Genomic DNA, 69,567 nt, shown 5'->3' with positions numbered 1-69,567 from the left:
CCAGTTCAAAATAAAAGTAACAACCAACAAGTTGCAATACCCAAAAAACTATCAGAAGTTCACAACCATCGATCACAAGATAAAAAATAACGTCACTTGTCAACATCCAAGTAGCACAAGTTCACAACCAACAGATAGAAAACTAATCAATGGGCTGGGGATAGTAAACATCGTCATCATCGAATGACGGTTGCAATGGGACTCCCAACTCATAATGTAGCCAACCAATCTTTGTTTTGTCATCTCCCATAGCCACCCACAATGCACGATTCTCTTTCACCTTGAACAATTTGCAAGCGGCATAAAAATTTAGTGACCCCCTCTCATAACCTGGCAACAAGGCTAATTGCCTCACGATTTTAGTCATGTCAGCATCAAACTTCTCCATACGGACAGATGTAGTCGTGCTCCTGCTTTCCACTGCAGTTGCGAGACGCTCTAAGTTTTTGGAAATATGATTTGCAACCGATCTTCTTTTTGCAACCCTTTCTTTTACTTTAGGCTCTTTCTTCCTTGCTACTACATCTGGTTCCGTCTCATCTTCACCATAAACAGGCTCATTCGAAGATACTGGTGTGCCTACATCTTCATCTCCCTCTTCCTCTATATCAAATGGGGTAGATGGTTTGCTATTTTGCGTCTCAACATGGCTTGCAGAAGGAGAAAATGCAAGTCTTCCAGTTGCAGAAACATCTAAGAACAACTCCTCAAGATCCCAGCACCTTTCCAAGGCTCGACTCCTAAAGCACGCATACTTTTTATTTCTCTACACAAAACAAAAAAAGAAACATTATCATTTTACTGAAATGGAAAAAAACTTATAATAAAAATAAATTAAGTTTAAGTTTATTGATTACCTTAGTTTGAGTATCCCACCAATCGTCTGATGCATCTATGCAATGCTTCGCATGATCAAAACCCAAACCAGTTGCACTGGTCAACAAAGAATGCCACAACTGCCACTCCTTTTTAGTCGAGTCCCAATGATTTTTCATTTGTTTCTTAGTGAATCCCTTGCCCGTCTTCTCATTAAAACCATCAGTTGCTAGCGCCCACCCTTCCTTACTCAAGTGTGAACCGGGTCTAAATCCCCTCCTAACTAAGTCCTTACATATGTCAATCCAAGCATAATGGCTATCAGTGTCCCATTGAGCTTTCTTAATAATCTCTTTTCCATTTGCCTTCCCTTTTGTAGTCTGGGAAGATTTTTTTGCTTGATCACTTTCCATCTAAAAAATTCAAAGCGTAAGCAAGAAATTCTCTACACAACTCTACAAGGTCAAGCAACAATAGAGAGTATAAACACAAAAAGCTAAATATAGCAGGTATCCTGGATTTGTTATTTTTGTTGGCTAGTGCTAATAGTTAGACACATTGAGATTACTTATAAGCAATGATATCGCATAGTATCCATTTTGGCCATAGGCATGAACTTGGGGTGCTTATCTATTACAGAAGTTGTCAAGGAGAGAAATGCAATGACATTTTATTCAGTGTATATGATGTCTACTTGTGATTAATCTTTCAAAATCATTGCTTCTTACACACAAAAGTAGTATGTGGACTGTGGCTTAGTATGTGGGGTTGTGTGTGGACAGTGGCTTAGTATGACAGGTTTTAGGTGCAGTGAACCTGCGACAGTCAAGAAGGGTTGGTCGATGGGTTTCTAAGGGGATTAGGGACTGGTGTAGGGGAGTAGGAGCAGGGCAGACGTGGAGGGATGGTTTTAAAACAGGTTTTTGGGGTTTGTAATAGGCCAAGAAAGGTACTGGCGTATGGGTTATAATCTCTGGGCAGTTGGGTATTCGAAGGATGCATTAGGGTATATGGAGGGGTTTAGGATAGGTTAACCCGTAGCATGTCAAGAATGTGGGCTAGTGTTAGGATTTAAACTTGGTAATGTTGCAGGGCTATAGCTGGTTGTTGAAATAGAGTGGAGTTTCAAGGATGCCAGGCCGGAGTTTTGAGAACAGATCTTGAATCTGTAACAGATTTAGGGCAGTTCAAACTAGGAAATTGTAGGGTAGGCTGACGGTAGTATGGGTTTATGAAAAGTGGGTTGTGGAGGGGGTAAGGGGTGGCAGGTTAGGGAACAAAGGTTCAATCTTGGGATGTATTTCTCAAACAAAATTAATGGATGGAAAGCTGAGATCGGAAATTGAAATTAAAATAAATTAAGCAAGAAAGATATAGGAAAGTAAAACCTATAATCACTTTGTGTTCTAGGCATCTCAGCTAGGATTTTGAAGCATCACACCTCAAGAGTAATCAATCTCAAGTTTATTCAAATCATCATTCCACAGGTTCAATGGCCAAATGCCTTGAAAAACAGAACATGTGCAGTAGAAAGCTTGAAATCCCAAAACTCCTTCTTCAAAGCAAGCAAAATAAAACCTAAAAATCCATACAATTAAAAAAATAATAATGTGTTGTATAAGTCCACTGAGGGCTTTTATCAAACAGAACATGTGCAATACAAACCTTCAAATCCCAAAAATTCTTCTCAAAGTAAGCAAACTAAAACCTAAAAATCCATAAAATTAAAAAAATACCTCTGCAGAGCAAAACCCAAGAACCAGACGTGTGCCTAGGATCAAATGATGCCACTTTTCTCTTCACAACAGAATTTCATAAACTCATCCACTAAAATCTGAAACTACCCACAAAATCCAATTTTCAGTTTTTAGAAACCCTATTTTCTGAGATTTAACAAGATTAAAAAAAGGAAAAATGAGTGGAAAGGAAAGAGAGAGATCCGTACCTGCTATGAAGCTTGGAGAGTCGTTGCTTGGGAGATGTCTGGAGGTTGAAGACAAGTATCGTGTCTTCTTTTTTTGGAGCACAGCAAGAGTCGGGGAAGAATGGTGAAAATTTTCGTTTTAACTTCTATCAAAAAAACAAAGGTGTAATAATGGGTTTCGTGAGGGTAAACATGTAAAATTCCACAACCTAAAAACTCCGTTCAAAACGGCGTTTTGCAAACGGACCTCCCCCCCTCCGTTTGCAAAACGCCGTTTTGAGGGTTCAAAACGGTGTTTCAAACGGCGTTTCAAACGGTGGCTGCGCACCCAAACACTCCCAAACGGCCGTTTGGCCCCAAAACGGTGTTTCAAACGCCAAACGGTGTTTTAAACGGTACCCCAAACACGCACTTTGTGTAGTTAAGTAACCACTAATACTAACTAGGAAGAAATTTACATTTATGTGTTAATTAAGAACTATATTCTGATGTTCCTTTTTTCCTTGTACTCGACCATCTTGGTCTTTATTTTGCAATACAATTGGCGATCTTTTAAAAAAAAAAATAATAATAAAAAATTAAGAATTATTAATTTCAGTTGGAATCTTTTGGTGGAGATGGTGGGCCCTGCCATACAAACATCTGTAAAATGATGGGCCTCACCTTATCATAACGTGTGTTGTAAAGTTATGGCCCCCACCCTTGCTGTGCACGGGGTGTTTCACTGTTTCTCGTATAAGAAGGAACAATTGGAAGGTTTACAAGGAGACTTGGAGAAGGTAAGAGAGAAGGTTGGGTTGCGTCTTGAGGAGCTGAACAGAGCTTCCATTGTTGAACCTCTCGCCATTGCCGACTGTAGATTGGATTAATTTCGATGATCTTCCTGATAATTTCACCTCCTAATTTCTTGTTTTTTTTTCCCATTATTTCTGGGTTTTTTTCTCCAATTTTAGCCTGGAGGTATGGTCGGTTCAGATAAGTCTGCTATATTCTTACATGTTTCTCTAATCCTTTGCAGAGATGACCTCTCTCATTATTTTACCTCTAAAGTTGGGTTAAGACTTAAGGGTGCATGTAAGAAAACTAATTGTCTAATTGTCTATTCCCTTTTTTTAAAACTCTGGACAGCCCCTTCTTGTGTAAAATTGGTGTTCTACTTCTAACTTCTAAATGGACTAGATGGGGCTGTCCCAAGTAAATAAAAGGGACGAATATATCACTTTCCCGTCCACGGTTTCTCCTGCTGGCTTATGCAGACGTCATTTGTGGGCCCTAAAAACTGCACTCATGTTAAATGACCGATATGCAATCGGCTGGAAGGTATCTATTTCAAAGTTTGCATTGGATTACGTGATTTCCGAGGGCCTTTTCAGTCATTTAGACCGACAGACCAGGACGAATAGGTTAGTAACTTAAAGCACGCCTATATAGCGAATATTGTGATTGCTTTTAGAAGATTGAGGCCGTTATTTTTGACATTATATTGACACGTGGCAGTAGTGTTGCTACTTTCTTGGCCTTTTTCCCTGACCTGTCTAAAAGGAACCAAACCATTTCAATTAGGTCAAGTACCCTAACCGAGAGGACACGTGGCATCCTCGGTTTTCTCTCGCCCTTGTGGCCAATCTCGTGCCTTTATCACGAGTGATTAGGGGTGAAACTTGGCTTTAAGGGTGTCAATTTTGGCTCGGGCTCGGAAGCTCGCTTAAGCTCGGCTCGAATCCTTAACGAGCCGAGCCGAGCCGAGCCGAGCCAAGCCTGAGCTAGGCCAGGCTCGTTAAGAATTTAATATATTTAAATATATATTATATATTAATATACACACTAAAAGGGTTGTCCAGGGAGTGAAAGGGAGAGGCAAAATATGTCACTTCTTTTTTGGAACCCCATTTGTTACTTGGACCACCCCCCGTAGTGTAAAAAGAGTAGTTAAATTACATTAGATAGGGCTGTCCAAGGAAGATGAGGGGTGTGAACTTAATATAACTCGAGCTCGATGAGGCTCCCGAGCCCTGTCGAGCCTGACTGACTAGAGCCGAGCCCGAGCCTGAGCATGAGCCGAGCCGAGCCTGGCCAAGCTTGGCTTGGCTCGGCTCGTTTACACCCCTACTCGGCTTGGGTCGGGGCTTGGGTCGGGCCTGGTTGAGGCTAACTCTTAACCCAACCTGAGGTAGCATTACCTCACCCTTATCTTAACCCAACCCGAGGTAGCATTACCTCACACTTAACCCAACCCAAGCCGAGCCTAGGATCGAGGATGATTAATCCTAATTCAAGCCTCCTCTAATGCCCTGTTCGTTTAAGATTATGCGAGCCCATTGTGAGTGCTAAACCGATTATTTACGATTACATTTGAGCCTAATAATCGGTTTGGCACTCACAATCGGTTTTCATAATCTTAAACCAACAAGGCCTAAATCTCTCAACCGTAACGGAACCAATCCAGCCTAATTTTTCAAATTAGGTCGGGGTTAGCTGGTTAGGTAAGGATTGGCCCCGGGCGAACATGAAAAAACATACAAAAAATGTATATGTGGTTCGGGGTCAGGTTGCAATAAAATCATGATAAAATTTGTGGACGAGATGGAGGCTTTGTGTCCGATTGCCCAGTACCTCAACCCTAACCCTAGCCAAAATTAAACAGTTTTGGATTTGTAAAGCCAAATCGTGGTTGATTCACATAACCTCATAGGTGGCTGCAGAATTTTTTGGAAAAGCTTGGAAAAGATTTTATCAGGATTTCTTGTTTAAATTTTCATTGTTTGATAACACATGAAAAATGTAACCTGAAACACTGCAGAACAAGTTTTATTTGCAGGGACCTTCAATTTATAATAAAATCCCTCAAAATAAGCCATAAAAATATCATTTCCCTCTAGATAATAGGATGAAAATAATTTTGTTAGTAAAAATTTTCCTCACGAAATATTTTTCCTGGAATCCATTCAGGGCCTTAGGAAAGAGTTTTTGGCGCACTTTTCATACTTACTGTGACGAATTTTGTCTGCTGCCAATGAGTTCATTTCTTATAATGACGGACCATTGCCGAAAGGAATTTCGTGTCGCCTAGCAAATCCCTTGTAATTTTAGGAATGACATATACGCACGTCCATATTTTAATAATGGCACGCCTCTTTTCGTTACGTGCTTTCCCACCGCGACTACTTTTGCCCGTACACAATCAGGTATGTCTCTCGGATCGTTCCGGTGCCAGTGGTGTCAGCATGTACGATGCGGCATAAAATGAGGAGTGTCATTATCAAATGCTCTCCTCTTTTCAAAATTCTTACTCAGTGATTCTGTTCCATGCCTGGCTCTCTGTAGGATGATTCGCTCCCCTTGTAAAGTGAATTCTGGCGGACTTTAACGCTTTTTTATGTGTAACAGGGGTGCGAATCATCCTACAGGGGGTGCGAATTTATTACCTATTCATTCTTGTGCAAGAAAATGCGGTTATTTCTCCGCAGACGAATGTGACTTTTTTATCCTCCCATTTCCTCTTTTCTTACGAGAAAGAGAGCGTAAATTTTCAATAAAATCAGGGGTACGTTTTGAACATCATAAAACTGTCAACCCACCTATAAATAGAAAATAGAGGGAGGGAGATCTTAGCTTTTCAGAGAGAGAGAGAGAGAGAGAGGGAGAGAGAGATGAAGGGGAAGAAGGTTTTGAAGCTAGAAGACTACATGGGTTTTTATGAAAACCCCAAAAATCAAGAACTAACCCTTAGACAACTCAACCAGGTATTCTCCCTCTCACCTTTCTTCCACTTATATTTCTATAACCCACTTGTTCTTCTCTCTGTAACTCGATCCTATTGCATAAAACATGATTTATTTTCATTTTGAAAGGTTTTGCTTCTTTGTTTTCATCTAATCCTTTTTGTCTTTTCTATTACCAGATCATTGAGATGCACGGAATCATCAAACTACACAACCGTCCAAAGGTAAAAACATCCCCTTCATCTCCTTAATCATATTTCTTTTTCTTTCTTTATCTAACCCCCTCGCTTTGCTCTCTCACCCCCCTTTTCTTCTCTCAGAAGGATCTCCAAACTGCGTTAGATTCCATCGAGCTACAATACCCAATGCGATCTACACTGAAAGAAAACATTTCTTCACACGCATTTCTCACTATGGAGTCGGTGAAGGAGGATCTTGAAGCTCTGGAATGGCAAGAATGCCCTGTCCAGTCTATTGAAACCCTAAGTTCTGCAGGGGAGAATCTCTTTAGTGATCAAGAATCCTATCTCTTTGAGCCGAACCCAGTCTTTGGTACAGTCACAAGAAAATCAAGAACGAAGAGAAGGAAGAGAGACGCCATGGAAGCTCAAGCTCCTCGTTCATGGCTCTCACTCGGATCCTGGTAAAGAAATGAAAAAGAAAAAGGCCAAACAGACTACAACTTTCTAGTTTTCTTCCTCTTCTTCTTCTTTTTGTTTTCCACTAATGCCCTTTTTGTTCGGATGCGAGTAGCGTTTGTTTCTGTTTGTTTCGCCATTTGCAAGTGAAGGATATTTTTGTCTTTTAGATATTGCAATGATGAGTATAGATTGAAAATCTCTTTCGTTTAATCTGTTTATGTGGGCCTCGAATCGTGTGGCTATGAGCGCTCCATCTACTTTGCGGGTCCTACTGGATGAATTAAGGATCTAGATAATTCTTCCAAAGGCTCCTCTCACTCTAATCGTTGTAATTTGGAGGGTTATTTTTTGTTTTATCTATGCAAGATTCTTTCCTTGTGGGCCCACCCCTAGTCTGAAGCAACGTTTTAAATCTTGGTTTCTGTAACCGTTTCGGTGAAACCCTCACCGAACCCGAAATTTCGGTCGAAATTTCAGAAAAATTCTATATATTAAAAAATTTCAGATTTTAGGGTTGAATTTCTCGAAATTTAGGACGTAATTACAAAAAACAGAACTTTCGGCCGAAATCCGGTGTGGTTTCGGGTTTAGGGAATTTCGGTTTTGGTGTTGACCGAAATCCGAAATTTCTGATTGAAATTTAAAACCTTGTTCTGAAGACCTTCATGCCCTGGAAATGATATTTTCGCACCTGTTCTTACTTAGGACAACCCTCTAGTTCAAAAGAGGAGTGCCCTTTTCTTAGTCGCGACAGCCCTCTAGTGCAAAAGAGTAGTGGTAAACTGGTAAAACCCTAGGGGGGCTGTTCCAAGCAAGAAAGGGGGGTGTGAATATATCACTTCCCTTATTCCTTGTGTCCTAAAAGGGCCAGCAATGGGTCCCACATCCGTAAGATCAAAAGCCTACCATAATATACGGCTCAGATTCACTTGGACGAATGTGAAACGCACTGTTTTTGTAATTTTAGTAATCTATTGGGATATTTTGGTCATCCGGCCATCTTGTCTTCCTCCGTATATAAATAGGGATGAGGATAGAAAATTACAGTTTCACAATAGAGAGAGAGAGAGAGAGAGAGAGAGAATGGGTAGAGCGAAGAAGAAGCTGACGCTCGAAGAGTACGTGAATTTCCATGAAAATCCTCAAAACAACAGTCTCTCCGTCAAGCTTCTCTGCAAGGTATTATTCTCCTCTTCTCTTCCCCCATATCTCACGTCTCTTGTTTGTAGGAATATCTTTCAGAAAGCCGGATTTCTTTTGTTTTCAAAGATTTCTCTTAATTTTATCAAAATCTTCCGTAACTTTTCACCTCTTCTTTGTGATTTTCCTCCACTAATCTTTGGAATTCCACTTTTTTTTACATCGGATCTGTTTTACGATCCATCTGTTTTTCTAACTCCTCGTTCGATGATATCGGAAATGTTTTAGCAAATTTCTACTGGTAATTCCTTTCTACTGATAATTTCTGCAAGAATCCGATGCTCTCTTTGATTTGATCGGAGATTAGCGTGTTCTACTTCTTCTTTTGCGTGTTAGATATTCTTGAGAACTAATTTCAATATTCTTACTCTGCATTTACGATTTCAAGAAGCTCTGATTGATTTCAAAGTTTTTTTTTTTCTTTTGTACTGCTGCTACTTCAATTTCATCTTAGTTTCCCACTTTCCTCTGCCTTAGTACTTCGAGTACCTAGAATCTAGATTAATCTTTTTCTTGCTCCGAATCACGATCTCATGTAGATCAGATTCATTTTCAGAGTTCGCGGATTGATGATTTTCTTCGATGCACTAGAAATTTCAAGATCTAGATTCATCTTTTTCATGCTCTGCATTTACGATTTCAAGAAGCTCTGATTGATTTCAAAGTCTTTTTTTCTTTTCCTTTTGTACTGCTGCTACTTCAATTTCATCGTAGTTTCTCACCTTCCTCTGCTTCAGTACTTCAAGTATCTAGGTTAATCTTTTTCTTGCTCCGAATCACGATCTCATTAAGATCAGATTCATTTTCAGAGTAATTTTACGGCTTCTTTGATTAAACCGCGGATTGATAGTTTTCTTCTTTTTCTCTAGAAATTTCAAGATCTAGATTCTTCTTTTTCTTGCTCTGAATCTACGATTTCAAAAAAGATCCGATTCTTTTCGGAGCAATTTCACTGCTTCTTCTTCGATTTGACTGTATTAGAAATTTCAACTTGTATTAATTTCATTTTTTTTTTATAAAAGCTCTATAGAGCATTAATCGTCTTTCTCATTCCTACTAGCAGATCGTCAACATGCACGGAATCTCGAAACTATCCAACGCTCCAAAGGTAAGATCTCACCTTCATGTACTTGCTCAGATTTCCTTTTTCTTCTTTCTTTATCTCCGTGCCTTCTCATCTACCAGAAGGACCTCATGAACGCTTTGAACTCCATCGATCTTATAAATCCACTGAGATCAACACTCAAAGAAAACAACATCTCTTCAGATGCTTTCCTCAATCTAGAGACGGTGAAGGAGGATCTAGCCGCACTGGAATGGCAAGAATGCCCTGTTGCGTCCATCGAAACCCTAAAATCAGCAGAGGAGAATATGTTGGCTGCAGATCTATCAGTCATATGTCCATCTTCGAGCTCGACAAAGGACGTTGGTATAGATAAAGAAATCAAGTCCAAGAGAAAGAAAATGAAAGGCACGAAAAACCTTGGAACCGATACTGGTGAGGTTAGTGATGCTATTCTTTCTCTTGAGGCTGAAAGTATTAATTCAAAAAGGAAGCAGAAAAGGATGCAGGCTGTGCAGCTGCATCTCTTACCGCAGAAAGTCTAATTCCAATCAGAAAGTAGAGAAAACGATAGTTATGAAAACTTACGGCAGAAAGTATAGAGCGTTTATCTGAAAACTTACTTTTGTTTAGAGTCTAAGCAGGTATCTTGCTATATGTTAGTAGATTACTTTTAGAATATTGCTATGATGAGGATTCTTAGGGGCTCTTTGAGAGGGCAGGATGTATATGAATTGAAATTCTCAAAGCTTTTGTTTTGACTCTAGTTTTCTTCTCTTCTTGCAAAATCATAGGTTTTGGGTCTTTACTAACTTCTTCCTCGCCCCCCCTCCCCCCCCCAGAGAGAGAGAGAGAGAGAGAGAGAGAGAGAGAGAGAGAGAGATATTTCAAATTCCTAACCAGCACGAAAATCTCACATCTCCCCTTCTCCTGCATGGACTGTTCTTTTCTCAGCTGAGCAAGTGAAGTGACCTCACACAAAGCTGTTGCCACTGGCTTGGTACTGCACCATGTTGTCACAGATAACTAGATAAGCAGACAAATAACCATGGATTTAAATTTCGGTTTCGGACATAGCTGAAACTGAAATTTCGGCCAAAATTAGGTAAAAAATCAAAGCAAATCTTATTGTACAGAAAAAACACATTTTTCAGAAATTTGGTACTCTGGCCGAAATCAGATGAGGGAAATGATCCTTAATAAAATGAAACATGTGGCTCTGACGCAGCAAACCTAGCCAGTACAGAGTATTATGTTTTCAAGAATGTATGTCAATGGGCAAAGAGGTGATTGAACATCCTTGTCATTAACAGTTACATTCATTGCCAAGCCAGTTCAGTTTGTATCTGAAACATGCATCACTAATCAGCTCTTGCAAGACCTAGTGGAAGATATGCTGCATGAGAGCAGCAGGTGTTGGATTTGCCAAATCTAAAAAACACGGATTCCTGGATGTGCTACTAAATTTTAATTAATTCTAAAATTTTAACTCTTCTACATAATACTATGATTAGAACAAGTGATATATTGGAATTTGGAAATTTTAATAGGATAAGTACCATTTTTATTTTCATATAAAAATTTACTATTATGATGGCTAAAACTCAAAACATGAAGAAGTTAGTAAATTTGTGATCAACAACTCAAAATGAGACGAAGTCTAGAAATTTTCAGATTTAATGTCTTCTGGATGTCAATCCTAGATTTTTCAATGGTAGTTTCAAATGTTAGTGTCAAGGAGATATTGATAGGACCTATGACATCCTGGCTTGTGCCAAGGGGTTTCCTTTCAAGATTTAAAGTAACTTTTCCTTGGAGCAGTACGAAAATGGACGACTTAGAGGGATTTTAAGTTATTTCATTATAAGATTTTGGGAGAATCTCAGCTTTCTGCAGTCATAACTTTCTAAATATACACGATAGAGATAGGAGAATTTATATGATGGGTGGCCGTGAAAACAAGTGAAGTCTTAAGGAAGTAGGTACGGCCCACTTTTTTCGATAATCCAAACCGTTCATCTGTTTGGGCACAACGTAAATAGGTTGTTCCCCAAAACTCATTTCCATAGGATGATCCTAACCCTCCGATCTGTAGAAGATTCCATAAATGATTTTTGGAAATCTTCATTTTCAGATCAGTTCAGATCGGAGGGTTAGGATCATCATATGGAAATGATTTTTGGGACACACCCTATTTACGTTGTGCCCAAACAAATGAACGGTTTGGATCATAAAAAAAAGTGGGCAGTACCTACTTTTTTAGACTTTACGTGTTTCACGGCCACCCATCATATAAATTCTCTAGAGATAGAATCATTCTCATAGCATATAGGCTTTAACAAAGACACATATTTTGGGATTGGGCCTGTAGCTCAAGGGTTGAGGCTTCGTATCTTAACCTTGAGGTCGCAAGTTCGATCCCAGATTACCAACCACAAAAAAAAAGGCACATATTTTAGAATGTAATAATAAATAAAGCCATTTTCTGGAAAACATGTTGTAATTTACCGCGTATAAAGCTATTTTTCTCGAAACAAAAAAAAATTCCTGCCATAAGTAAATCGAAAAAACAATGCAAATCAAAGAAACACATTTTCCCCCCTTTTCCATGGAAAATTCTCTGGAACCCTGTTTAGAAAACCCTAAAACGTTTGGAATTTTTTCCTTAAAATGCGTTTCGTTGATTTGTTTTTATTAAGGACCTGTTATTCCATTTGGAACATTTCCAGTTTTTAATAATGTCCTGTTTTCAACCATTAAAAAAAAATAATGTCTTCTTTTCAACCATTGATTTGTTGCATTTATATATAAATTTCATTCGGATATGGTGCAAATAGTGGTGCCAATACCAATAACAAAGGTAGAAAAACATTTAAGATTTTTAATCTTTGTCATCATGCTTTTTGGGCCAAACCTAGTTGAATCAAAAGTGGGCCCACTTTTCATTTCAATGTGAAAAGCCACGAAAATTTTAAATTTCAAAACCTAAGCATCATACAAATAATGAGTCTGACTAAGTACAGAAAGGGGGAATCCTTTTTTGTAAACCAAATCACTTTGCATTTCTCATTTCATAATATCATTGAACTGCACAAGAAAGTAACCCGTATCTTATGCATGGGGATGTTATATCGGAATGGGACCGAGTATTGACATAGAGTTGGGGTCCTTGGAGAGGAGCCTAGTCATTGTACTTTCTTATACTTCAGTACACATTACTTCTTTATTGACTTTCATATCCATTATGGATGGCTTTCTTGCTTAAGTGATGATTTCTAAGTATGTATTTGAGCTTATTCTAGCATTTGAGCATTTCCCAAATTTTCATCATAAAATTTCATCATCTGTATATGTTTCCATACATTTCAGTGATTTTACAAGATTTCCACAAACATTCCATCCGAAGTTGAAATGTTTCTGTTTCCGTGGTGACCTCCCTCTTCAAAAACGCCTTCCTTGTAAGCATGGAGGAGTCTCAGAAAGCACGGTCTCTGATCAGGTTGTATCTTATTGAGTCTTTTTGGTAGCCAACAAATCCTGCCTTTCTTCATCATCTCATAGAAACCCTTCTCCCCCATAGATGTGTTAGGGAATAAGAGCAAATGATCTCCATGGACTGTGCTCAGATATTTACTTATGATACAGGAGTCCTTGCGACAAAACCTTGAAAAGTAGAACCATCCTTCTGCTCTAATGATACAGAATCATAATTCCCACGGTCCGAGTTCACCGATAAAGTGCCACGGGCTATTTCTGCACTATTAATTTGCGCATCCAGCATTGTAATGTCTCCCATGCTAGTGGTAGTGGATTCTTCTTCAACAAAACACCTAGCACAATCCCATGGAGGTGGTATGGAAACTCTTAAAGGTCTCATAGCGAGGAGACAAAGTTCATCTGTTTGATTGGATGCCGCAGCTTCAGCAACCATGAAGGATGAGTATGCCTTGCAATCGAGAAAACCGAAAGGAAAGACCGGCACTCCATTCTGCAACATTGGAGCAAAGACAAGACCAGACTATTACTTATAATTATAATAGTTTGGAACACGACACTGAAAGCAAGTTTCAGGTTGAGCCGCATGCAGTTACATCAGATGCAACCCACGTCCTCTCTCGCAAGCCAACTGCGCGAGCCCCATGGGAGATAAGAGGAATCCAGAAAGCCTTGACCCAACTTACAGGTAGAATGATAGACCATCTGTAAAAGATTAGAAAAACACAGTGATACCAGGTCTGTAAAGTGGATTAACACACTAAAACACATTAAAGCACAACATAAACAGGAGTTTTGTCAGAATGGTGATTTTTTTCAGCAAAACCAACATTGATAGAACCTTGGTAATGCCAACCAAGAAATGAATCGAAGAAATTTCATTCTCAACTTACACTGTGCAAGGGTTGCATCTGTTACTATTCTTTAAAAGCAAAATGGGGCAAGATCTAACAGAGCCCTCCTTAGTTTCAGCAGGCAATGTCTGTGAATTTGTATTTACAAGAAAAAAAGAGGCCAAACGCCTCTGAAGTCTTTCTGTGCAAAGAAGATTCTCCTCTACTGGAGGACTGATCTGTTCATGAGAAGCCCACAAGTCCTTGCTGTCAGAGAAATGGCCCATGTTTGCATCAGGTTTTAACCACAAAGATGACATGACCTCCTCTTCATTATTATTTTGAGCTACAGAGATCAAGGTAGCATTTTCTTTAACATTATCGACTTTTTGTAAATTACCCCCCAAACTAGTGGAAGGTGCTTCTGGAACACAATCAATTCTATTCACAGGTAAATCGCGAGGATCTTGGACTACTAGAGATAAAATTGCACGAGAGGGGAGGTCTTGTGCGTGCTTGAGGACAAAGGCCTTCAGATGTTGGTAGTTGGTGTCGGAATCCAAAACTGAACATTTCATGGTCAAAAGCACTGGGTGTCCTGTCAGACAGAGTTTTGGATCTTAGTTTAATTGGAGCATAAATAAGTTGTAAATTTGGAACCACTATTCGAGTATAGAACGCAACTCACTCAGAAATAGTATGTAGTATCTTCTGAATAACTTGGGTTGCCTTTGATCCCATAACTTCCAATCTTGCAAGTTTCCCATCAAGTGAAAAACAATTGACAGACACACCATTCTCATGCATCTTAAAAAAGAGAAGTGACCAATTTAATATCCATCATCTTCTTGATAAAAATAAAAAATATTAGTTACCATTCAATGTGCATAGAAATTAATGGAAGAACAATCTAGGGGTTAACTATGTCAGCATGTGATCCCCAAAGCAGTTGGAGGTGTAACCTTCAAATAACCCATACTTATCCACACTCAAACAAATGATTGCTACTCTATGACCAACCAATGTCATGAAGATATAACAAGTTTAGTTACTAGAACATGGAAAAAATATAGGTACCTGTCAGATATCATGTGTTAGTGTCTGTAAATATAAATGTTAAGTGGTACGCTACTAAGTCCTGAACACTGATGATACTAAACATTTGAGAAAAGCCACACAGAATTTAGCTTACTATTAAGAAGTTAAAAACAAAAAACAAATAACCCATGTCATGAGCAAGATTATACTGCAAAAGCAAGACATAAGTTCTAAGTTACTGAGTCCTGATCACTTATAATCGTATAATACTGCAAACCAAAACATTAGTTGCATGCTACAAAGTCTGGAATACCTGTAATAGTAAACATTCAAGTATTTACTATTACTTCCCATAGAAGAAAAGAACAAAAGATCATACACTTCTTCACCACGCATATCACCTAAACACAATAAATTGAGCCAGCACTAGACCTGGATAAGGATGGCTAACATGGAAATGTGTACGAATCAGACAATCCAGAACGGGGCACAAACAGAAGTTTTCTTTGTTATGTACACCAAACAGGATGCACAAATACTAAAATATCAAAGTACCAAACAATCACATAGTACACACAATATAAATGATGTGATTAGCATTTTATATGTAAGATACTATGGTAGACCCAGTACATGCAAAATAACTGTGGTGATTAGCATCTTATATGTAAGATACTTTGGTAGATGAGAGGTGGCCTGATCTAAATCTCATTCGAGAATGAGATAAAAAAATGACCAGACAACTAATATTGCAAACTGAGTATCCATCATTCATTACCAGAGCAGCATTGCACTATTGCAGTATAATATATAAACAAGAAACAATTACCTAGGAGGTGCCATTTTTTTTTTTATTTTTTTGAATGGTACGTACCAGTTTTTGACAGGCAGATTCCAGAGCATCAAATCCTTCATTGAAAGCAGCAGCATGTATCCATATCCCCAACTGGCGAAATGAAGTACTGCACTCGTTTTTACCAGGCATGTGAAATCCATTCAACATAGGATCTTCTCCAGCATCAACATTAATTTGGTCTCTAAAGCAAGGCCGCCACATGTATGTGACTGGGGCAATCAATTTGGAAACAGGAGCCCCAATATGATGAAGCTGTGCAAGAAGACAATGTCATAACTCCATCTATTAACATATCCTACTTTGCATAAATGAAGCAGATGGCATTGCCCTTACCAAAGGAGCAACCTACCGTTGCGCTTCCATAGCAAATTCCACAAAAAACAGGACAGAGTTGTCCTTCTGGAGAAATGGGTGGCGATGGCACCAGAATAATTCCTAAAATTGTCGTAAGGGAATTCTGGAAACAGATGAAATAAATAAAACCCAATTAAACTCCACAAACCTGCCATTGAAGTAAGAAAATACATGCCACCTAAGCCATGTATGTGTTTTAGAAATAATGAACCTGAAGTCAAGGATTTTATACAAACAATGAAGTAAAATGAGCATACTATTTGTGGTGCCCAAAAGAGACTACATCTCTAGATAATACTTACATCTCAACAGTTGACAAAGAAGACAATACATTTTTTATACTAACAGGTGCATAGATCAATAATAAAAAGCTCAAAAATTCAATCAATAAAGAGAGTGCCTACCTCTGGACCCTCCAATTGGACAGCGCAGCAATAGCTTGCATCATGTATGAGTGATCCGTATTTGAGCCACTTCAAGACAGACCTTGAACCTTTTCCTCTGCAGCCAATAATTACTTAAGTTATGAACAGATAAATGTTATTTATATTGATCCCTTCTGATAAAATGAATAACTAAAAGAGAGAATACATACAGAGCAGTGACCATCCTGGCACCTTGTTAAGACTTGGGAGCAAGAATATTTACACATATAAACACTGATACAGACAAGACAAGCAGATACAATAGTGGCATAACAGGGTAAGTCATTTCAGCAAATGTGTTCACCACTTGTAATCTTGAGAATTTTCAGAATACAAATCCTTTATCAGAGCTGATTTCATCATTTTATGATTACTCTGAAAATGGGAAGAAGATCTTGGATCTAAGGTAGAGTCCTAACAATTATTTGACTTCAAAAACATATAAACAGAAAAAAATGAATTGAACAGTATTGGCAAAGTACTGACCACTAGCATATATTCTAGCACTTTTCTTTGTTCCATTTTTGGTGTTTATTTTTAGGCAGTTAGGAGAGTAAGTAATCTAACCAGACTTCATCGATGCTACTGGTTGAGGGAGTTGATTTCTGACATGGTGAGCCACAAATGAGCTATTGTTGATTGTGGTAGTGGGTTGACACTAGACTTCATATTCATCCGACAAGAGAAGTCATCTGTCCTATCTGAGTCAATTATGCTCTGTAGTTGGCTGGGATGCAATCATGCAATCATGTATAATATCCTTGTAGTGACAATTTACTGGAACTGATTTAGGACTCATAGATTAATTTTATGGATTTTCATCTGTCCACTGCAAAAGATGTATGAACTCATAACTTCATTGAGTTAAGTTCTCTTTTGGACTGTTAAATGTTAATAGTAGAATTATCCGGATCCAAATGAAAAAGAAATTGATCAGTCCATTATTTTTTGTATGATCCATTATTTTATTTTATTTGCGATCAGACTTTCTTCTTCAGTGAGTGTAGAGGTAACAAGGCTTATTCTTAACTGTAAGATTACATAGAGGTTTAGGGACTTGAAGTCCTTTTCATAAACACGGGTTAACATGAAACATAAAAACAGCCAATGATGATCGATCCTACTAGTTTTTTCACAAAAAAAAAAAAACATAATTTTTTGAAGGGAAACATATTAACATAGTACATAAAACATAATAGATAACAGAATAATGGAAAATCAGGGTTGGTTTACATAAATCAAAATGTCTGGGCAACAGAGAAAAAGAAATGACTAGAAGGCAATTTAACACCGGACCAAGGAACAGATAATTACTCTGACAAGTGTTAAAGAAAATCAGCGTTGGTTTGCATAAATCAAAATGTCTTGGTAACAGAGAAAAAGGCATGACCAGAAGGCAATTTAATGTTGGTAAAATTGAGGGTACTGTTGTTATAGAAAACATAAACTTGTTGCTTCAAGGCGTGATATCACTTTCCTTAAGACAAGATTCGCCCCCACTAGTAGTGTGCAAAGGGGATCCGCGAATTGCCTCCAAGATACAATGAAGCCTAGTAGGGAAGCCCTACTAATGTTTGATGACGCGTAGCACTAGCGGAATCAAACCCGAAATGCCCTTCCGAAATTTCAAGCCTTAGAGAAATTTCTAGATAATGTTTCTGCAGAAAAACAGTATCTAGAACAGTAAACAAAAGAAAAACAGTATGTAGAAATACTTGGGGATTTTGTAGGAGTGTAGAAGAGAGTGTAAAGTCTGTTAGAATTGCCAATTCGTTTTTCTATATTGAAATGACTGAATTCTGCAAATTTTGTAGACCACCTGGTGTCTTTTCAGAGTGAAAAACACCTCTACAGGGCACCTTTCCAGAATGTTTGAAATCTGACCGTTAGATCGCACCCATTGATATTGAACGGTCCTGATTGATCCTAGAGGTGACTGTTGGTTTGAGTAAAACCGCTCTCCAACCCAGTCATCGTTAGATCAACCATCTATGGTGTGGATCGCACCCCCTTGGCACTTGACCGTTGGGGGAAGGGACACAACCCATTTGATCACACTCTTTGACTGTTGGAGTTATGGGCCCGTTGGGCCGACCATTAGGCCCGAACCGAAGCCCAACCCATCCGACTGGTCCACCTTCATCTTGATCCAACGGTGCAGATCAAATCTGAAAAAATTAAAGGCTCCAATCGCTCCTCGCGACTTTGCGTACGTGCGAAGTGCAAAGTGCGCCTAAAAAAGCGCCAATAAAGCGCCACTATGCGCCCTATAGCCCATTGCCCACGCCGCGCGCGCGCGTGCGAACGGTGCGTTGCACCGTCCCGCGGGTCCAACCATGGGTTCAACCCAATGTGCAATCAACAAGTATTAGAAAAGTGTAGTGCTTTATAAGCCCTTCTCTTTCCTTTCTCTCATCCGGTACGGGACTATCTTTTCAACTACACTTCTACATCCTTTTGTAAAAGCAAATCTTTCCAAGAAAACATTTTCTTTTTCCCAAACGCTTTTGATAAAACATTTTCCAAAACACTAAAACATGCAAAATACATGATTTTGAAAATCCAAAATCACTAACATTTAACACCCGACCACGGAACAAAGAACTACTCTGAAAAGAGAAATACAAAACCCTGTGTTGCAAGGCTACTGCATTATGCGTTATGTCTTCTAAAAAAGGTACCACACTATTTGTATTATGCAATCTTAACCAAGAGGAAGGATTGAATTAGGTTCTAGTCTTTTTATATAAGAGGTACGCCGCAATGAAACCGTAGTAAAAGATGTGGTTTCATAGAACTAGCTGTAGGGAGTGAACAAAAATGGTGAATGGTGATGAACCATTATTCTCTCTTCTAGAGAGACTTGTTTTAGGCCTGGAACCGAAAAGTTTCACCCATTTCGAGCGAAACGAAATGAAATTTACAACAATGGTTTTGCCTAATGAACAGACATATTGACATGCTCTGATGCCCCTTATAGGAGGTTTACAATGAAACAATTTTTGATGTTAAAATGAAATACTTCATATAGCCAATGAATTCACTACAGTGATGTTTATATTAATAAATCTTGCTATTAGAATTTGAAGTTGGGCACTACTTGATGCATTTCCAACATGGTACTAGATTCTGAGATTTCTTTCATAGAAAAAGGATCCTTCCAGAAGAAACCTAATCAATTAGTACTCTAGATTCCTCAGCCAGTGCTATCGTTTATGAAAACTAAAAAGCTACTTTTATCAATTCAGCAAATCTTTAAGTTGAACCACTAAAATAATGCGATATTTGAAAACACACATCTCCTTTAACTGAAGACCCAAAAAGTATCCAGAACAATGAATCAATAGGTTATATTTAATAATGCAGACCATGCAGACAATATATGCTGTCCCCAGGGATGCAAACAAAGCATCCCTCTACATGCTATCCATCTGGACAATTATGACCTCCACGTTTAACCATCTTTGAGTGAGTCCACAGTAAGGCCAGAGAAAGATAAAGATTTCCTTGGAGCAGGGCAATAGATGGAAAGATATGCAGACCACAGAGACCACAATATACTAAGTCTCGCAAACAAGTATGCTAAAGTTACAGAACTTCAACCTTGCTGCTTCTTAAAACACATTTGCTTGCATGATAACACGCTAGCATGAAAAAAATCTCCCTCCCACAGCGGTCATAAAGTTCATGGATCCTTTAAGCATTACCATTGCTTATCAGCCAATCTGGTTCTGATGGTTATTGGTATCTTAAAGAATAATATGTTAAAGGGATTCTTTTCCCTTATCTCAATCTTTTCTCCTTCCCACAGTGGTCAGAAAGTTCACGGACCCTTTAAGCATAATTACCATTGCTTATCAGCCAATCTGGTTCTGATGGTTATTGGTACCTTAAAGAATAATGTCTTAAAGGGATTCTTTTCCCTTATCTCAATCTTTCCACACAAGTAGGCGGTTAATCTAGAAGATGAGAGGGCTTCTTTCGTAACTTTAAGTACGCAGAATTAAAACTTAGAACAATTATAGCAAGGTGAACCTTCCGCTAGACCCGCCAGTAAAACCAGACCGATAAGCAATAAATTGCATTATGTCACCTATGGAAAAATGATAAAATCTAGAAATGCAAAGTAAACACACTTTAGACATACCGTCTTTACACATTTCTAGTATAGAATCTTAAAACCCACAGGTGTATGTGTATAAGAAACAACTCATTTATCAAATTTACTGAGATTACAACTCAATGAATTATATGTGAAACTAAGATTTTCAAGGATATTGATATAATTAAGCACCTTGATGCCTTTTGATTTAACTAAATACCTCAAAAATAAAATGATAATACAAATTTTATGAAGTGCTTGCATGAAATGGGTACAGTTGGCAGCCCATCTGGATTTTATCAAAAATTGCTTGAACACGCAGAAACACTTTCTAAGACCGTATAAATCTGTTCAATCGAAGAATACCTCCAAAATACAAAAATTATTCCATATGCTCAACTGAAAATTCATACTTGTCCAAACACCAATGACTGCCTGGCCTTATTAATCAATATATCTATCTATATGCAATGAAAAAAGGGTATCAAGAAATGCATGTATAAATATAGACATAATCACCATTCAAAAATAAATAAATAAATATAGACATAATTAGTAAAGTTGCCTAAATGACCAACAAAACTTAACCCACTCCCTAAAATTTCTCTGCGCTAAATATACAGTCCAAAAATAAGTACCTATATCAGTGTTTCAAAATGCGGAGGTGGGTCAAAATGTGGTCAAATCAAATCCTAGTTGACTCGGCACAACGCGGTCAAGTACTCGGTTGACAAGGCTGAGTACTTGGTTGACACGATCATAAATTGGGAGAGTCAAAGTAGTTTTGATCGACTTTGTAACGCAAAATGCGGACTCGGACAAGGACACAGCCAAGGCAAAAAGGGAGTCGACTCTGAGGAGTCAACGATAACGCGAGGGAGTTTTAAAATTATGAGCCATAAGCGACATACTAATCAAGTAAAATATCCTTGAAAACTCATGATTAAAATTGCAGAAAAACTACCAAACTCCTTCAAAATCTACTAACTTCCTGGAATAATTAGCTATTAAATTTAGGAGATATGTTTTAATCATTCAATTTCAGACAACTCATTGAAAGAGATTGTATCATCTGATCAAAACAAATTTGGGCCATTGGAAATCCACGGTGGGATCCACCTGATGGGCGACTCTGGTTAGAAGATTCAGCCATCCATGTGTTTATGCATCGCACATGCCTTTTTACAAGCAGTGCCAGGAGCAAACAGTAAATTACTGTCAATATCCATTTGTTTATTCAAAACATTTAAATTTCGTCTCTTAAAAGAAAGCACATAAGAAAATAAAATGTGTCAATCTCTTCCAATAAAATGAATAACTAAAAGAAGGAATACGTATGCAGAGCAGTGACCATCCTGGCACCTTGTTAAGAGTTAGGTCTTAAGACCAACAATATTTACACGAATAACCATTGATACAACCACAAGGTGAGCAAATAAAATAGTGGCTTAAGAGGGTAAGTCCTTTAAGCAAATGTGTTCACTACTTTTAATCTTGAAAATCAACAATAAGGAGATCTGATGAAAGCAATCCCATTAGCATATAAGATATTACTCTCAAACAGACAGAGAATATTACAACCCCCCAGCTATGAACAATAAAAAAATGCTCATAAATAAAAGGCAGAGTAAAGCCAATTATCAAATCATACATCTCACTCTCTTGTGTGAAGTAGTCTCCAAGATACATAATATTGCTAACTTTTACATGCATGAAACACGAGAACTTTTTTTTAAAAAGAAAAGAAAAGAAAGAAACATGGGAATTAAGAGTCATCCTTGATAGAATTTTGCATAAGCATAATATTAATTCCCACCAGAATTGGAATGTAATGCTCATGTATAACTTTTCAAAGATCCAAAGGAACAATGCTTGTGATGAGCTACGATACCTTCTTCTAATTTTGATCACATGACACTCAGGTTATTGATAAGCAAGTCAACAAAGTTTTGCATTGCTCCCAAAGAGGCAAGCTGCAGGCACCGGGTAATCTCTAATTTGTGGTTCAACATCCATAATTGAACCTTATACGGCTATGAGGTTGGATATCAAGCAGAAATGTGCTTATTAAGTCAAATGTTAATATTTTCAATTGTGGGAAACCACAATTTTTAATTAGCAACTCCGATTGAATGCATAAAAAGATGACTGCTACCTCTAAAACTAAAGAAGCCTTATGCAGGAAATCATAAATCTTTAACGGCACATTTGACAACCATGAATTTTTTTTTCATGATAAGCTATTGTCTCCTAGTGGTGAGAGAGGGGTAGGGGGTGAAGTGACTAAACATCAGGAAACTAGTGTCTTAGAGTGGTGAGAAGTGGCTAAAAATCAGGAAACAAAAAACTCTACTCAAAACAGGACCGATTTTTCCTGACTTTTAGCCACTTCTCAGTTCTCACCTTCATCTCAATCGTGTCCCCTCAAATCTCTCTCCTTCTCCCACCCGCCCTACACCTCTCTCACCATTTGGAGAGAATAATTTATCATAAAAAAAAATCCCTGGCTACCAGACATGGCCTAAAAGCAATACTGACTCTTACTGATGATACAACTGGAAACTCCAGAATTCTTAAGCTTCTAATAAAAACCCAAAATACCTGGGCTAAAGATAATAGTCACAATAGAATGGCACACAGAGGTTTCATAAAAAAATAACTAACTGATCAAGCGAATTGTCCCAGTTACTAATTGACAACAAAAGCAAATTACACCAGTGTGATACAAGTTCACATGTTGATGCCAAATTAGATAGAGGAAATTAGCACAATGAGATCATGGGGGCACACATGCTTACACTAGCAACGGATTTCACAATCACCCCATTATAGTTTTTCTACGTCAATGTAAGGCCCTGTTTGTTTAAGATCATGACAACCAATTGTGAGTGCCAAACCAATTATTGGACTCAAAATTATGCTTAAATTTGAGTCCAACAATCAGTTTGGCACTCACAATCGGTTGTCATAATCTCAAGGCCCTGTTCGTTTAAGATTACGAGAACCAATTGTGAGTCCCAAACCATTATTGGGCTCAAAATTATGTATAACTTTGAGTCTAATAATAGGTTCAGACCCACAATCAGTTCTCATAATCTTAAATGAACAGGGCCTAAACAAACATTGGCCTAATTCATTTTCAGAAATTCAGTATTCATTCTTAATTCTGAACATGAGAACAACAATTCAATCATAAACAATACATATGAACCCAAAAACAATTCAAAGATAGAAGACACACATGAAAGACTCCCTATACACATGGAGATTGAGTGATAACAAACACAAGAACAAATTTTCAAAATCCAGTAAAGCTTTTGTTTTTCTATACGAAGAGTCAGAAAATCACTAATACCTGCCTTGCAATACAAGAGGCAGATAAAACCCCATCTTTTCACCATCATAAACCGCTTAGCGTGCCATAAATGCGTTCTAAGCCTCTTTGTTCCATCCCCCGAAGTACAAAACCCTAACTCTGGATTCTTCTTGAACTCCATTCTCCTTTGGATTCTACGCGAAACCTTCTTCTGATCCTTCTCTGGATTCTACTCGATTTGTGACGGTCGAGAGCAGAGATTCGAGCTCTGAAGCACGTGATTCTGCAAATTTCTGAACGTCTAGGGCTCGAGGGGGTGGATTTGTAGAGGTAAGAGATTGTTTACTTGTCTCTGACGCCATTAGAGGCTCATGAAAGGAACCCCAAACCCTAAGGCGCCAAATAGAAACTTTTCTTAACAAAACATGCTTCAAGTAGATAAAAATAGAAACTCTAGAGAGAGGAGAGACGGAGATGTGAAAAAAAAAAAAAAAAAAAAACCCTTTGTGCACAAAAAGGAAAGTCACTAAAAAGGTAATATTTTCGCATTCTAATTGTTGGTTCTCCCATCTTTCTTAATCACCATTACCATCTTTCTTAATCACCATTACCATCTATCTTAATCACAGTTACTATATATATATAGCAAGGGAGAGGCAAAGAGAGTGAGGCATAAAAGAGAGAAGGAGAAAGAGAGAAATATGGGAAAGAGGAAGATTGAAATTAAGAAGATAGAGAAGAAGGACACAAGGCAGGTGTGTTTCTCAAAGAGACGCAAAGGCATCTTCAAGAAAGCGGCAGAGCTCTGCATACTCTGCAATGCAGAAATCGCGATTATCGCCTTCTCTCCCGGCGGAAAACCTTTCGTTTTCGGTCACCCAAATGCTGAAACCACCATCAATCAATACCTCTCCAATGCCTCATCATCTTCAACCAATGGAACTCACCTTCAAATACCACTCATTGATCATGTTAATGGAGTCGAACGCCAAATTACGGTCGAAAAAGAGCGAACCAAGAGGCTTAAGGCTGAGAATATTGGGAATGAAGAAGGTTTGTTCTGGTGGGATTTGGTGAACATTGATGAATATATTGATAAGGAGCACTTAGAAGGTTTACAAGGAGACTTGGAGAAGGTAAGAGAGAAGGTTGGGTTGCGTCTTGAGGAGCTTAATAGAGCTTCCATTGTCGAACCTCTCGCTGCCTGTCCGGGTTTTAACGAGCTTCCGCCATTGCCGACTATAGATTGGATTCATTTTGATGATCATCTTGATAAATTCAATGACTAATTTCTTACATGTTCTTGTTTTATTCATCCCTCATTGGGAGATTTTGGTGGTTGTTATTGCGGTATGGAAACTAAAGAACAATGATATATGGTTTAGGTATATTGCCATTTTTTTTTTTTTTGTTTAAGTGACTCTGATGCTTGTTCTTTAAGAAATATTCAGTTTTGAAATCTGGGTTTTGATTTGTAGTTTTGTGTAGTGTGAACTATTTAATTTGCTTCTCAAAACCAGTTCTCTAGTATCTCACATATCTGTTCTCTGTCTCACTTTGGTGTGCTTCTCTAATCGTTTGCAGAGATGATCTCTCTCATTATTCTACCTCTAAAGTTGGGTTAAGGGTGCAAGTAAGAAAACTAAAGAGTAACAATAGCTATTTCTCTACTATCTTACAAAAGGGGCATCACTTTCTAAATGCACTAGATGGGGCTGTCCCAAGTAAATAAAAGGGGCATCACTTTCTAAATGAACTAAATGGGGCTGTCCCAAGTAAATAAAAGGGGCGAATATATCACATTCCTGTCTACGGTTTCTCCTGCAGGCTTATGCCAATGTCATTTGTGGGCCCCAATAACTGCGCTCATGTTAAAAGACCGAGACGCCATCGGCACAAAGGTAGCCATTGCAAAGTATGCGTTGGATTACGGGGTTTATCGGGGGCTTTTCGGTCATTTACATCCACAGGCCGTTATATTTATTGACACGTGGCAGTAGTGTTGCTACTTTCTTACCCCTTATTCCCGGTTCTGTCTAAAAGGAGCGAAACCATTTTAGTTAGGTCAAGTACACCAGCCGAGAGGACACGTGGCATCCTCGGTTTTCTCTCACCCTTGGGGCCAATCTTGTGCCTTTATAATGGGTGATTAGGGGTGAAACTCGGCTCGGGTTAGGCCCGGTTGAGGCTAACTCTAACCCAATCTGAGATAGCATTACCTCACCCTTAACCAGATCCAAGTAAAGGTGGCAAAATCATCGGAACCGAACTGAAAATTCGGTTTCAGCGAATTTCGGTTCGGTTTCGGTTTCAGTAGAACCAAACCGATGATCGGTTCGGTTTCGGTTTCAGTTTGGAGTTAAGCATGTTCGGTTTCGGTTTTGGTTTCGATTTCAGTTTCAGATCAAACCAAACCGTTGCCACCCCTATACCCAAGCCGGGCCTAGGATTGAGGATGATTAATTCTAATTCAAGCACCCTCCAATGTCCTGTTCATTTAAGATTATGCGAGCCGATTGTGAGTGCTAAACCGATTATTGCACTCAAAATTACGTTTAAATTTGAGACTAATAATCGGTTTGGAACTCACAATCGGTTTTAATAATCTTAAACGAAGAGGGCCTAAATCTCTCAACCCTAACAGAACCTGTCCAACCTAATTTTCCAAATCAGTTCAGGTTTGGTTTGGATAGGCCAGGGGTAAACAAGAAAACACATGCATACACAAATATGTATATAGGTTCGGGGTCAGGCTGCAATAAATCGTGATAAAATTTGTGGACGAGATAGAGGCCTTGTATCCGATTGCCCAATACCTCAACCCTAACCCTACCCAAAATTAAAGCCAAATTGTGGTCGATTCACATAACCTCATAGGGGCCGCAGAATTTTTTGGAAAAGCTTGGAAAAGATTTTATCAGAATTTCTTGCTTAAAATTTCATTGTTTGATAGCACATGAAAAATGTAAACTGAACCACTCCAGATCAAGTTTTATTTGCCTGGACCTTCAATTTATAATAATAATATCCCTCAAAATTAGCCATAACAATATCATTTCCTTCTAGAATTTAGAATGAAAATAATCTCCTAAGTAAAAGTTTTCCTCAGGAAATGTTTTTCCTAGAATCCATTCAGGGCCTTAGGAAAGAGTTCATTTCTTATAATAACTTGAGTACATGCAGATGGTGAAAAAAGACGTATGCATGAGAAGTTATATGATATATGGATTTGCTAGGGACCATTCCAGAAAGGAATTTCGTGGCTGACTGTTGCATGTGAGAACAGCCACATCAGATGAATTAAATAAATAAGACAAAATCTGCTGAAAAGGGAGCCTGCGTGGCAGCTCTCACATGCAACCGCTAGCTAGGGGTGGCCAACCGGTTCGGTTCTCGGTTCTCAGTCCCTTTTTTTTCGGTTCTCGGTTCTCGGTTCCATGAACCGTAAGAACCGAACCGAACCGTAGTACACAGTAGGACCGAACCGAACATAATCGGTTCGGTCCGGTCCGGTTCTTCAGTTCTAATGGCTAATTATTAATTATTAATTATAATTTATAAAAACTTTTAATTAAAGTTATAATATAAGTTACTTTCTTATTATAATAATAGTATTAACTATTACTTATTAATATTATAAGTAATTTATATATATATATATATTCAAAGTTCGGTTCTTCGGTTCCGGAACCGAACCGAGAACATTAGACCCGGAACCGAACCGAATAAGTTCGGTTCTTCATCAGTGGAACCGAACCGGACCAAAAATATTTTTTTAGAGTTCGGTTCCGGTTCGGTTCTTCGGTTCCGGTTCGGTTCTGGCCACCCCTACCGCTAGCCACGAAATTCCCCTTCTGCTACAGCCCATAGGTCCTATCACATCAAGAATGATATACACACGCCCATATTTTAAGGGCGATGATATTTTCACCCCTCTGCAGTATGCATTCGCCCCCTGTAACGTGAACAGTGGGGAATTTTAAAGCTTTTTGACGTCAAATCACGATATAAGGGGGCGAATGCGTACTGCAAGGGGGTGAAAATATCATCGCCCTATTTTAATAATGACACTCCTCTTTTCGTTGCATGTTTTCCTACGACTACTAGTTTTCCCGTACAAAATCAGGTATGTCTATGTCTCGCGTCGTTCCGGTGCCAGTGGTGTCAGCATGTACGATGCGGCATAAAATGAGGAGTGTCATTATCAAATGCTCTCCTCTTTTCAAAATTCTTACTCAGTGATTCTGTTCCAGTCCCGCCTCTATTTTTTACATACATTATCAAATAATATATTCGCACCCACTGTTGGATGATTCGCTCCACTTTTAACGTGAATTCTGGCAGCAGACTTAACTTTTTGATGTGTAAAATTGTTGAGAATCCATCTAATCATTCTTGTGCAAGAAAATGCGGTTATTTCGCCCTCACAAATGTGACTTTTTTATCCTCCCATTTCCTCTTTTCTGACGAAAAAGAGAGGGACAGTCTGCGTAAGTTTTCAAGAAAATCAGGGGTACATTTGGAACTTCATAAAAACTGTGATCACACCTATAAATAGAAAATAGAGGGAGGGAGGTAGTAACATTTTCAGAGAGAGAGAGAGAGAGAGAGAGAGAGAGAGAGATGAAGGGAAAGAAGGTGTTGAAACTGGAAGAGTACATGGGTTTTTATGAAAACCCCCAAAACCAAGAACTAACCCTTAGACAACTCAACCAGGTATATATTCTCCCTCTCTCACCTTTCTTCCACTTATATTTCTATAACCCATTTGTTCTTCTCTCTGTAAATCGATGCGATTGCATAAAACGGGATTCATTTTCATTTTGAAAGGTTTCCCTTCTTTATTTTCATCTAATCCTTTTAGTCTTTTTCTATTACCAGATCATTGAGATGCACGGATTCATCAAATTACACAACCGTCCAAAGGTAAACATCCCCTTAATCATATTTCTTTTTCTTTCTTTATCTAACCCCCTCGCTTTTTTTTTTCTCTCAGAAGGATCTTCAAACTGCGTTAGATTCGATCGAGCTGCAAAACCCAATGCGATCTACACTGAATAAAAACATTTCTTCTCACGCATTCCTCACTCTGGAGTCGGTGAAGGTGGATCTTGACGCTCTGGAATGGCAAGAATGCCCTGTTCAGTCTATTGAAACCCTAAGTTTTGCAGGGGATAATCTCTGGACTGATCAAGAATCCTACCTCTTTGAGCCCAATTCAGTGTTTGGTACAGTCACAAGAAAATCAAGAACGAAGAGAAGGAAGAGAGACGCCATGGAAGCTCAAGCTCCTCGTTCATGGCTCTCACTCGGATCCTGGTAAAGAAATGAAAAACAAAAAGGCCAAACAGACTACAACTTTCTAGTTTTCTTCTTCTTCTTCTTTTTTTTGTTTTCCACTGTTGCCCTTTTTGTTCGGATGCGAGTAGCGTTTGTTTCTGTTTGTTTCGCCATTTGCATGTGAAGGATATTTTTGTCTTTTAGATATTGCAATGATGATTGATGAGTATAGATTTCGTTTAATCTGTTTATGTGGGCCTCGAATCGTGTGGCTAGGAGCGCTCCATCTTGTTTGATTGAGGGTCCCACTTGATGAATTAAAGGATCCAGATGATTCTTCCAAAGGGTCCTCTCCCTCGAATCATTGTGATTTGGAGGGTCATTTTTTTGTTTTATCTATATAGAAGCTTTTCTTGTGGGCCCACCCCTAGTCTGAACTAGGGGTGGCAATGGTTCGGTTTCGGTTCGGTTTGACCCCCAAACCGAACCAAACCGAAATTTGAATCGGTTCGGTTTGACCCCCAAACCGAACCAAACCGAAATTTGAATCGGTTTGGTTTTACCAAACCAAAACCGAACCAAAACTGAATTTTCGGTTCGGTTTCGGTTCGATTCCGCCAATTTTGCCACCCTTTACTCATAATAATTGCAAATATTCGGTTTCGGTTCGGTTTGATACCCAAACCGAAATTTGAATCGGTTTGGTTTAACCAAACCGAAACCGAATTTTCGGTTTGGTTTCGGCTCGGTTCCGGTTCGGCCAATTTTGCCACCCCTAGTCTGAACTCTGAAGACCTTTATGCCCTGGAAAATGATATTTTCACCCCTTTTCTTACTTGGGACAGTCTTCTAGTGCAAAGGAGTGGTGGGGTAAAACACTAGAGGGGCTGTTCCAACTTCCAAGTAAGGGGGTGAATATATCAGCAATGAGTCCTACACAGTTGCATATCGGAATTGTTGATCTGCTGATTGGACATCCCTGGCAAAAAGTGACCTCGACCCGCGGGTCGCCCGTAAATTACGCATCCGGGTCACCAATCAGTGACCCGTTTGAAATTGACCTGCGGGTCCACCCGGCCCGTCAAAACTGGCCGGGCCGGGGTGGACCCGCGGGCGCTCGTAGAGAAGTGCGAAGGTTTTATTTCTGGACCTTTTTGGCACTTTTTTTTTCCGTAATTGTCATAGCTTTTACCTTGTCTATGTATTTTTTTCTGTAATTGTCATATTTTAGAACATTCTTTCGTTTTTTCCCGTAATTTTTCTACTTTGGTTCCACTTTCCCATAATTTCTCATTTAAAACTTAGTACCATGATTATCTTTTCACAAATCGTACTTCTGCCAATCTTTTCAGTTTGCACCACGCGACAATAAGACAAATCTCTCAAACAGTAAACATAAATGGTTGGCGAAGGTGGCTAGCAAATCCCTATACAAAAAAAAATCTTAAAAAATATGTCAAAAATCCAGGCCGGGTCCGGGTCCAAGCTTAGTGACCGGTAGAATTTTCCGGGTCATTTTGACCAGGCCCATTTGACACGGACCCGTACGGGCCGGGTCAAAACTGGCCCGGCCCCCACCCGTTTGCCAGGTCTACTTAATATCAAAGCCTACCATAATATACGGCTCAGATTCGCTTGGACGAATGTGTGACACACGGTTTTGGTCATCCGGCTAAACTGCAATTAGCACCACCTTTTCTTCCGGACAATAATAAATTCACACCCGCTATAGGATAATTCGCACCCCTGTAACATAAAAAAGCGTCCAAGTCACCACATACCATCCTTTAAAGGGGCGCGTGTTATCCTACACTACAGGGGGTGCGAATTTATCATTGCCCTTTCTTCCTCCCTATATAAATAGAGAGGACGAAGGTAGAAAATTACAGTTTCACATTTCATTTCATTTCAGAGAGAGAGAGAGAGAGAGAGAGAGAGAGAGAGAGTGAGTAGAGCAGAGAAGAAGCTGACGCTCGAAGAGCACGTGGATTTCCATGAAAATCCTCAAAACAACAATCTCTCCGTTAAACTTCTCGGCAAGGTAGAAGCGCCTCTTCTTTGGAGGAATATATTTCTGAAATCTGATGTTTTGCATGAAAGCTGATTTCTTTTGTTTTTCAAGCTCTCTCTTAATTTTATCAAAATCTTACACAACTTTTCACCTCTTCTTTGTGATTTTCCTCCACTAATCTTTGAGATTCCACTTTCTTTACATTTCCATCTGTTTTTCTAACTCCTCATTCGATGATATCGGAAATGTTTTAGCAAATTTCTACTGGTAATTGCTGAGGTTAGTGATGCTATTCTTCTCTCAGCCGACAAAGGCTAAGGGACTATATAATATAACCAAGGCTTTAAATTTTTTAAATTTCGTCCCAAATCCGAAATTTCAGTTCAATTTCGGACCGAACTTTCGGATTTCGGTCTAAGACCAAAACTGAAATTGGCCAGACGTACCAATTGAACAAAAAATATTTTATTCCTTTCCCAAATTTCGGGATTTCTGCTAGGTCTGAAATTACCCCCGAAACCGAAATTTAAAACCTTTGTTGTTATATGGTCTAAAATTTCAACTGAAACCGAAAGTTCGAAATTCAGGTTGAAAATCCGGTACACCAATAAAAAATTATATTTTATTTAATACCAAATCTCAGCAGATATTTCGGTAATTTGGGAAGAACTCTGAAAATTCTCCACAGACATTATTGTTGTTGTTGCTTACCCTTTCTTCCACTGAAGCTGTCCCATTCCCAAAATAAATAAATAAATAATGAGGATCTGTTACGACTGAAGGCCACTAGCCTATGTTGCTGATGCAGGCTATGCAGCTGCATCTCTTACCGCAGCAAGTCTAATTCCAATCAGCAAGTAGAGAAAATGATAGTCATGAAAACTTAGGGAAGTCTAGACCGTTTATCTGAAAACTTACTTTTGTTTAGAGTCTAAGTAGGTATCTTGCTATATGTTAGTAGATTACTTTTAGAATATTGTTATGATGAGAATTCTTAGGGGCTCTTTGAGAGGGAGATCTGGTGATTTTTCCGCACTGTACGTAGGTGTTTTTCTTAACTAAAACATTTGGGATGCTCTCTAAATAAAAAGACAAAACTGGCATTGAATGAATGAACTAAATAGCTTACATGGCTGCCAAATCTTCTTCCTGTTGTTCCACAACAATGGTTGCAAGGCCAAGTCTATAGGCAGTAGATTTCAAATTCCTAACCAGCACGAAAATCTCACGTCTCCCCTTCTCCTGCATCTCACTCCACTGTTCTTTTCTCAGCTGCGCAAGTGATGTCACCTCACACAAAGCTGTTGCCACTGGCTTGGTACTGCACCATGTTATCACAGATAAGCAGACAAAAACCATGGATTTAAATTTTGGTTTCGGTTTCGGACATAGCTGAAACTGAAATTTCGGTAAAAAATCAAAGCAAATTTCATTATTGTACTGAAAAAACACATTTTTTCAAAATTTGGGACTCTGGCCGAAATTTCGGGTTTGGGTGATTTGGGTTTCGGTCCCAACCAAAATCAAAAATTTCAGCCGAAAATTTTTAACCATGCAAATAACTCATAAAAATATCAACAGCAATTGAAGACGAGGAAATACAAACCTTCCCCGGACAAATCCAGTAGTGACAAAGCCAATAGGCCGCCTGTGGGATTGTTGTCTGATGAGAGGGTCCCCAGGTATCTGAAGCTCCCACTTGCCAGATTGTTGTTGTATGAAGTAAGATTTTAATAAGGATTGAGGGATTTGAAGCCCATCTTGTTCTTCTTCTGATCTGCATGTTAGTATTCAGCATCTTAGTCGTCATGAAAAGGATTACACTGACAGTATATTCTCACTGATTATTAAATGAGAAGAGCAAATAATATGAAAATACCGAAATCAGATCAGGGAAATGATCCACCTCAAAAGGGTGGATTTCACATCAACCGAGTAAAACACTTAAATTGCCAGTCAAAATAAGAACAAAGCACTGCAGGGAGCAAGTAACTTTACACTAATATCTTTCACGTTATATGTGTTTGCCTCACGCCATAGCTGTTTCCAACCAAAGAGAGAAGATAAAATGAAACAGTGGCTCTGATGCAGCAAAGCTAGCTAGACTCCAACAAGTTGGTCATCAACTTGTCAATGTAAGAAGATCTAGCAGGGCAACTCAAAGCAGAGTCAGTGCATTCTCCTTGTTCATCAGTGGGGGGGTGCGGCCTATATTTTTCTCAGGACCGTTCAAATCCACCATTTATAAATTATCACAATTGTTGAAGCAATCATGTTTCAATTGTTCAACACTTTTTTTTTTTGAGAGGGTAACTATTTCATTTCATCTGTAAAAAATTTACAAATTGACACACGGGACAAGCTGTCCCTGTGACTGTACACGAAAAGCAAGACTATAATCTTATGTAATCCTCATGATATCGTTAAAAGATATTTCCGTGTCTGATTGGATTGCACCCGCCTTTGCTAAAACGTCCGCCATTGAATTTGTTGTTTGTCTCCTATGCGTTAATGATGGGCGGATATCTCGAACAAGGTCTCTAATCTCTTCCACCGTGCTAGCTAGTCTCCATGGCCCAACACGTCTGCCCCCAGCCCACGCAATAACATTTGTGGAGCCCCTTCTACCATCAATTGTCCAACACTTACTCGTTAAACACTTCAATTTCGCCAAGGCTTCGCGTTGTAACTCATTTTGCTTATCAGACTTGCATAAATCAAAATCAGAAGCTAGCAAACATAGAGTTCAGATTGGAACCCAACAGGTAAACTACTGAAATTGAGATGGACTCCCAAATCAAAAAACATGGATAACCCATGAATTAACCAAAGGAAATGGCTAAAGTGGCTTCCCAATATACGTGAGATGGCAACAACTTGGATTTATGAAAATATCTCACCAAAAACCTCTGCTATCCTTTGAAACATATTGGCAACTTAGCTTGCTCAAAGATGTCTTATTTTCCAGGGTGACTGAACCTATAACTGTAATATTGCCCCAAGTCAAACCTTCACTTCCTCAATAAAAAACAGATTGAGAATCACTTTCAAACAACAGAAGTGCACTCAGTTTCACCATCATAACTCTGCAAGGCACCTCGTACACAGAGTATTATGTTTTCAAGAATGTATGTCAATGGGCAAAGAGGTCATTGAACATCCTTGTCAATAACAATTACATTCACTGCCAAGCCAGTTCAGTTTGTATCCGAAACATGCATCACTAATCAGCTCTTGCAAGACAATCTTTGGTAGTGCGATAATGATACCTAGTGGAAGATATGGTGCATGGGTAGAGTATCCAACATGAGTAGCAGGTGTTGGATTCGGCAAACCTCAAAAAACGGATTCATGGATTTGCTAATAAATTTTAACTCTTCTACATAATACTATGATTATAACAAGTGATATATTGGAATTTGGAAATTTTGATAGGATAAGTACCATTTTTTATTTTCATATAAAAATTTACTATTAGGATGGCCAAAACTCAAAACATGAAGTTGTAAATTTGTGGTAGTAGTATATAGAAAATAAATAGATAAAAGATATCTAAAAGTGTCGCAAAGAATTCTGAAGTATTAGAATATAGCACCGGTCTAATTTCAAAAAAAAAAAAAAAAACACCGGTCCAACATAAGTACTTCGCCCATTTAGAAGAATCTATGTACCATAAAGCGGAAGTGATCAACAGCTCAAAATGGCACGAAGTCTAGAAATTTTCCAATCTAATGTCTTATGGATGTCAATCCTAGATTTTTCAATGGTAGCTTCAAATGTTAGTGTCAAGGAGATATTGATAGGACCTATGACATCCTGGCTTGTGCCAAGGGGTTTCCTTTCAAAATTTCAAGTAACTTTTCCTTGGAGCAGTACGAAAAGGGACGACTTAGAGGGATTTTAAGTTATTTCATTATAAGATTTTGGGAGAATTTCAGCTTTCTGCAGTCATAACTTTCTAAATATACAGGATAGAAATAGAATCATTCTCATAGCATATAGGCTTTAACAAAGACACATACTTTGGGATTGGGCCTGTAGCTCAATGGTTGAGGCTTCGTATCTCAACCTTGAGGTCGCAGGTTCGATCCCAGATTACCAACCACAAAAAAAGGCACACATTTTAGAATGTAATAATAAATAAAGCCATTTTCTGGAAAACATGTTATAATTTACCGCGTATAAAGCTATTTTCTCAAAAAAAATCCTGCCAGAATCCGCAGTAAATTGAAGAAACATTGCAAATCAAAGAAACACGTTTTCCCCCTTTTCCATGGAAAATTATCTGGATCCCTATTTAGAAAACCCTAAAAAGTTGGGAATTTTTTTCCTTAAAATGTGTTTCTTTGATTTGTTTTTATTAAGGACCTGTTATTCCATTTGGAACATTTCAAGTTTTTAATAATGTCCTGTTTTCAACCATCCAAAAAAAATAAAATAATAATGTACTATTTTAAACCATTGATTTGTTGCATTTATATATACACTTCATTTGTATATGGTGCAAATAGTGGTGCCAATACCAATAACAAAGGTAGAAAAACATCTAAGATTTTTTATCTTTGTCAACATGCTTTGTGGGCCCATCCTAGTTGAATTAAAAGTGGGCCCACTTTTCATTTCAACATGAAAAGTCAGGGGAATTTTAAATTTCAAAACCTAAGCATCATACAAATGATGAGTCTGACTAAGTACAAAATGGGGGAATGCTTTTTTGTAAACCAAATCACTTTGCATTTCATTTAATAGCATCATTGAACTGCAAAAGAAAGTAACCCGTATCTTATGCATGGGGATGTTATATCGGAATGGGACCAATAATACCTCATAACTCTATGTAGTATTGACATAGTGTTGGGGTCCTTGGAGGGGAGCCTAGTCATTGTCCTTTCTTTTACTTCATTACACATTACTTCTTTATTGACTTTCATATTCCAGACATGTTACTTTTTTTGTTGACTTCCATATTCCAGACATGTACGACAACGCATGTCACTAGATGTTTGATGTGATTAAGCCATCATGGATGGCTTTCTTGCTTATTGTGATGGTTTCTAAGTATGTATTTGAGTTTATTCTAGCATTTGAGAATTTCCCAAATTTTCATCATAAAATTTCATCATCAGTATATGTTTCCATACATTTCCATGATTTTACAAGATTTCCACAAAAATTCCATCCGAAATTGAAATGTTTCTGTTTCGGTGGTGACCGAAACTTAAAACCTTGGTTCTATGAAGCAATTGATTGAAGTCTCATTGGGTTTGTCAGCATTTTATATATATATATATATATATATATATATATATATATATATATGAGAGAACATTTCCTACACACTTGTGTAGGTAAGTTACCTACACACTACCTTAAAATACAGTGGGGGCCCACATTGTTTGGGTGATCCAAACCATTCATTTGAATGGTCCTCACATAGATAGGGTGTCCACAAAAAATCAGATCCATAGGATCATCCTAACCATTCAAACTATGGAGGCAAAAAATGGACTAATTTATGAAGGTTTATACACGTCCATTTTACCTCCACAAATCGTAGGGTTGGGATGATCCTATGGATCTGATTTTTTGTGGACACCCTATCTATGTGAGGACCATTCAAATGAATTGTTTGGATCACCCAAACAATGTGGGCCCCCACTGTATTTTAAGGTAGTGTGTAGGTAACTTACCTACACAAGTGTGTAGGAAATGTTCTCTCTCTCTCTCTATATATATATGGGTAGGTAAGCTAGGATTCAAGCTCCCACCTCATGGTCAACGAACAAAGCCTTTGACCAATTGAGCTAGAGGCTCAACCCTTTAAGAGGGAAATATGATAGAAAAACAAAATTTATTGGCAAAGAAGAAACTTAATAGGTCCACGAACCTGGATTTCCATAATAAAACATCAGAAAGAAATGGTGCACAAACAACAGCTCCCTCTTCAAAAACGCCTTCCTTGTAAGCATGGAGAAGGACTCTCAGAAAGCACGGTCTCTGATCAGGTTGTATCTGATTCTCTCTTTTTGGTAGCCAACAAATCCTGCCTTTCTTCATCATCTCATAGAAACCCTTCTCCCCCATAGATGTGTTAGGGAATAAGAGCAAATGATCTCCATGGACTGTGCTCAGATGTTTACTTATGATACAGGACGTCCTTGCGACAAAACCTTGAAAAGTAGAACCATCCTTCTGCTCCAATGATGCAGAATCATAATTCCCACGGTCTGAGTTCACCGATAAAGTGCCGCGGGCTATTTCTGCACTATTAATTTGCGCATCCAGCATTTTAATGTCTCCCATGCTAGTGGTGGTGGATTCTTCTTCAACAAAACACCTAGCACAATCCCATGGAGGTGGTATGGGAACTCTTAAAGGTCTCATAGCGAGGGGACGAAGTTCAGCTATTTGATTGGATGCCGCAGCTTCAGCAGCCATTAAGGATGAGTATGCCTTGCAATCGGGAAAATCGAAAGGGAAGAGCGGCACTCCATTCTGCAACATTGGAGCAAAGACAAGACCAGACTATTACTTAAAATTATAATACTTTGAATTTTGAAACATGACACTCAAAGCAAGTTTCAGGTTGACACGCATGCACTTACATCAGATGCAACCCACCTCCTTTCTCGCAATCCAACTGCGCGAGCCCCATGGGAGATGAGAGGAATCCAGAAAGCCTTGACCCAACTTACAGGTAGAATGATAGACCATCTGTAAAAGATTAGAAAAACACAGTGATACCAGGTCTGTAAAGTGGGTTAACATACTAAAATACATTAAAGCACAACATAAACAGGAGTTTTGTCGGAATGGTGATTTTTTTCAGCAAAACCATCATTGATAGAACCTTGGTAATGCCAACCAAGAAATGAATTGAAGAAAATTAAATTCTCAACTTACCCCATGCAAGAGTCGCATCGGTTACTATTCTTTAAAAGCAAAATGGGGCAAGATCTAACAGAGCCCTCCTTAGTTTCAGCAGGCAATGTCTGTGAACTTGTACTTGCAAGAAAAAAAGAGTCCAAACGCCTCTGATGTCTCTCTGTGCAAAGAACATTCTCCTCTACTGGAGGACTGATCTGTTCTTGAGAAGCCCACAAGTCCTTGCTGTCGGAAAAATGACCAGTGTTTCCATCGGGTTTCAACCACAAAGATGACATGACCTCTTCATTATTATTTGGAGCTACAGTAGCATTTTCTTTAACATCGTCCACTTTTTGTAAATCAGCCCCAAAACTAGTAGAAGGTGCTTCTAGAACACAATCAATGCTATTCATGGATAAATCACGAGGATCTTGGACTACTAAAGATAAAATTGCACGAGAGGGGAGGTCTTGTGCATGCTTGAGGACAAAGGCCTTCTGATGTTGGTAGTTGGTGTCAGAATCCACAATTGAACATTTCCTCAACATAGGATGCTCAAACGCACTGGGTGTCCTGTCAGGAGAGAGTTTTGGTTCTCAGTTTAATTGGAGCATAAATAAGTTGTAAATTTGGAACCAATATTTGTGAATAGAATGCAACTCACTCAGAAATAGGATGTAGTATCTTCTGAATAACTTGGGTTGCCTTTGATCCCATAACTTCCAATCTTGCAAATTTCCCATCAAGTGAAAAACAATTGACAGACACGCCATTCTCATGCATCTGAAAAAAGATAACTAACCAAAGTTAATATACATCATCTTCTAGACAAAAATCAAAAATATTTGTTACCATTCAATGTTCATAGAAATTAATGAAAGAACCATCTAGGGATTAACTACGTCAGCATGTGATCGCCAAAGCAGTTGGAGTGTAACCTTTAAATAACCCATACTTATCCGCACTCAAACAAATGTTTGCTACTCGATAACCATCCAATGCCATGAAGATATAAAGAAATTTTAGTTACTAGAACATGGATAAAAATATAGGTACCTGTCAGATATCACGTGTTGGTGTCTGACATCTTTTGTGTCAAAGAGGGAATGAAGATAGCAATTGAAACTTCCCATATAAGAAAAGAACAAAAGATCATACACTTTTTTATTTAATGGTAAGATCATACACTTCTTCACAACCTATATCACCTAAACACACGAAATTGAGCCAGCACTAGAACTGGATGAGGATGGTTAACATGGAAATGTGTAGGAATCAGACAATCCAGAATGGGACATGAAGAGAAGTTTTCTTTGTTATGTACACCAAACAGGATGCACAAATATTAAAATATCAAAGTACCAAAAAATCACGTAGTACACACAATATAAATGATGTGATTAGCATCTTATATGTCAGATAATATGGTAGACCCAGTACATGCAATATAACTGCGGTGATTAGCATCTTGTATGTAAGATACTATGGTAGACTGCCATTCAAAAAAAAAAAAAAGATACTATGGCAGACCACACAGTATTTTGGGAAAAGTTTGATGCAACTGTGGGGATACATGCTTCTCATTCCTGATTATGTTTGCCAGGATCCTGCTTGAGGAACACGTTTGATTCAAATTCCAAGTTGATACAAGAAACTTTTCCCGAGCTGTGGCAACCTGCTGGAAATGACTGGAGTAAGATTTTTCAAGTACAATAGAAACTATCAGAAACAGAAGGACCAACTAAGGAACAACTTCCCTGAATCTGAAATGAGCAGATACTGTGGGACGGGATGTAAGGTGCAGAGTTGTTGATTGGGTTGTTGGGGAACAAATCAAACAATCAAGTAGAACATGTATGGTTAATAGTTTGCCAAAGTAGATTTCAAGCTTGTCTGAAGCCAACTTTTATGAGTTTTTTGCCTTTTGGAGCTGGCCAAAGAAATTATCGACTTGTGTTGCCTGGCTCCCGTACTTGCAAAGCAATCTTGACGTAGGACCGGGAGAGAAATAGAAGAAAGGGGAGAAAAAGAGAAGACGGAGAGGAGAGAGGGAAGAATAGAAGATTACCTTAAGAAGAATAGGAGAAGAAGTGAAGAATTAAAAGTAGAAGAGAAGAGATAGGGGAGAAGTACAAGAGGAAGAATAGAGGAGAAAGAGGAAGAAGAAGAAACCTGTAGAGGGGAGAAGCCAATCAATATCAATTCATCAAAACCTAATAATTCTTACTACAATGAGGCCTATTTATAGGCAATTGAAATAAAATTACATGGAAAGTAAATAAATGCCCTAAATCTAAATAATATGAAAAATAAAAACCTAGAAACTAAATAACATGGAAATAAATCCTAATGGGCAAATATGCTCTTATTTGGCCTACTACCTGCATCAACTCTCCAGTATTCAAAGGGGTTTACAGACAAACTGATGGTTAAAGGGCTTCCCAAACAGGAAAATATCTCAAGAGACGAGACTTGGCCTGATCTAAAACTCATACGAGAATGAGCTAACAAAATTACCAGACAACTAATACAGACAACTAAATTTGCTCACAGATGGACTATCCATTATTCATTATCAGAGAAGCATTGCACCATAGCAGTATAATATAAACAATAAACAATTGGCAAGGAGGTACCAGTTTTTGACAGGCAGATTTCAGAGCATCAAATCCTTCGCTGAAAGCAGCCGCATGTATCCATATCCACAACTGGCGAAGTGAAGTGCTGCACTCGTTATTACAAGCCATGTGAAATCCATTCAATATAGGATCTTCTCCACAATCAACATTAAGTTGGTCTCTAAAGCAAGGCCGCCACATGTATGTGACTGGAGCAATTAATTTCGAAACAGGAGCCCCAATGTGATGAAGCTGTGCAAGAAGAAAATGTCATAAATCCATCTATTTACATATCCTATTTTACAAAAAGGAAGCAGGTGGCATTGCCCTTACCAAAGGAGCAACCTACCGTTGCGCTTCCATAGCAAACTCCACAAAAAAGGGGACAGAATTGTCCTTCTGGAATAACTGCTGGTGATGGAACCAGAACCATTCCTAAAATTGTCAAAAGGGAATCCTGGAAACAGATGAAATAAATAAAACCTAGTTAGACTCCGCAAACCTACCACTGAAATAAGAAAATACAAACAACCTAAGCCATGTATATGTTTTGGAAATAATGAACCTGAAGGCAAGGATTTTATACAAACGATGAAGTAGAAAGACCACAAAATTTGCAGTGCCTTAAAGAGACTGCATCTCTAGAAAATACTTGCATCTCAACAGTTGACAAAGAAGGCAATATGATGTTATACTAACGGGTGGATAGATCTATAACCAAAGGCTCAAAATTCAAACAATAAAGAGAATGCCTACCTCTGGACCCTCCAATTGGACAGCGCAGCAGTAGCTTGCATCATGTACGAGTGATCCGTATTTGAGCCACTTCAAGACAGCCCTTGAGCCTTTTCCTCTGCAACCAATAAATATTTAAGTTATTAACAGAAATGTTATTTATATTGATCCTTTCCAATAAAATGAGTAACTAAAAGAAAGAATACACACAGTGACCATCCTGGCACCTTGTTAAGACTTAGGAGCAAGAATATTTACACATATAACTACTGATACAGCTCACAAGACAAATAGATGGAATACAAAGCATAAGAGGGTAAGTCATTTAAGCAAATGTGTTCACCACTTGTGATGTCGAGGATTTTTCAGAAAACAAATCCTTAATTAGAGCTGATTTCATCATTTTATGATTACTCTGAAAATGGTAAGAAGATATTGGATCTAAGGTTGAGTCCCAACAGTAATTTGACTTCAAAAGCATATAAAGAGAAAAAAAATGAATTCACCAGTGTTGGCAAAGAACTGACCTCTAGCATATATTCTAGCACTTTCCTTATAACAGTTTGGGTGTTTATTTTTAGGCAAGATAGGAATAAGTAATCCAAGTAGACTTCATAGATCTACTGGTTGAGGGACTCGATTTTGACATGTTACGCCACAAATGAGCCACTGTTGATTGTGCTGAAGTGGGTGGACACTAGACTTCATATTCATATGAGAAGAAAAGTCTTCTGTTCTAGCTTTGAGTCTGTTAACTTGCCAACTTCTCCAAAAGCTTAAGCTGTTGGAGAAAGGCGTTATTTATCTTTTAAACCTTAACAAAGTCAATTATGCTCTGTAGTTGGCTGAGCATGTCATATCCTTGTTCTGTAGAGGCAATTTACTGGAACTGATTTAAGGACCCATAGATTAATTTGATGGATTTTCATTTGTCCACTATTAAAGATCTATGAACTCATAACTGCATGGAGTTAAGTTCTCTTTTAGACTGTTAATAGTCACATTATTCAGACCCAAATTAAGAAGAAATTTATCAGTACATTAATTTTTTTGTATGATCCATTATTTTATTTTATTTGCGAATGATGATCGATCCAAATTAATAACAAATTGACTGAACCAACTTATGCAACCAAAAAAAAAAAAAACACGAGAACAATTTTCAAAATCCATTAAAGTTTTTTTTTTTTTTTTTCTATAGAAAGAGGCAGAAAATTACTAATACCTGCCTTGCAATCCAAGAGGCAGATGAAAGCCCCATCTTTTCACCATCATAAACCGCTTAGCATGCCAAAGATGAGTTCTAAGCCTCTTCGTTCCATCCCCTGAAGTACAAAACCCTAATTCTGGATTCTTCTTGAACTCCATTCTCCTTCGAATTCTACGCGAAACCTTCTTCTGATCCTTCTCTAGAACCAAACCTTCGTTCTTTTTTATTTCCTCTACTTTCCTTCTCTTTTTCCCTCTGTTCTTCGCAACACGATTATCATAACCAGTAGTTCTCCTCCTCTTGTTTCTCCTCGATCGAAAATCGTTGTTTACTCGATTCGTAACGATCGAGAGCAGCGATTCGAGCTCTGGAGCTCGGGACTCTGCAAATTTCTGAACGTCTAGGGCTCGAGGGGGTGGATTTGTAGCGGTAAGAGATTGTTTACTTCTTTCTGACGCCATTAGAGGCGCATGAAAGGGAACCCTAAACCCTAGCGTTAAATAGAAACTTTTTTTAACAAAACATGCTTCAAGTAGATTTAAAAATAGAAACCCTAGTAGAGACAGAGAAGAGAAACAAAGGAGGAGATGTGAAAATCTTATTTGGGTGATGATAAATTCGCACTCACTGCGGGATAATTCGCATCCATGTAATGTGAATTGACGTCAAAAAGCGTTAAAGGCTGCGACAATTAACATTACAAGCGGTGCGAATTACCCTACAGGGGTGCGAATTTATCATGGCCCTTTTATTTTTGTTCGTTTATATGCGTAAATCTCATCGCAGAGATCGAGTGGAAGATTTGAGTGGTTTTGGGGGAACTTATCAATTTCTTAAGGCTACTGATATCGGCACGACCATATTTTAATAATGGCACGACTAACTTTGTTTTACACTTCTCTTATTTGCTGCCGAGAGCTTTTGGGATTAGGTAATAATAGCGTTTTTTGACAGCTTGTTAAAAAATGTAAAACAATATGAGTTTGTCCCGTTATTAAGAAAATGGTTGTGCGGATATCAGTCCTATTTCTTAATCATTTTCATTTTATATTAAATCAAAATGGTTGAAGGGATCACCTCCTCAATGGGCAAAGGCATTGACCATGCCAATGCTCAACCCGCACGACAATGAAAGAAATTACACATTTAACTAGGGAAAACATGTGTTTAATTAAATTAACCATATTACACATTCCTTTAATTGCTTTATATAAGTAGTGAAATAAAAAGAGGGTATTGATATTGGCACCTCCATGTTTTGATAATTGCACAAACTCATCTTGTCCTTTATTATTTAAACAGCTGTCAAAGTATACTCCAGTTCCCAAAAAGCTCTCATAATCTAATTAAAAAAGACAAGACAAGCTGAGTTTGTGTAATTATTAAAACATGGTAGTGCTAATATCAATAGCCGTGGGTCCTCTCTCACAGCCTGACTTGGCCTAGATTGGGTACGAAAGTAGTGATTCAAGGCTTAAAGACGGTTGATATTGCTTGCTTGCTTGTTTGCCTTCAGATGCAAATGTCCGTGTCAAAAACTGACTCTAACTTGGGCCATGGGCCCTTGGGCTCTCTTTTTGAGAAGTTCTCCTGGATGGACGAATGTTGTAGGGGTGCAACTTGGGTGGGGCTCAACCAGAAGCCGACAGGTTCAAACCGATTTTGGCTCGGGTTGGGTTGGCATTTTCTTGGGTTGGGTTGGGTTGGGTTGGGTTAGGGTCGAGCCCTTGGCAACCCGACCTGAGCCGAACCCGACCTCCGTCCTCTAATTTTATTATTATTTTCTTAGGATTATGTTTTATTGAAACTCAAACTAATGTATATATCATGCTTACTAGGTTTGATGCTTGACTACAGCCCTTTGCGGTCTTGGTTATAATCTCGAGCTAAATTCAATCATCTAAGGGAGATGAATTGAGCACCTCTTTGTTGGAAATGATGGGAACTCTAACAATGTAAGGTCGGTCCTACCCAGGGGGATGCCAGAAATTTTGAACAAGGAGGGCAAAAATTATAGTAATTTTTTTTCTCCAAACAAATGAAAGCAATATTATAGTTTTAAAAAAAAACCCTCATATATATTCCATCACCAACATACATTGAGGTAAACAAAAATGACATCTTACAGTTTTAGAGTGCAAAACCTACTAACATGACCATAAGAAAATTTTATAGGCTTCCTCGACGTGGTCTCATTTTTTAGAAACGACACATGATTGTTTCATCATCGATGTTACCAAAAATATCCTTCTCAACATATGGAATCAAGCAATCGGCCATAAATTGATACGACATTCTATTGCGTAATCGATTCTTCAAGATCTTCATGGCAGAAAAGGCCCTCTCAACGGTTGCAGTTGCGACTGGTAAAATTAGTACCAATGTGATGAGCTTGTAAACAAGTGGATACAAGGCATGCTTTCCCTTTTCAACCATTTTTTCAGCAAGATCTCCAATTCCTTTCAAATTCACAAAGTGAGTATTAGACCTCATATCAAGAATATATGTTTCACGTTGGTTGTCTAATTCTTTTGTAGAATATTGAACTTCTGGAAATTCTTTTAGATAAAACTTAGAGAGTCGAATCAACTTCTCTTTATCAAATGCATAAAATGAATCACTTGGATTCAAATATGCTACACATAGAAGCAACTCTGTATTTGCTTCATTGAAATGACTATTGAGCTCTTGAAGTTGCAAGCCTATAACTTGAAAAAATAACTCAACTTGAAAATGGTGCAAGACCGTTCTTTTATCTACATGCCGTTGCACTCTTCCGGGAACAACATAAGTATCAACCATGTTAGGGACTTCTATGTCATGTTTGGCACAAAATGAAAAAAATGTCATCTAACAAAGAATTCCATCCATTGTCTCGCATCAATTGTAGTCGTTGTTTTGATATTCTCACTAATGTCATGGCATTCACAATATCTTGATCCTTCATTTGTAATGCTTGCGACAATTCATTTGTAATTTCCAATAAACTTATCATCAAATGAAGGGAAAATGTGAATTCAAAAGTTTGCAATGATTTTAAGAGATTATGCGCTTCATGCCTTTTGATCTGAACTTAACTTCATATCTTTGACAATAAGATCAAGCACATCAAGAATAGAGCAAAACATATATTCCAAACTAACCAGTGTTCTATAGTGTGAGCTCCAACGTGTATCCCCCGCACGTTTGAGTGTGGTCTCTTGATTAAGTCCTTGTCCATTTGAAAGCTCACCATTTTCAAGTGCTTCCTTAATTTTTGCAAGTTGAATCTCCTGAAGAATATCATGGCGCTTACAAGAACCCCCAACCACATTTACTACATTTGTAACTAAAAAAAAGAGATCGGAGATGTTCATATTTTTCTTTGCAACACCAACTAATGCCAACTGTAATTGATGAGCAAAACAATGAACATAGTAAGCATATTCATTCTCCTTCAAGATTAGTGCTTTAAGACCATTAAACTCCCCTTGCATGTTACTTGCCCCATCATATCCTTGACCACGAAGTCTCGATATGCTCAATTTATGCTTGGCCAATATTGCTTCAATTTCTTCCTTAAGGGATGTAGCAGTGGTGTTGAGAACGTGAGTAATACCTAACAAACGCTCAACCACATGCCCAAGCTTATCTACATAACGTATAACTACGGCCATTTGCTCCTTGCTAGAAACATCACGAGCTTCATCAACCAAAATAGAAAACAATGAATCCCCGAGATCTTTAATGATTAAGTTAGTGGTTTCAATTGCACATGCACTCACTATATCCTTTTGGATATCTGAAGTCACTAGTATAAGATTCCCGTGACACTTCTCCACACAAACCCTCTTCATATCTTCATTAATCATGGTCATGAACTTCAAATGCTGACGAAAGTTTCATTGGTTAAGCGAGTCACAAGATTCATCATGCCTGCGAAAAGGTAAACCTTGTTCTAAAAGGAATCGAGCATTCAAAACTGAAGCATGCAAGTGAATTCGATAGTCACTTTGTTGTTGCTCTGTTTGCTTATTTACCAACGCTTCAATATGTTGCTCTTGATTCCTAAGAGCTTCACATTTACTCAAAGCTTGATTATGAGCACTATTATGACCCCCTATATGTTTTTCAAATCTTTCTACTTTCTTCCAATTAGAGAACCCCTTAACAACAAAAGCATCACAACTTCCCACATGCTCCTTACTATCCGATTTAAAAAGATAGCAACACAAACAATAAGCCGCGTCTTTTGCAATGCTATACTCCAACCAAGTGGGATAATCATCAAACCAATTTTGATTAAACCGCCTATTCTCTTTTCCTTCCATAATTTGAGGAAAGTCATGATTACGTGGTTGAATTGGACCCATTCCTAAGTATATCATTCGAACTTTTGCCCTATCATTATGATGATAATCAATTATTGGCCTTCTTAATCTGGGATCAACAGGAGGATTTTTAGGATCAAGTTCCAATCGAATTCTTTTAGAATTTTCTCGTTCTTTGGTGGGGATAATTGAAGTTGTAGGAGGGGTTATCGACCTTAACGACGGTACTCTCGAAAAATATGTTTCCATACCTAAAAAACAAACAAGAAAGACAAAGAACTTCTATCACTATATCACAAAAATATTTAATTATCAATCACTATATCAATGTAAAAGAATGCTAAAAAAACTCTTAGCAGCCAGATATTAGTCCCCTTATTATATTGTTCTTAAAAAAATGCTCAGTGAACCATGTAACTCCAGGAAACCTCTGGTCTTGGTTTTGGCAATATTAGCCATATAACATCCTATTAACGTCAAAATCTGGTGAATGAATGTTTCTTGCGTACACTTAGCCATTATTAGGTTGAAATTCCTCAATTAAGGTTCCTCTGAGCCAGTGAATTGTAATATTATATTTGAGGTAGCTTAATAATTCAATTAGCACACCATCTTTAAGTATTCATTTTAACAGAGCTAGAGTTTTTCTTACTGTAATTCACTTGGCAAGTGATATTTCATTGCATCTTATAGCATAACATGAAAAATGACAATTACAGTGGAACTGTTCACATTTATAAAAGCAACTTACAAGGAGTATACCTAACCAAACACGAGGACCTTTGCATGAGTACAGATACAACTGTGAGTGTCAGAATCCGACAGGGTACTGTTCTCGGTGTCGGATTCAGCTGACCTCAAGAAAAAAAGATTTGTAGATTCAGATATTATGGTTATAATAAGTAGCATATTGAGACCTTTATTCTGTTAATTGAGTATAATGTTTTATTTCCATATAAAAAACATACTATTAAACTATAGATAACACTCAAAACATGTGATACTTGTAAATTTGTTGTAATAAAAAAAACATGAAAGAGATCTATAATTGTCTCCGTGAATCCTAAAGTACTGAAATCCTACACATGTCCAACACGGACATGTAGCCCATTCAAAAGAATCCATATAACATAGATGAGGACCCACCTAGAACTCTGTTTAGAATGTTTTCTTCTTTCTATCAAAATGTTTCATTCATTTTCTTTTGTGACTTATTATAGAAATCAGCTTTTTCACATAATTATATATAACCACACTTGCAGATACTTTGATTCTGGAGTTCAACCAATACATGCCTGGATCACGGTGGCGGCGAGCAGCTGTAAATAGGAAGAATCATCGGGAAGAAGGAAATGAAGCAGATGGTTTCTATGGAGGAATTAGGAAACTACACAGCAAGGAGGAAATCTCAATGTGGAAGCAACTGTGGCCAAAAGAAATCTTGGAATAGGTTATGATGAACTCAAACATTGGAGCTTTCCGCTCACAATTGCTCTGTATATGAGCCCACTTGTCTGAAGTTTCTACTCCACGCCAATGAGCTGTGTATTAGCATTTAATGATAGAATGATTTAGGAGCTTAACACAGCCTTCAATTTTAGCTTGGGTCCACATTTAGAGGACATGTTTTTTTTACAGCAAGTGAGAATCGCAGCTTCTATTTCATAGGAGTCCTATTAGGGTTCTATGAACAAAAAGAACCCAAAACCCTTATAAAAAGTATGAAATCTAGTTTAAAACTACATAGAAGATGAAATCACAGCCACATAAAGCAATATATGGATGAAAAACTAAAAACCGATGAACCAAAAACCCCCAAATAAGAAATTCAGAACCCTACCATGAAATCAGTTGCAAAAAATCAAAAAATGAGAGCATAGAGACATATAGTCATATAGATGAAACCCGAAACCAAAAAATCCCAAATCAGACCCAAAGAGATGATATTTAATTCCATGGTTCATCTAATCATCTTCCACCTAACCAAAAGACTAGAAAGTCTAGAATAGCAGATTAGCAGAAATGGCCGCTTTGAAGTTTCAAGTAAAAAAAGGACAAAAAATAAAAAATGAGAGAGAGAGAGAGAGAGAGAGAGAGAGAGAGAGAGAGAGAGAGAGAGAGAGAGTACCTGGCTGCAAAGCTTACATTTTTGTGGGAAAAATGAAGCCGCCGGCCCGCCGATGAGCAGCATGAACAGATGGTGAGAACTGAGAAGAGGCAGCTAGGGTTTTTTTTTGCCAAGAGAGTCGCTTGAAGCCTTGAACGGTGAAGAGGTTTCTGTCTTTCTGAGAAATGAAAATAAAAGGGGGTAGTAAGTTATAAGTGAAAATAATTAAGTATAAAAAAAATATTAAAATAAAAAGTACATATTTTTTCACAAAAAAATAAGGGGGGCAATTGCCCCCCTTACGTTTCAAGTGCCATCGCCATTGGTCCTACCATTTCTAGAGTAGGGTGTGTGTGTGGCCGAGGACAAGTTTGTTTTTTTGTTTTTTCTTTCAACATGATGAGAAAGGAAGGTCCTAGTGTCTTACAACTAACATGCATTTGGGCAAGGTTGGATTGGGATGAAGCCCACGCCCGATGGAGGTGTTTGTTGTAGGGCGTGTAAGGTCTTATTGTGGGAAATTATTTATCTAAGATTGATGGTTTAGGTTGAATAATGAAATTAAATGTTAAATTATTGGAGTTTTTTTATTTTTTATTTTTATTATAGGTAAGCTGAGGTTAGGCATGGACCCGTACTGGTTTATTTGAAAGATAAGAGATGAGACAATCAGCTTACAGAAACAAAATCTATCACAAGTACAGGGAAACAAACCAAGAGAACAACGACAAGATATAATCTTAGAAGTGGAAAAAGGAGGCACAAAGAATCTCAAGAACTCTTAATATCCACGGGTTTCTATCATCTTCTGACTCAGCTTCTTAGCTCTCCGGCTCCTTTGTAGATTTACCTCTTGCCATTGGTTCCTAACTTAAAATTACTGGAGTTACCCATTGACCATAGTGATCAATAAAGGGTATAATGGTAATCAATCCATCTCGTTCTCTTGAGACATAGGTGTTGGCATTTTATGGTGTGGCCCACATTGGTGGCTCCCACTTCAAGAGAAAACGTTAGTTTTCTTATTCTCTTTCTCCACAACAGTTGTATTTGCAAAGGGAGTCTTAGGGATAAATCCCAAGTGTTTTAAAACTCTAAAACACGTGAGTGTTAGAGGTGTAGAAGGACACAAACTCTTGTGATCAGAAATCTATAAATATGGCCCGCGTTTGATGGCAACAACACTCATACGCTATAGCTAAAGTTTCATCATAAAGAGGGTCCCTAATTTGAGACGAAAACTGTGCCTGCGATTCCATCGATCGAGCCCTAAGGTTTTCTACAGACTAATCTCTCTTCTCTTGTTTGTGCACAGCAGAGATCGTGTTCGTTCTCATTGTTCAACAAGGTTGAGGGAATTCGTAATCTCAAGATCTAATTGCCATGATAGAAGGTACGCTTCCGCAAATCACTCTGTAGTTATAGTTTAACAATGGGTGGTTAGTATTAGAGGTGGACATCGTTCGGGCCAACCCGAGGAATCGAACCGAAGCAGCCACTTTGGTTCGGTTCGGTTCTGGTTCAATTGTTTGGGAACCGATTGCAATTGGTTCGATTCTGGGTTTGGGATCTTGAACCGAGAACCGAACCGAGAACCATTAGTGATGACATCCCCCCCAACGGATAAAATCACCCCCTCCCCATAACGGTTATGTGAGAATGGTTTACTACTGCTTGAGGAGAAATTCACCCCCCTTTAACATTTTACTTTGCTAACATTTTTGGTTGCCTTTTAAACTAAACGCTAGTTTTAAACTTAACGTTTTTGGTTGCCAATAAATGGGAAATTTTTTATAAAATAAAGGTTGGGTAAACCCATAACCGAACCGAACCGAACCGATCAAGTTCGGTTCTGATTCGGTTCGGTTCCAAAGATAAGTGGTTCGGTTCTGGTTCCAAATTTTGGGAACCGACCTTAAACCGAAACGAACCGAACCGAACCATGTCCACCCCTAGTTAGTATAGCCCAATTTAGCTAAGTTTGGATAATGTAGTTGGTCAAAACTAAGCCAAACAAAGTTCTATTATGGGTAGAAATTTAGGAGATGTTTTTCTATAAACAAGGAGTTGCTCATTGCTGCCATCTAACCTGACCAAAAGTGATCTTCCTAGGGATGCAACTTGGATCGGGCTCAACCCGAACCCGATGGGTTCAACTCAATGTTGGCTCGGGTTGGGTTGGGCTGGGTTTAGGGGTGCAACTTGGGCCGGGTTGTGGCCAACCCTAACCCAACCCGAGATAGCATTTCCTCAACCCTAACCCAACCCAACCCGAGCCTCGGATTGAGGATAGTCAACCCTAACCCAACCCGCCTCCAAATCGGGTTGGGTAGGGTCCGGTCGGGTTCGGGTTGAGTCGGGTTAGGTTAGGTTTGGGTTAATCTAGGTCCAAACATAAAAATACAATAAAAAAAACATAATCCAAAGAAAATAATGATAAAATTAGAGGACGGAGGTCGGGTTCGGGTTGGGTCGGGTTGGCGAGGCCTGAACCCTAAACCAACCCGAAATTAAATCAGGTTGGCTTTCTCAACCCTAACCCAACCCAACCCAACCAGAGAAAATGCCAAGCCAAGCCAAGCCAAAATCGGGTTGAACCCATCGGGTTCGGGTTGAGCCCGACCCAAGTTGCACCCCTAGTTGGGTTAGGTCCAACCCGATTTAATTTCGGGTTGGGTTAGGGTTGAGGCTTTGGCAACCCGACCCGGCCTCTGTCCTCTAATTTTATCTTGATTTTCTTTGGGTCATTGTATTTTTTCTGTTTGGCCCTAGGTGAACCTGACCCTGACCCGACTCAACCCAACCCATTTTCGAGTTAGATGGGTTGGGATAGGGTTGAGAGATTTAGAGGCGGATTGGGTTAGGGTTGACCATCCTCAACCCAAGGCTTGGGTTGGGTTGGGTTAGGGTTGAGGGAATGCTATCTCGGGTTGGGTTAGGGTTGGCCTCAACCCGATCCAACCCTGCCCGAGTTGCACCCCATAGATCTTCCCCACCATAGATCAGGTGGACCAACAGAAGGTCACCACCATGATAGATCGAGGTAAGTTTGCTGACCCCTTTTGTAATCTTGTGATCTTGCACGGTTTGAGTTGCATAATTCTATTAGATTTACGGTTTACCAGGACCTTCCTTAGACTATCCAAAGACTCATTCCATGTCCCTCCAGAAGGGGATGAAGCCCACCCTCGAAGAACCGAGAGGGAAGTAAAGATTTAGGGTATGCTTGGCAATCACTTGAAGGTCCTACCATTAATATGGACTTGGGCCAGATTAGACTGGGTTGAAGCCCACGCTCAGTGGAGTTGTTATTAGTGGAACTATACAAATGATATATTCAATGTACTGTCACAAGGAGATGAAGCCCATACTCAACTGGCCCGAAAGTCTTCCCCCACCCTTCTTCTCTTCCACAATGGCACCCACCAAGATTCCATGGAATAATTTTTCGTGGTTGCCCAATATGTCTAGTGAAATCTGCATTGACTGTAACAAGAAGCATCTTCATTGGGAATTTTACCAGTTACAACAAGAGAAAATAACACTTCAGTGCTGAAAGCACCTTTGTGTTCACAAACCAATCAACAATTCTCCTTAACAATGACTAGTCAAGAGAGCAATGATTCTCTGTTACAATTCCCTAGCTATGTTGGTGATTTTCCAACAACTCTCTTGTGATTTGGATGAGCTGGAGGACGAATAAAACTGACCAAAAAAAGAGAACAAAGATACAAAACAAAAGCAAATGGGGTGTCAATATCAGTCCATCCTCTTCCCCATCCAACCACATCTACTCACTTCGTATGCAAGAATATTACCCCACCATGTGCAGCTGGTGAAAAAGATTTGAAATCAACTCATACCTGACTGTCTTAAATACATAGCCACAAGGTATGTGATGAATTGAAAAGAAGACGGAACTAGCTAGTTAAATTACATGCATGCATACTCTCTATGAGGAAAGAAATACCAACATGAGCCAATGATTGATGCAGGTTGCTGAAGTTGATAGTCACTCTCAAATGGTGGTTTGGAGTTTTGTGATAGATTTGTGTGGCTGTATTTGAGAGTCCGGGCTACATGATTTGAAGTGATATAAATCTTAGTTTCATAGGTTCCCTTTCCATGACGTGGAAGATAATAGAGTATTTGATATATTGTGACTGCTTTCTCTCTTTTGTTCTAGTTTTGAAATGAAGGAATTTGGGGTACCTAAGTATCTTTTGGTAAGTAGCTAACTGGTAAATGGCCTAATTAATGGAAGGAAATATTTAAATTAGGTTACATAGTTCATCTGTTCATTTCGGATTTGGTCTGGCTTCTATAATTGTGTTTTTGGTTTTGTAGACACCCTAATTTTGCCCCTAACTTTATTTTAGGATAAGCCCCAACTAATAGATTGTCATAAAAAAGGAGATCCATGACGGACGTGCTAAGGAACAACAAATTACAACCAATACCTTATAAAATCCCAACCCAATCACAATGCAATAGTTTGGCCCAAATATAGAAACTATGCAATTTGTATATATTGAAAAATACCCTTTTTAGCTTGGGCACCACTGTCCTCAATCCCTCCGGCTAACAGCACACAGGGGCCCTTCAGTTCAGGCCCATCTCAATAAGGGGGCGAATTAGAGGCATAAATATAGTACTTTCCCTATAATGGGAGCTCTTGAATCATCTTTTCTCATGGAATTAGTCACCCAATATGATGAACCATGTACCCTTTTATTATTGGTCGTGTCTTTTCCCGGGTCCATGTTACTGTTTTGCCCTATAAAGTCAAATCAAAACTCATTTGACTCTGGCAAGTTATGACCACGTCAATTGAGTACTTAGCCGAGTCAACCAAGTACTCGGCTCTTGATTTCTATGATTATGTTTTTTATCTCATTTTCTGTTTATTTTCATTTCCATTCAACCCAAGAAAGAAAGTTTTCACAATAAAATAGAATGCTTTTGGTGGTTACAAGATGAACTTTGGCATTTCCAATATGGACCCAAGATGGAGTATTACGATTCATTGAGAGTCTTAGCTTCTGTCCTTTTCTTATGAGCTGATTTATTCCCAATTTTTGTACTCACTAAATTGGGTTGATGAGTATGTGTGCTGCAGTGTGTTGTGGGAGTTTGCATTTCATTTGATATCAAGCCATCATTCTCTTGGGATTTCGCAAATGATGAAGTTCTTAAATTGAGGAAAAAAAAGTTCAATAGCTAATACATCTTAAGAATTTCAAATCTCAAAGTCACGAAGTGTCCAGTCTCGGCTCTAACAATGATGTCCACCTTTTCTATCATTGGGATTCGCTAGTTGAGTCGAATGAACATGTGTTAAGAGACCATCGAGCTCATTATCTAGATTGAAGGTAGGATATTAATCTTTTTTTTTGGATATTAATCTAATGGTGGATTTTTTGGAGTCTGAATTTAAGATAAAACTCGATAATTTATTAATTTTTATAATGCAATTGTTAGTGTTTTTTTAAAGTAGTGTTAGACCATAAAAAATTTAAGATTACTGTGATCAAGCTCTAGAAGCATACTTCGGCTTGGTGGGAGCAATTGAAGGTCCGACAGGAAAGATTGGGGAAGGAGATAACTAGATTGTGGGAAAAGATGAAGAAAACATTGAAGAAGATTTGGTTGAATAAGTTTTGGAGGAAGAAGATGAGGCATCGTCATCTAGATGATGGAGAAGGTGAGGAGATCACCTGTAGAGACCATGGTGAAGCATTAGTTATCCACCGTAGCAAGAACACCTCCTCTGTGGAGGATACAATCTACTGTTTTGGCAAAACATTTCTCAAACTTGATTAACAACTTACTAAAAGATTTGCAACTTCATCATCAATAGCGGCACTTGTGAGTTGTGAGAACATGATCCGACAAGAGATGGTCGATAAGCTAAAGCTACATAGTGAACAATATCCAATCTCCTACAAGCTTGCATGATTCATAGAAGACAATGAAGTGACAGTCGACAAAGGCTATTTAAATTCATTTTCTACCGTAATATAAGGATATTCTAGGGAAATGATATTTACGCCCCTTTTATCACCAGGGACACCCATTTGCCAGTGTACTTTGCAATCAAAGCCACTGGATTTTTCTAACATAAAGTACATTAGCCCCCCTTTTGCCATTGATACACTGGCGCTGGGTGTCCCTGGTGATCAAAAGGGGCGTAAATATCACTTCCCATATTCTATGGTGTGGAATTATTTTGATGGATGCTTTCCATCTTCTATTGAGTAGACCTCGGCAGATTAGAAGGTTATCTATGATGGCTACAAATTTTTTTATATGTTTTCAAAATATTGTGTAAAAGTAGTTTTTGGCCTGTTGAAATTGGAAAGTGTACTTGAGCCCGTTCAGAGAAAAGGTAAAAACATTTTTTCTTAGAGGCCGTGTGGATACACGGATTTTAGAATCTTGGATTTCCTCAAAATTGTAGTTGGAGACGAGAGAAGAAGGAGATCAACCATCATTTTCTGATTTATCGCCCTTCTTTCCATCAGCAATAGAGTAGGTGATCATCCCATGTTTCCAGGATTTAGAAATCTCAGGATGGGGGAGAGATTTCTAAAACCTGGATCTCTTACTTAAAATCCAAGATTCTAAAGAGAAGCGAAACGGTCGGTCTCCTTATTCTCTCGTCTCCTATCTACGATTTTAAGGAAATCCAAGATTTTAAAATCCGCGTATCCAAACAGACCCTTAGGGATTTGCTAAGACCATCGCAGCATTATGCGGACTGGCTGCTACATGAGAGAGCAGCCACATAGGTTCACTTTTCAAAAGATTTTGTCTTTATTCATGAGGTGCCACTTGGGCTCACATTTCAACAAGTTTTGTCTTTATTCATGAGGTGGCTGCTCTCTCATGCAACAGCCGGTCCGCGAAATACCTTCTGCGATGGTCCATTGGTCCTAGAAAATCCCTTTTATTTATAGCCAAATTTAGGTAGGAAGACATTTCCCTATGGTTGTGAAGATGTGAGGGGATTAATTGGCTGTTGACTAGTGAGTTGAATTTATGGGTGTCAATGGATCTTCCGAATTCGAACTTAAACTAGAAGAATTTAGAAACATTATGAGGATCTATGGACACATTATGATCCTTACCATAGGATCTGAAATTTTTTCGACCTGATTGAGACAACTAACAAAAGCCCGTGGGACAGTCCTAAATCCAAATTTATTATACTAGTATACTATTTTCATAATGCTACGGAAACCGAGAATATGACCTAGAAGGGGACCCAACAAATTGATTCACGCCACAACATAACAAGTGAGCAAACCCTTCATTTTAGGGAAATCTGAAAAAAGTAAATTTTTTTTCAACACATTGCATATTCTCATTGCAGGTCCCCTGTTAGGTCTTGTTCTCGGTCTCCATATCATTTTCCTTTATGAAAATATGCTTTTTAATTTTTTTATAACTTTAAGTATTACTTCAAGGGTATTTTAGGAAAAATAAGTCATCCATTTTTTTCAAACTGTTCCTATTTTCAGCATTTTATCATACATCTCTCTCAAGTCACGAGTCACCTTCTTCTCTTCCTTCTATAACCATTGACCCTAAGACCCTAACCCACTGCACCGCTGCCACTGTACTACATCTCACACTTACCCTCGCCCTAGTAGCCTTCTTCTAAGAAATTTGATTTTGTACAATGTAAGTAGGAGATACTAGGACACTCTGATGGACGATTTGATTTGAAATGGATTGAACCGAGACACGGTAGGTAGATTTGAAGAACACTCGGAATCCGATCCAACCGATAAGGAATTTGAATGGATTATGACTAAGACATAGGCGGATCCGATACGAAGTAGATCCATTGACATCTCTAGTTTCAATGAAAAGCTTGAATGAAACATCAAGGTTGAAAACTTCTTAACTATGCTTCGTCTACGTAATGTTGCTAGATTTCACAGCATCCTTAAAACATTTTTAAAGTTAATCACTTATCAAGAGACATAGAAGACTTGTAAAAGTTGTGATAATAAACTTCAAGACAACGCAAATATACCCTTCTTAGTATTGAGGAAGGTCAATGAAAATGCATATCAAATTGAGCTAGTAAGTAATATAGAGATTTGGGCTATCTTCAAAGTGATTGATTTGCAGGCTTCTCATGGTTGGTAATTAGGTGAGAGTATAGATTCGAGGAAGAATCTTTGCAACCTGGGGAGAATGATGGCAAGGCAGAAGCAACCCCAGATGACAGAAGTAAGAGCCATGGCCCACGCATAGATTAATGGTCAAAAGTGAAAGTAGAAAAACAAGTTATTGAAGGAAACCATCCGTGAGTTTTCACAAGTTGTTACTTACAACTTACAAGAGCAGTTGTATTTCTATCACAACTACTTTTCTTTTTTCGTTTCTACAAGGTAGTTTATTTATGTTAACTACATTGTTTATGTTGCTAGTAGGATTAATTTAGAGCACATTTAGGATAGAATTAATTTATATATTATAAGAAAGAGGTGTAATGGAAGGAGTTATAGTAGGATTTTTACATTTTATTATGGCTCCGTTTCTTTCGACATAAAAATGGACGTAAAATTTGTTTTGTGTTGTAAAAATGAACATAAAACAAATTTTACGTCCATTTTTACGTCGAAAGAAACGCTCCGCCTATAGGGAAAATTACAGTTACACCTTCAACGATAACCCTATAGTTTCAAACTCATCAATTACATCCTTTGACTTTCCAATGTGTATTAGGTAGACCCCCTCCGTTGAAACAATATCAATGCTGAATAAAGATCTTTGGTTTAGCCCAGCTGCATATAGGGGTGTAAACGAGCCCAGCTCGGCTCGGCTCGTTAAGCTCAAGAGCTCGGCTCGGCTTGGCCAGGCTCGCGAGCCTTACCAAGCTTGGGTTATATTAAGGGCCATGATATATTCACACCCCTCATCTTCCTTGGACAGCCCTATTTAGTGTAATTTGACTACTCTTTTTACACCACAGGGGGTGGTCCAAGTAACAAATGGGGTTCCAAAAAAGAAGTGACATATTTTGCCTCCCCCTTTCACTCCCTGGACAGCCCTTTTAGTGTATATTTAATATATAATATCTATATATAAATATATTAAATCCTTAACGAGCCCAGCTCGGGCTCGGCTCGTTAAGCTTATACCGAGCTAAGCTCGAGCGAGCTTCCGAGCCCGAGCCAAAATTGACACCCTTAGCTGCATATGAATCAATTCTGAATTGGAGGGGGTCTACCTTATGCTTTGAGTCATTCCGTCAAGTTAAAGTGATGGACGGTCAACGAAGGGGGTCTACCTTATACACATTGAAAAGTCAGAAGGTGTAGTTGATAAGTTTGAAGCTATAGGGTTATCGTTGAATGAGTCAGAAAGTTGAGGAGGTGTAACTGTATTTTTTCCTTTATTATATAAGCTAGATAAAGGAGAAACTATAAGGAACTTTGATATGTATTGAATAGAAAATCTCACTTTATACTTTGAGTTTCTTCTCCTCTGTGACCTTGGGCTTGACACTCCATATATATGGTTCTCCAAAAATGATATTTCCTTATACATACATTGTACAATGGCCATGAGTGTCCGTACGCAAAGTAGGACCAGAATCATATGTGGGATACGAACGTATGAAATCACATTTTCATCACTCATTGCCGGATGGAAAAAATGCACTAGAAGACTTAGGTTCTTTATCTCTAGTCTTCTTGTGGGACATTCTAGTACTACAAGAAAAAGGTTTGATTACATCATATACTTCAAACTTCTGAAATTATTTTACCCAAAATTCAAAAATTTCCATCTCTACACTCCAAAATATTTTTAAAAATCTCTATTTTTTTGTGTTCTTTAAACATGGGTTCATTTCATTCAGAATTAGGCGAGGATATATTAACTAGCTCAGCGTTTTAAAAAAAAATTCTTTATTTGCACGGGCTCTTTCAAGAATTACTCAATTAACGAACATGTTAACTAATCAATTATGATAAATTGGACCGGATAAAATTCAACAAGATAAAACTCCAAATACTTTCTAAAATCTCAACAATATTTACTAGAATATATTCTAAAAAACTCCACAGTTTGTAAGTAATTGTTAATAAAGTATGTACAATTTAAATACTTTTGTAAGCCCATATGATATAATCTTTAAGTTTAGATGACTTTCATTTGAAATTTCCATTTTCACCCTATGTAGGCAAATGGAAAAATGATGTGAACTTGGGGTAGAGGACAAAGGACTATTATCAACTGCAAGACTACTTTACAATCATTGAGGAAATAAACCCAAATAGTCTGTCACCCACAGATTGATTTCTTGCCTACCCAACTTCTTCACAGTAACATTAATTATTTCTTTTATAGGTCGATAATTCAAAAACTCGACTCGAGTTGGTGTGAGTCAACTCGTTTTGCAATTTAATGTCTATAGGGCACATTAGGATCATTTTACATTAGACAAGAGTATTAAAGCTTTGGTAGGTTCTTTCACATTCTTTTACCCAGTGAGTTGTTGGTGAGTCAACTCGTTTCACAAACAAGTTGAGTCAACTTGAACAACTTTTGAGTTCATTGGACTAGTTTTAGTACTTATATTTCATTCCTATTTACAATATGCTTTTACCATATGGTGTAAAGCTGATTTGATTTGTATCACTTCAAAGCAATTTTCAGACAACTTGTTGTTGTAAAGTTGGATGGAATTTTTTTTTTTTTTTGGTTGTTAAGCTGGGATTGAACAAGGTTGAGATACAAAGCCTCAACCTGAGCTGTGGGCCAACCACCTAAAGATGAATATATCTTTATAACTTCAAACCATTTTGCCGACATCTTTTTTTTTGAAGAAGGCAACAGAATATATATTTATATGTATGAGTAAGCAGAACCGAGATGGTCCTTGCGGAACCATTTTGCCGACATCTTCTTGGCTGCTTGTCTAGGGATACTTCTGATGGCTAACTTACATGTGGCAAGAAGCAAATGTTGGAGCAAATTTTTTGTCAACATACTTAGTTGTGCAACCCGAGTCGATTTTTGGGAATGCTGGATGAGCTTTTACCATAAAATCAGGTCGGGTTTGGGTTGATTCTAATTTATTTTTTATCAAACGCTCAACATGCCCAAATTGCACCCCTACAAAATACTGGACAATATAAATTGTGTTAAAAAGATTAAATAACACCTTCTCCAACAGCTTATGCTTTTGGAGTAACCGGTTGTTTCACATGGTATCAAAGCAAATGCCTGGGTTCAAACCTCCTTGATAGTAAAATCCACATGCAATGGCTTAACCCAAAAAGAGGGGCCACATGTAGGCCAACCCGAAAAAGAGGGGCACAGGTGAGAGGGATTGTTAAAGTATCAAAGATTAAATAACGCCTTCTCCAACAACTTAAGCTTTTGGAGTAACTGGTTGTTTCACAAATTAGAGCTCCTATGGAGCTGATTCTTTGTGGACACCCTATCTATGTGGAGGATCACTCAAACAGTATGCCCTCCACTGTATTTTAAGCTAGTGTGTAGATAACTTATCTACACTTGTGTGTAGAAACCGTTTTCCATGTTTGTGACTAGAGCTCATATAAGCTTATATGAGCTAGAGCTCACAAACACAGGGGTCCACATTGTTTGGATGATCCAAAGCATTCATTTGACCTTGACAGGGTGTGCCCAAAAAATCAGCTACATAGGATCATCCCAACCCTTCCATCAGTGGAGTTTAAAAGTGGGTATTCATGCATGTGTGAAACGTGATATTTCCACCTTTTCCTGAATTTTCACAACTTTTGTTTATCTTTAAAAAAAAAAAAAAAAAAACGACGACACTTTCACTCTTTTTTGTAGTCTCCTGAAAATAAAGTCAGTTTTATTCGAAAAAGACAAACAAAATTGGGAACAAAAAACGAGAATCATAAACTTATCACATGGGCTGTGATTGATTGATGTTTTAGGTGTTTTTTGAGCTGTTTGGCCTGTAAGAAGAGAACAAGAAGAGAACCCCTGGAAAGTCACAAGAAAATGATACAATTTCTTGCATATATAAGAGCACTTGACTGGTGGTGGGGTTGGCTCTAACTCATTTAAGAGGAGGCTAGGTTGCCTCTGATCTCTCCATCATGTTTTTTCCTACACATTGAGTGTTTCCATTGAGCTGTAGACAAAAAATGGATGTCTACATAGAAAACAAGGTTCTTATAAGGGAATTCAATGAAGAGAGAGACTTGGTGGAGGTGGAAAGGGTAGAGAGGAATTGTGAGATTGAGTGTAGAAAAGGGTTCTCTTTCCTCACCAACATCATGTGTGATCCTTTATGTAGGATTAGGCTTTATCCAACTCGTATTATGCTGGTAGGTGGGGGTGATAGATCTGCCTTATAATGCAAAACATACATCAGAAACCAATTGCTTCTTTTGCAGTTATTGTTTTTTTCTTTCATGTTATCCTTTAACTGTTCAATCAAAACATCAGAACATCAGCTATGATGGTTCTCCATTAATGAAACTTTCTCATTCCTTGTCCCTTTATGTTCTCCTCTATCACTTTTGTGTAAGAAAATAGTCACCTAACTCTTTGTTTTTCTTGTACTTGGAGTAGATTATTATATGTCTGTGACATGCATATTCTCCATAGAGAGTTACATTAGAAGGATGCATGCTAACATGTTGAAAATCGACTACAGGTTGCTGAGTTGATCGGAAGTGGGGAGCTTGTTGGAGTGGTCAGAGGTTGCATGAAGTGTGTGGGGACAGGTTCTGGTGAAACAAGGGTGAAGATTGGTTGCATCCTTGGCCTTAGAGTTTCTTCTATGCATAGGTTAGTTTTAACCTAATTCTCTCTCTCACTCTCTCTTTTGATCCTTTCACCAACGTCCTGGCATTAATCTCACATGCTAGCTTTGGGAAATAATTAGTTTGAAAGGAAAAAATAATCTCACATGTTAGAATTTTGTATGGGAGTTTCTCTCAATAGGAATATCCTTGTATTTTCTTGCCTTAATATAACCTTGGATGGCGCACCCCCTTTTTAACTAGGATCACCCCTTAGGATGGTTTTAAACCCATTGAACCTTTTTGCTCTTAGTCATAAACCCACTGAAAGGGGTGTTCTTGGCAAACAAAAGAAGCACATTTGTCATCTCCCTTATAATCTTTCTTGTTTTCTTGCTCAAAAGAGAAAGAAAATTTCAATTCCTCAAATTGGGTGGTAATTATCCTATATAATTTTCTTATACATATATTTACAACTAAGAGCTCCCCTTATAATATAACTAAAAACCTACCAACCTTTTGGCTGCCTTGTTGGCAAAAGGTCTTTTCTCTAGACCTTTAGATTGTAGCTTCGAGGATTGGTACCCCAAAAAAATCTCTTCACAACTATAAAAGCTTAGTCATGGATTATGAGAGAAGATTAACTTTTAGTTGGATGTTAAGTAGTTTTTGTAGGGAATTTGACCGGGTAAAACTCCACCGGTTTCTACCGTTGTGGGACTATTTGCTTTTGTGTGGAACTCCAACAATCTCCCCCTCCACGCGGAAGCAATGTGGACAATCTCGCCCTTCCACGCGGCGGCAACATGGGAACCACGAGATACTACACCGGGGTTTTCGAGATCTTCCCCGAGGGACATTCCCGCCCTCGGAGGAAACCGAGTTTACCAGGAAAACCGGGGTTACCACACCCTGAGCTCTGAATCTCTGATACCAATTGTTAGGGAAATTAACCGGGTAGATCTCACCCCTAAAAGCTACCTGTTAGAGGGAGGGTGCCCATTCCCATGTAACCTGTCCCCATCCATTTTACTTATCCGATGTGGGAGTATTTGCTTTTGCGTGGAACCCCAATAGTTTTTGTATATGAAAACTGTTGGCAAACATCTACATGTTTGTGCAAATCCTATATCTATTATATTAAAGATGATGGACTTCTAACCATTTCTGCTGAGGTGGACAATCCTCCTTCTGCCAAGTTGGCATCTAATCCTACGTGGCCCGAAAATTCTAAAGGTTCCCGTGTTCCAAAGGCCTTCTCAATCCCACATGTCACCAAAACCCGAAAGGTCTCCACTCACTTTAGGAATTGTTTTAAAACCAAACCTCATGTTGATTATTCCAAAGTTCTTTTCATTAAAAACACAACCCGTCCAGTTTCCAAATCGAATCCCTAAAAATCAGCAAAACCCCACAATATCAGAAAATCTCCGCACCCGTTCTTTCCTCTCCCTCTCACCCATTTATCGCACTCCTGTAAATCTTATGCAGGATTTAGATCGTCTACGTGCAAAAAACCCTACGAATGGTCACATCCCATCCCGTAATAAGTCCCAATTTCTTTAAACTCCATTAAGCTGTGTCTTTTCAGAAACACCTCCTCGCCTCCCAAGAGCAATGCTGTTTTTTTTATTTCTTCTTCATATAGTGCAGTGATGCAGTTTTTTTATTTTTTCTCCAATATTCCAATCTACAATCCTTCCGAACCTCCCTCCCTCCCTCTGCCATGTGTCCTTCCCAATTCTTCTGCTTACTACAGTTATCTATCTACTCTGGATTCACCAGCAATATGAAACACCAGGTACTCTTTTATTATGCTATGTTTAATTTTGGCTTATCCATCTGCCTCTACCTTGCAGTCCATTTTCTTCCTGCACAACTGGCCATTATTTACCCCATTTTAGTTCTTAAAAAACTGAAAATGACAAATATTATTGACAACTAATTTAATGACAAATATAATAATTTAATTTCAGAAACACCAGTTTAAACAACTAAAAAATTATTAATGACAAACATAGACTTGATATGATAATTTTAGTGTCTGGAAGAAAATTTCTGACTGTGATTTTTTTGCGTTTTTTTTTTCTTTGGAATAAATTTTCCATATTTCTTATTTCTCGACTAGCCTTACCCTCTTATCCTCAATACTTCCCATTTCTTCTTCCTTTTATTGTTCTATGTTTATTTTTGGTTTATCCAGCTGGGTTCTAAATTGAATACTGTAGTTAGAGAAGCATGTGTTGATTAAATCTAGGAACGAGATTCATTGCTTCCCATTCTTAAATCTGGAAACGGGATCCCTTCTTTTTCCAATCATCAATATACATATTTATGTAGAATAAACTACCTCTCTCTCTCTCTCTCTGCGTGCTCTAATGGGATTTAAAGAACCAAACTATGATGCCTTCATTCATGTATTATGAAGAGACACGTGCTCCAAGTAGGAGTGGAGATTGTTGTGTATGAAGCCCCTACGATCTTGATTGTCCAGTCAATGAGCATCCCCCCATCTCTCATCAACTTGGCTCTCTATGGGTAAGATGTTCATCAGTTAATTGGATGGTCGGATCATTCGATGTTGATACATTTATGACTAAGTTGCAAGCTGCAACCATGTCAGTTCGTCTTATTTGATTTGCATCCATACTAATTTAATTCATATTTCTATATGTATCGTAAATATCCATGTCTCATCTTAGAGGGAACATAGTTTTGATAAAAAATCTATTACTTTTGTTATGTTCTGTTAGTGTTCGATGTTTTATCAGTTTGATCTCACAATTGTGAAGTTAACACCTTTCATGCTCATTTATTGTTTTAAGATTTTTGTGTGTGAACTGTAAACAGAGCAGACATTTGGTCTTTTGAAATATTTTGATTGGAACCTATATGGGTTGATTGTTTTGATTGTGTGGGCTTATCCTGGGCTTTTAGAAACGGATTGTTGTCCATCTCTCCAACCGTAGCTGCCCCTAACAACAACTCTATTAGTAAAGGTAATATAGTCTTCCTATATTTATTCTTCCGAATGTATCTTCTTCTTCTTTTCTTTCTTTTGAAATGGCTATCTTCTTTTGGAATGCAACCAGAATGACAGTATACAAATAGCCATCTCGACGATTTATTGTCCATAACACCTCCTCACCTCCACCATTCTTTATATCCATTGAAAGCATTTGAACGAGGGAGTCTAATATATGTTCCAAACTTCACCCTTTGCGCATCGATTCCCCAGTCTCTACCCTGCTTCCTTCCCATCTCTTCTGCTAAGTAAAGTTATTTACCTCGATTCCAACATCAATATCACACACCAGGTGCCCTTTTTAATTTGGTGAATAATTTTTTCATCTTATATTATTTTTAAAATCAACATCTGAGTCTCTGCTTCTCTCTCTATAGTTATCAAACACATTTACAAACCTGTGTGTCTTTCATTTGCTTACATTTCTCTGACTTGCCTTTTTCTCTTAATACTAATCATTTCCTCTTTCTTTATTTGTGATTTGGTAAATAAGTTGGTTTGGAGTACCACCTATAGGTTTATTTTAAAAAAAATCACTAATTAGGCAAATTCCTTAAGGGCCCATTTGGATACCTCATGCATTTGTATTTTGATTTGGATTTGAGTTTTGGATACAATCACATCAATCATCTTCATGATCATGTTTTAAGAGAGAGAGAAAGAGAGAGGAAAAGAGGGAGGGATGCCGGAGTAACGTCGAGGAGCAGCGATGATGAAGGAAGTTGCCACAAATATTGATTTCCAAATAATGTCTCGCAGAAAAGATTTGAAAATAGGAATTTTTGCACTGTCGTCGCTGATTTGGAAATCTAAGGATCTGATTGAGTTCAAAATATAAACTAAATCCAAATCTAAATCTTGATGGTATCGAAACGGGCCCTAAATAAAGAGGCAACATTGTGTAGTTGTTATATGTCCAAATGTGTCAATGATCATGTAATCTAACACCACTTCTTTAGTAGGAAACAAATCTTATAATTAATCTTTCAAATATCAAATCTAATGCAATCTAATATTTCACAATAAATAAGACAATTTATGTTAATTTTGTAAACCATTGATCTGTCAAGTTGGAGCATCTAATAATTGCTATTTCAAGTCATTTCAACTCTATGGATCTAACAAAATTCTATTAAAAAGAAAAATAAGAACACCACTTTTTTCTCCTTCTTTAAAGACACTTATTGGGTCCCACTTTTATCTATTAATCTGATCTGTTGATAGGAATGACAACCATAAGCCAGGCCAAATGGCATTGAGATATGATCGTAGAAATAAGGAAGAAATATCCTCTTTCTGTAATAATAAACTATTAAACTTCTTTTTAAAACTTCAATTCCGCGCCCAACTCAAACGAATATAGAAACCATATAAATCCGTAAAAAATATCCAATTTCCTAAACATTCTCCTTTCATTAATTAAGAAGGAATCCCTTAATTCTCTCTATAATTAATCCCATAATTCCTCCAACTTTTAAACGTCCAACCAAAGGTAAATTCCTGAAATTTCTCTTCAGATAGCTATCTTTATTTCCACATAATCTTGCAATGACCAATTACAATGTCCCCTTTTCATTCTTTGAGCCCAAGGCCAATGGAATTCTATCAAAACATAAGTATAAAATGGTGGGCCCATCCTCTGCATCAGTTTGGACCTCAAATCAAGGTTTTAAATCGTAGGCCCCACCCATCAAAAATATGTGAATGGTGACCCCATTCTTTAATTTTCAAATAGTTTTAAACAATATTTTTTCCTCGCCCCGTGCATCGCACGGGTATGCAACTAGTTAACTTTTGATAAAGCAATGTTTAGGCACGCAATTCTGTTAATGTAAGATCTCACATGATCATGTATTTTTGTTTTCCTTTTTTTTCATGTAGGCATAAAGGAATTGGGTTGAAGCTAGTCAAGTCCATTGAAGGTTGGGCTATAAGAAATGGAGCCCAATACATCTGCCTGGCCACAGAGGAAAACAATGTGGCCTCCACAAATCTCTTCATTCTTAAATGTAATTATGTAAAATTAAGCTCCCTAGTCATACTTGTTCAATCGATCGAATCTCGTGCTAAGACTCCTCATCGAGATGTCAAGATAGAGAAGCTGAGCGTCGATCAAGCTATTTCACTGTACAAGGATCGTCTTGGAGGCAAGGTATTCTTTCCAATTGACATTGACACAATTCTCAGGGAAAAGCTTAACCTTGGCACATGGGTATCATTTTTCAAGGGAGAGGAATGGGCTAATTTACACTGTACAGATAAGAATGAGGACTTCAACATTGAAACTCCAAGCTCTTGGGCCATTCTCAGCATATGGAAGACATATGAAGCTTACAAGCTTCAGATAAGAGGAACACCTTTCATCGGTCGTTTTGACGCCAAAGTGAGGCATACAGGAGCCCAAATCTTCCCTTGCCTTAGGATACCCTCTGTATGTGACCAACCCAGTAGACCATTTGGATTTCTCTTCCTATATGGGCTTCATGGAGAGGGGGAGAGGATGGGGGTGCTCATGAAACATCTATGGCGTTTTGCTTACAATTTGGCTGGAAAGGTGAAAGACTGTAGAGCCATCATCACTGAGTTGGGGGCTTGTGACCCTATCAGAGGGCATATTCCCCAGGGACCCTCCATGTCATGTATCAATGACCTTTGGTGCTTAAAGAGAGTTCATGACTCAAGTAATGGCGATGATGATTGGACCAAGATACAAACATTAACACATCTATTTGTTGATCCAAGAGAATTTTAGAGTTTCCATCTCAATGATGCTTATTAGCCATAAATATATCATGTTTACATACATTCCTATTATTGGAGTGTGAATAATGAATATTTGTCCATTTCAAGAGGTCTTAAGAATGGCAATGTCTCTAGGTTTCGGTATGTGACTAGGGGTGTTCATTATTCGGTTATAACCGAATAACCGAACCGAATTGGTTTGGTCGGTTCGGTTCGGGTTTTTTTTCTTTTCGGTTCGGTTTCGGTTATTTTTTTTGGGAAATTCAGTTATTCGGGTTCTGTTTCGGTTATCTCAAAAAAAAATTAGGCTAACCGAATAACCGAAATTATGGATAAAAACCACTATTTTTCCAAAAAAAGTGCTGCTATATGGTCACTCCGTAGGATGATGAAAACTGTCCATTTGATTTATCACAACTTAATTAGGTTGTGCTCAAAAAATAATTTCGATAGGATGATCCTAGCCCTCCTATCCAAATCAAGATTTTGCTTTTTTTCCTCTTTTTATCCCACTATTCGGTTATAACTGAATAACCGAATTTTTAACCGGTTCTGTTTCGGTTCGGTATTTGAAAATTTCAATTCGGTTTCGGTTATCGAAATTTGATAACCGAAATTATTTCGGTTATCAAATCTCGGTCTATTCGGTTTGGTTATAACCGAACGAACACCCCTATATGTGACTTTGACATGAATCTACTTGTTGGTAATGTCATGAAGATTAAAGATTAAAGCAGATTAAGGATAATGTATTGATTCTTTCAGGTGGGGATTTCTTGAGCAAAGGCAACCTTCAAAGATTGAGCCCAAGTAAGGTAATTGGGCCAATTTTTGCTTGACACAAGCAAGCAAAATTACCCCTTTATCAACGACCCCTTCACTGAAGATTGCACCATCCCTTCTGTCCAAATTACCCATTTATCAACGACAATTATCCCTTCACTGAAGATTGCACCATTCCTCTGCCCCCAAGTTTGATGTCCCAACTGTACTTCTCCATGCATGACGATGACATAGAGCTATCGACCTCTCAACCGTCTAGATTACCACCGTCACTTCTAGTCACGTCCACTTATCCAATGGTGACAGATCTCTAAGATGGCATTTGTAAACCCATGCTACTTCTAGCTACAAAACATCATCTTCCTAAGTGTTTTAGTTCTGTTGTCTCCAAGGCTTCTACACTAGGCCCCATCTGCTTCTCTCAGGCCATTAAATCCCCACATTGGAAAGAGACCATGGAACAGGAGGTCAATGCTCTATTGAGAAACCATACTTGGTCTCCTGTTTCAACACCCCTCCCCAATGTTAATCTCACCAGGTGCAAATGGGTCTTTAAAACAAAAGTCTCAATGAAACTCTCGAACGCAACAAAGATCGTCTCATTGCCAAAGGTTTTCACAGCCGATGGCATTGATTTTCACATGACCTTTTACACTAGTGTCAAAGAACATTTTGTCTACTACTCTCCCTTTGGCCGTTCTTAGGAGTTGCCGCTACGGCAACTTGATGTCTACAAAAGGAAATTTTTGGTTTGAAGTAAGGTCCTAATGCTTGGTTTCTGCTCTCTGTGGATAGGGTTCAATGGCAACAAAGATGATTTATAATTGTATTTTCGCCATACATCTCAGGGATCATCTCTCCTATTATGTGTTGATGACATTCTGATTACTCGAAGTGATCGCATGGGGCTCCAACATCTAATCAACCACTAGGGGGATTAGGTTGACATGAAAGACCTTACCAATCTTCATTTTTTCTTAGAATGGAGGTCACTAGGGCTTCAGAGTTTCTCCTTTTTTTTTTTGAAAGACGACAGAAATTTCATTGATACTGTGAAAGATACATTGGAGACCAGAGGTCTCCTGTCAAGTATTACATAGCATCAATAAAGATGGCCAGAAGTATACTTCTGACCAAGGAGGTAAAAGGGTAACATATAAACAGAAAACAAACAGCATTATATTGAGTATCCCATCACCCACATCAATTCCTCTATTTCACTTATCTTCGCAATTAAGAACTTCTACCATCCATCGAATCAATCCTATGATTGGATCACTAAAGCACTACCAAAACCCATTAGGCGAACGACCATAGTTAC

General features: G+C 38.3%; 8 protein-coding genes across 11 annotated transcripts; 5 read left to right on the top strand and 3 right to left on the bottom strand.

Annotated features, from left to right (window-relative positions):
* The first annotated feature begins 6,364 nt into the window (after positions 1–6,364).
* On the top strand, positions 6,365–7,299 carry LOC143852942 (uncharacterized). Its single transcript, XM_077362610.1, has 3 exons — positions 6,365–6,483; positions 6,642–6,686; positions 6,783–7,299. The coding sequence occupies exons 1-3, from the start codon at positions 6,391–6,393 to the stop codon at positions 7,107–7,109; spliced, it is 465 nt and encodes a 154-aa protein (XP_077218725.1). The 5' UTR covers positions 6,365–6,390; the 3' UTR covers positions 7,110–7,299.
* Positions 7,300–8,134: 835 nt separating this feature from the next.
* LOC143852941 (uncharacterized) lies at positions 8,135–10,174 on the top strand. Of its 2 annotated transcripts, none has more exons than XM_077362609.1 (3): positions 8,135–8,282; positions 9,367–9,411; positions 9,489–10,174. In XM_077362609.1, exons 1-3 carry the CDS (start codon positions 8,187–8,189, stop codon positions 9,909–9,911), a joined length of 564 nt encoding a protein of 187 aa, XP_077218724.1. In that variant the 5' UTR covers positions 8,135–8,186; the 3' UTR covers positions 9,912–10,174. The 2 variants fall into 2 exon arrangements, with proteins under 2 accessions (XP_077218724.1, XP_077218723.1); XM_077362608.1 differs by having other exon boundaries at positions 8,152–8,282; positions 9,364–9,411.
* A 3,961-nt stretch (positions 10,175–14,135) lies between these two features.
* Positions 14,136–24,256, bottom strand: LOC143853282 (ribonucleases P/MRP protein subunit POP1-like). Its single transcript, XM_077363000.1, has 6 exons — positions 23,825–24,256; positions 16,347–16,443; positions 15,938–16,045; positions 15,607–15,840; positions 14,383–14,501; positions 14,136–14,292 (listed from the first exon to the last, which is right to left on the bottom strand). The coding sequence occupies exons 1-6, from the start codon at positions 23,857–23,859 to the stop codon at positions 14,136–14,138; spliced, it is 750 nt and encodes a 249-aa protein (XP_077219115.1). The 5' UTR covers positions 23,860–24,256.
* A 230-nt stretch (positions 24,257–24,486) lies between these two features.
* On the top strand, positions 24,487–25,074 carry LOC143853281 (agamous-like MADS-box protein AGL29). The gene has a single exon (XM_077362998.1). It carries the CDS (start codon positions 24,487–24,489, stop codon positions 25,072–25,074), a length of 588 nt encoding a protein of 195 aa, XP_077219113.1.
* A 3,315-nt stretch (positions 25,075–28,389) lies between these two features.
* LOC143853550 (uncharacterized) lies at positions 28,390–29,264 on the top strand. Its single transcript, XM_077363361.1, has 3 exons — positions 28,390–28,501; positions 28,667–28,711; positions 28,782–29,264. Exons 1-3 carry the CDS (start codon positions 28,409–28,411, stop codon positions 29,106–29,108), a joined length of 465 nt encoding a protein of 154 aa, XP_077219476.1. The 5' UTR covers positions 28,390–28,408; the 3' UTR covers positions 29,109–29,264.
* Positions 29,265–32,156: 2,892 nt separating this feature from the next.
* Positions 32,157–43,102, bottom strand: POP1 (ribonuclease Ps). Of its 3 annotated transcripts, none has more exons than XM_077362058.1 (10): positions 42,522–43,102; positions 41,318–41,414; positions 40,911–41,018; positions 40,580–40,813; positions 38,608–38,726; positions 37,980–38,516; positions 37,682–37,790; positions 36,964–37,601; positions 32,683–32,853; positions 32,157–32,397 (listed from the first exon to the last, which is right to left on the bottom strand). In XM_077362058.1, the coding sequence occupies exons 1-10, from the start codon at positions 42,965–42,967 to the stop codon at positions 32,202–32,204; spliced, it is 2,655 nt and encodes an 884-aa protein (XP_077218173.1). In that variant the 5' UTR covers positions 42,968–43,102; the 3' UTR covers positions 32,157–32,201. The 3 variants fall into 3 exon arrangements, with proteins under 3 accessions (XP_077218173.1, XP_077218174.1, XP_077218175.1); XM_077362059.1 differs by having other exon boundaries at positions 36,964–37,571; positions 42,522–43,093; XM_077362060.1 differs by having other exon boundaries at positions 42,526–42,701.
* Positions 43,103–44,705: 1,603 nt separating this feature from the next.
* On the bottom strand, positions 44,706–47,275 carry LOC143853280 (uncharacterized). Its single transcript, XM_077362997.1, has 5 exons — positions 47,245–47,275; positions 46,530–47,067; positions 45,564–46,016; positions 45,375–45,484; positions 44,706–45,322 (listed from the first exon to the last, which is right to left on the bottom strand). Exons 1-5 carry the CDS (start codon positions 47,273–47,275, stop codon positions 44,706–44,708), a joined length of 1,749 nt encoding a protein of 582 aa, XP_077219112.1.
* Positions 47,276–61,025: 13,750 nt separating this feature from the next.
* Positions 61,026–67,556, top strand: LOC143853549 (putative N-acetyltransferase HLS1). The gene is made up of 3 exons (XM_077363360.1): positions 61,026–61,276; positions 61,609–61,742; positions 66,603–67,556. Exons 1-3 carry the CDS (start codon positions 61,094–61,096, stop codon positions 67,471–67,473), a joined length of 1,188 nt encoding a protein of 395 aa, XP_077219475.1. The 5' UTR covers positions 61,026–61,093; the 3' UTR covers positions 67,474–67,556.
* The last annotated feature ends 2,011 nt before the right edge of the window (positions 67,557–69,567 follow it).

Source organism: Tasmannia lanceolata, unplaced genomic scaffold (genome assembly GCF_043159265.1).
Source record: "Tasmannia lanceolata isolate RefF3 unplaced genomic scaffold, GAP_Taslan_0.1 ptg000019l, whole genome shotgun sequence".
NCBI lineage: Eukaryota > Viridiplantae > Streptophyta > Magnoliopsida > Canellales > Winteraceae > Tasmannia > Tasmannia lanceolata.
Note: the sequence above shows the minus strand (reverse complement) of the source record. Positions and strands in the feature narration are given on the sequence as shown.

Excerpts from the sequence above, each read along its gene's own strand:
- LOC143852942 (XM_077362610.1), top strand. The coding sequence starts at position 6,391 with ATGAAGGGGAAGAAGGTTTTGAAGCTAGAAGACTACATGGGTTTTTAT. Across the intron at positions 6,484-6,641 it reads CCCTTAGACAACTCAACCAG|ATCATTGAGATGCACGGAAT; the intron begins GTATTCTCCCTC and ends TTCTATTACCAG. Across the intron at positions 6,687-6,782 it reads AACTACACAACCGTCCAAAG|AAGGATCTCCAAACTGCGTT; the intron begins GTAAAAACATCC and ends TTCTTCTCTCAG.
- LOC143852941 (XM_077362608.1), top strand. The coding sequence starts at position 8,187 with ATGGGTAGAGCGAAGAAGAAGCTGACGCTCGAAGAGTACGTGAATTTC. Across the intron at positions 8,283-9,363 it reads CCGTCAAGCTTCTCTGCAAG|CAGATCGTCAACATGCACGG; the intron begins GTATTATTCTCC and ends CATTCCTACTAG. Across the intron at positions 9,412-9,488 it reads AACTATCCAACGCTCCAAAG|AAGGACCTCATGAACGCTTT; the intron begins GTAAGATCTCAC and ends CTCATCTACCAG.
- LOC143853282 (XM_077363000.1), bottom strand. The coding sequence starts at position 23,859 with ATGGGGTTTTATCTGCCTCTTGTATTGCAAGGCAG. Across the intron at positions 15,841-15,937 it reads TTTGCTATGGAAGCGCAACG|CTTCATCATATTGGGGCTCC; the intron begins GTAGGTTGCTCC and ends CTTCTTGCACAG. Across the intron at positions 14,502-15,606 it reads AATCTGCCTGTCAAAAACTG|ATGCATGAGAATGGTGTGTC; the intron begins GTACGTACCATT and ends CTCTTTTTTAAG.
- LOC143853281 (XM_077362998.1), top strand. The coding sequence starts at position 24,487 with ATGGGAAAGAGGAAGATTGAAATTAAGAAGATAGAGAAGAAGGACACA.
- LOC143853550 (XM_077363361.1), top strand. The coding sequence starts at position 28,409 with ATGAAGGGAAAGAAGGTGTTGAAACTGGAAGAGTACATGGGTTTTTAT. Across the intron at positions 28,502-28,666 it reads CCCTTAGACAACTCAACCAG|ATCATTGAGATGCACGGATT; the intron begins GTATATATTCTC and ends TTCTATTACCAG. Across the intron at positions 28,712-28,781 it reads AATTACACAACCGTCCAAAG|AAGGATCTTCAAACTGCGTT; the intron begins GTAAACATCCCC and ends TTTTTCTCTCAG.
- POP1 (XM_077362058.1), bottom strand. The coding sequence starts at position 42,967 with ATGGCGTCAGAAAGAAGTAAACAATCTCTTACCGCTACAAATCCACCC. Across the intron at positions 40,814-40,910 it reads TTTGCTATGGAAGCGCAACG|CTTCATCACATTGGGGCTCC; the intron begins GTAGGTTGCTCC and ends CTTCTTGCACAG. Across the intron at positions 38,517-38,607 it reads ATACTACATCCTATTTCTGA|GACACCCAGTGCGTTTGAGC; the intron begins GTGAGTTGCATT and ends CTCTCCTGACAG.
- LOC143853280 (XM_077362997.1), bottom strand. The coding sequence starts at position 47,275 with ATGGCTAATATTGCCAAAACCAAGACCAGAG. Across the intron at positions 47,068-47,244 it reads TGCCAAAACCAAGACCAGAG|GTATGGAAACATATTTTTCG; the intron begins GTTTCCTGGAGT and ends TTTGTTTTTTAG. Across the intron at positions 45,323-45,374 it reads ACAATTGATGCGAGACAATG|TAGAAGTCCCTAACATGGTT; the intron begins GATGGAATTCTT and ends CCAAACATGACA.
- LOC143853549 (XM_077363360.1), top strand. The coding sequence starts at position 61,094 with ATGGATGTCTACATAGAAAACAAGGTTCTTATAAGGGAATTCAATGAA. Across the intron at positions 61,277-61,608 it reads ATCCAACTCGTATTATGCTG|GTTGCTGAGTTGATCGGAAG; the intron begins GTAGGTGGGGGT and ends AATCGACTACAG. Across the intron at positions 61,743-66,602 it reads AGAGTTTCTTCTATGCATAG|GCATAAAGGAATTGGGTTGA; the intron begins GTTAGTTTTAAC and ends TTTTTCATGTAG.